The sequence below is a fragment of the Sus scrofa genome, chromosome 14 (assembly GCF_054392235.1).
Source record: "Sus scrofa isolate SSC_HxYL_T2T_F1_AM1 chromosome 14, Sscrofa_HxYL_maternal_Yorkshire_Landrace_v2.0, whole genome shotgun sequence".
Taxonomy (NCBI): domain Eukaryota; kingdom Metazoa; phylum Chordata; class Mammalia; order Artiodactyla; family Suidae; genus Sus; species Sus scrofa.
In genome coordinates, this window is record NC_139396.1 from 19,010,472 (window position 1) to 19,082,560 (window position 72,089).

Below are 72,089 nucleotides of genomic sequence, written 5' to 3' on the forward strand. Positions count from 1 at the left end.
AATTGAGGCTATTAGGCTCCATATAAAGCCCTATAGAAGATAGATTAGCATTGGTGGAGGAATAGATTCATAGTTTGGTGCACAGGATAGAGAATACAGAAATAGACACATACCAATACAGCAAACTGGAATGGCTTAATACAAAAGTTATAGAGAAGTAGAATGGAAAAGGGATAGTTTTTAACGGATATTGAAATTCTACAAAATGGGGCATAGATTCAAATGCAAATTTCGAGACTGAAATTTTTACCAAAAAAAAAAAAAAAAAAAAAAAAAACTAGGAGAAAACTCTCTGGGTTGTTGGGCTTGATAAAGAGGTCTTACACAGGACAAAAAAAAATTACCCAAAAAAGAAAAAAATGGAAAATCATATTTCATCAAAATCAAACATTTCCCTATACTGAAATGTCCTTCAAAAGGCACATGCACCCCAAATGTCCCTGAAGCACTGCTTACAAAAGCTATTGACCATGAGAAGTAGGTTGTGAGACCTCCCTCTACAGGCCTTCACAACTTGAAGTTTAATGAAGATTTCATTTTCTTAATTGGCACAGTTCTCCTTGATCTGGAATGATCCAGATCTTTCTCTGAAAGCATCACTGATCAAGAGTCAGGTTTTCCAAATTTAGAAGTCTTCACCTCTCAGTGCCAGGAAGGCTCTTTCTCATGCACTGTGTCCCACATAGAAGGGAAAGTAGACAGACCAGAAATCACTTGAGGTCACATTTGAGTAACAGGAAGAATAGTAGGGAGAACCCTCAGGTATGAGAGTCTACAACCCTATTGTTTGCAAAAAGGAGATCACACTCAAAAGCTCTACAAAATGACAAGGCATAGAATTATGACTCAGATAAAGGAAGAAGAAAAAAACCAGAAAAACAATTAAACGATCTGAAGATTATCAACTTCCACAAAAAAGACCTTAGACTAATGATAGTCAAGATGGCTCAAGAACATGGAAATAAACTGGAGGCAAAGAGAGACAAGTTACAAGAAAACCCAACAAATAGAAGATTTTAAGATTAAGCAAGCAGAGATGAAAAACACAATAGCTGAAATAAAAAAATTCACATCAAAGGAAACAGTAACAGAATGCAGAAGGCAGAAAAATGAATAAGTGAGATGGAAGACAGACTGGTGGAAATCACTGACGAGGAACAGAAGAGAAAAAAAAGATTGAAAAGAAATGGAGGCAGTCTATGAGAACTCTGGAATAACATGACATGCACCAACATCTGCATTATAGGGGTACCAGAAGCAGAAGAGAGAGAGAAAGGGCCAGAGCACATAACAAAAACTTCCTTAACATGGGAAAGGAACCACTCACTCAAATCCAGGAAGCACAACGAGTACAATAGAAAACAAACCCAAGGAGGAACACCCCAAGACACATATTCATGAAACTGACCAAAATTAAAGACAAACAGAAAATGTTGAAAGCAGCTAGGGAAAAGAAACACATAACATACAAGCGAAGCCCAGGAAGGTTTTCAACACCACCAAACCAGCTTTACAACAAATACTATAGGAACGTCAAGAGGTGGACATGAAAAGGCCACCACTAAAATAAAAAATACTAAAAATGACACGGCTTACCGGTAAACATATACATATACATATAGTAAAGGCAGGAAATCATCCACACACAAATATGCTGAAAAATCCAGAAAGCATCCAAAGAGGGTACAAATGCAGCATACCAGAGTTGCATTTGCAACTAAGAGACCAACAACTTAAAACAATTTGTATATAGATAGAATCCTATATCAAAACTTCATGGGAACTGTGACCAACAATCTACAATCAATACACACAAAAATAATAAAAAGCAGTCCAAACACAACACTATATAGACTCATCAAACCACAAGAGAAGAGAAGAAGGGAAGGAGAAGAGGCCAACAAAAACAAATACAAAACAGTTCATAAAATGGTAATGTCATTGGACTAAATGCCTCAACCAAAAGCTATAGACAGGCTGAATGGATACTAAAGACCCACATATATGCTGTCTCCAAGAGACTCACGTCAGTTCTAGGGACATATGAAAAGTGAAAGCGAGGGGATGGAAGAAAATATTCCATGCATATGGAGTCAAAAGAAAGCTGGAGCAGCAATACTCTTTTCAGACAAATTAAACCTTAAAATAAAGAATATTATAAGAGACAAACAAGGTCATTACATAATGATCAAAGGATCAATCCAAGAAGCATGCATAAGGATGGTAAATACATATGCAACGAAAGAGGGTTACCTCAAAACATAAGGCAACAGCTGTTAACCTGACCAAGGAGGTGAAAGACTTCCATGCTGAGAACTCTACAACTTCACTCAAGACAGTTAAAGAGGATTCAAAGAAACAGAAAGATGTTCCACACTCCTGGATTGGAAGAATTAATATCATTTACATGACCCTCCTACCCAAATCAATCAACAGATTCAAGGCAATCCCTATCAAATTACCCATGCCATTTTTCACAGAACTAGAACAAACAATCCAAAAATTGATATGGATCCATAAAAGACTCAGAATTGCCAAAGCAATCCTGAGGAACACAAACCAAGCAGGGGGCATAACTCTCTCAGACTTCAGACAATATTACAAAGCTACCATCATCAAGACAGTGTGGTACTGGTACCAAAACGACATACACTCCAATGGAACAGAATACAGAACCCAGAAATAAGCCCAGACAACTATGGCCAAACAATCTTTGACAAACGAGGCAAGAATACAAAATCAGGGAAAGATTGTCTCCTCCCCAAGTGGTATGGACAAAGCAGAACAATTCCACGTAAATCACACTCTCATACTAGAACTAGAACACACTCTCATACCGTACACAAAAATAAACTCAAAATGGCTTAAAAACTTAAACATAATATAAGACATCATAAAACTCCTGGAAGAGATCATAGGCAAAACATTCCCTGACATCAAACATTGAAAGGTTTTCTTAGGTCGGTCTCCCAAAGCAACAGAATGAAAAAACAAAAATAAACCAATGGGAGCTAATCAAGCCCACAAGCATTTGCACAGCAATGGAAAACTTTAAAAAAAGCAAAAAGACAATCTATGCAATGGGAGAAAAGAGTTTCAAATAATGTAACTGACAAGAGCTTAATTTCCAAAACATACAAACAACTTATACAACTCAACAGCAAAAACAAAACAAACAAACAAACAAAACCCAGTTGAAAAATGAGGAGAAGGGGACTGGATTAAGATGGCAGGACAGAAGGAATGGAGTTCACCTGCTATCTTCAAAACAACAAAATTACCACCAAATGCTGAACAACCTTCAACAAAATGGATTGGAAACTTTCAAAAAAGATATCCTACTCCAAGAAACAAAGAGGAGACCACATCAAGATGGTAGGAAGGCCTATTATGTGATATACACAAGCCCATGAGCATCATGTGGGCAGCACACAGACTGGAAAGGAACTGTGTCACAGAGACCCACCTACAGGAGCGAGAGTTCTGAGTCCCACATTGGATCCCCATACCTGGGGGTATGGCATTGGGAGAAAGAGCCCCCAGAGCATCTGGCATTGAGGGTAGTAGGGCTTCTGTGCTAAAGCTCCATGGGACTGGGGGAGACAGAAACCCCATTCTTGAAAGGTACACACAGGCTTTCATATCCACAGGGTCCCAGACAAAGTAGAGACTCCATGGGAATCTGGGGCAGGCCCGACTGCAGTTCTTGGAGGATCTCCTGGGAAAACAGGGAGTGACTGTGGATCACTGCTGGGGAAGGACACTGGAAGCAAAAGTCTCAGGAGTGCTCACTGGCATGTGTTCCTCTAGAGGTGGCCATTTTGGGAAAATCCGGCCCCACCTATCAGCGCTGAGAAGCCCCAGGTCAAACACGAATCCAGGTGAGATCACAGCCCCACCCATCAGTAAACAGGCTGCCTAAAGACACCCTAATCACACAACTGCCTCTAATCTCACCCAGAGCAAAGACCCATCCTCCAGAGGGATAAGAAGCAGCTCCACCTACCAGTGGGCAGGCACCAGTCCTTTCCATCAGGAAGCCTATAGCAAGCCCCCATACCAACTTCAGCCACAAAGGGTGCAGACTTCAGAAGAAAGAGGGGCTACCACATTGTTTTCTGGAAAAAGGAGACCACACCAAAAACCTATAAAAATGTAAAGGCAGAGAACCATAACCCAGATGAAGGAGAGAGAAAAACCCCAGAAAAACAGCTAAGTGATCTGGAGAGTATCAGCCTCCAGGAAAAAGACTTTAGACTGATGATCATGAATGTGATGCAGGGCATTGGAAACAGATGGGAGGCAAAGACTGATAGTTTACAGGAAACACTGAGCAAAGAAATACAAAATTTAAGACTGAAGCAAGCAGAGATGAAAAACACAATAACTGAAATATAAAATTCATTAGAAGCAGCCAACAACAGAATACATGAGGCAGAAGAATGAACAAGTGAGGTGGAGGACACACTATTGGAAATCACTGATGTGGAACAGAAAAAGAAAAAAGATTGAATAGATTGGAAGACAGTCTAAGAGAACTCTAGGACAACATTACATGCACCAACATCTGCATTATAGGGGTGCCAAAAGAAGAAGAGAGAGAGAAAAGGCCAGAGAACCTATTTGAAGAGATAATAGGCCAAAACTTCCCTACCATGGGGAAGGAATCACTCACTGAAATCTAGGAAGCACACTGAGTACCATATGAAATAAACCCAAGGAGGAACACCCCAAGACACATATTCATGAAACTGGACAAAATTAAAGACGAAGAGAACATATGGAAAGCATCTAGGGAAAACAAACACATAACATACATGGGAATCCTGAAAAGCTTTTCAGCTGATTTTTCAGCAGAAGCTCTGAAGGCCAGAAGGGAGTGGCACGATATCCTTAATGAGATGAAAGGAAAAATCTCCAACCAAGATTACTCTACCCAGCAAGGCTTTCATTCTGATTTGAAGGAGAAAGCAAAAGCTTTACAGACAAACAACAGTTAAGAGCCTTCAGCACCACTAACCCAGATTTACAACAAATACTGAAAGAACTTCCTGAGGCAAAGAAAAGGCCACAACTAGAAACCAAAACACTACAAATGACAAGGATCACCAGTAAAGGCATATACCCAGTAAAGGCATAGACACAGTAAATGTAGGAAATCATCCACTCTTCAATATGCTACCAAATCCAGAAATTGGGAGAAGAGGAGGGTACAAATGCAGGACACTGGAGATGCACTTCCAATTAAGAGACCAACAACTTAAAACAATCAGAGAGAGAGAGACGCCTATCTCAAAACTTCAGGGTAACTACAGGACCAAAACCTACAATAGATACACACACAAATAAGAGCAATCAACTCAAATACAACGCTAAAGGTAGTCATCAATCCACAAAAGGAGAGACCAAGAGAAGAAGGGAAGAAAAAAGAGCAACAGCAACAAATCCAAAACAGTTAATGAAATGGCAATAAGAACATACAAATCAGTAAATAGCTGACATGTAAACGGACTAAATGCCCCAACCAAAAGATCTAGACTGGCTGAATGGATACAAAAACAAGACCCATACATATGCTGTCTTCAAGAGACCCACTTCACTTTCTAGGGACACATACAAATTGAAAATGAGAGGATGGAAGAAAATATTCCATGCAAATGGCAATCAAAAACGCTGGAGTAATGATACTCTTATCAGACAAAATAGGCCTGAAAATAAAGAATATGATAAGAGACAAAGATGGGCATTACATAATGATCAAAGGACCAATCCAGGATCACTTCAATATATAAGGCAACTGCTAACAACCTTAAAAGGAGAAATTAACAACAACACCATAGAGCAGGGGACTTTAACACCCCACTTACTGCAATGGACAGATCATCCGGACAGAAAATCAACAAGAAAACTCAGGCCCTAAATGAAGCATTAGACCAGATGGAATTAATAGAGAGTTATACGACATTCCATCCAAAAGCAGCAGAATACACGTCTTCTCAAGTGCACATGGAATTTGCTCTAGGAATGATCACATTCTGGGCCACAAATCAAGCCTTGGTAACTTTAAGAAAATGGAGATCATATCCAGCATCTTTTTCCAAACACAACGCTGTTCAACTTGAAATCAACAAGAAAAAATTGCGAAAAACCACACACACACAAAGACATGAAGGCTAAACAACATGCTACCAAACAACCAATGGATCATCGAAGAAATCAAAGAGGAAAACTATAGCAAACGCAGTTCTAAGAGGGAGGTTTATAGCAATACAAGCATACCTCAGGAAACAAGAGAAAGCTCAAATAAACAACCTAACTTCACATCTAAAGCAGCCTGAGAGAGTGTAACAGACAAGACCTAAAGATATAAGAAGGAAAGAAATAATAAAGATCAGAGCAGAAATGAATGAAATAGAAATGAAGAAAAACATAGAAAAGAGCAATAAAAATAAAAACTGGTTCTTTGACAAGATCGACACAATTGAAAAACCCTTAGACAGACTTATCAAAAAAAAAAAAAAAGAGGACTCAAATCCATAAAATTAGAGATGAAAAAGGAGAAGTTACTAAGGACATCACAGAAATACAGAGGATCCTACGAGACTACTACATACCAATAAATCTATACCAATAAAAGGGAAATCCTAGAAGAAATGGACAAATTCTTAGAAAACTACAATCTTCTAAGACTAAACCAAGATGAACTAGAAAAGATGAATGGACCAATCACAAGCACAGAAATTGAAACTGTGATTTAAAAAATTCCAAAAAATAAAAGTCTAGAACCAGATGGCTTCACAGGGAATTCGATCAAACATTTAGAGAAGAGATAACACCTATTCCTCTGAAACTATTCCAAAAACTTTCAGAGGAAGGAACGCTTCCAAACTCATTCTAGAAGTCCACCATCACCCTGATATCAAAACCAGACAAAGATGCCACAAAAAAAGAAAACTACTGGCCAATATCTCCAATGAATCTAGATGCAAAAATCCTCACCAAAATACTAGCAAACCAAATCCAACAGTACATTGAAAGGTTTGTACATTATGATCAAGTGGGATCTGTCCCAGCAATGCAAGGATTCTTCAATATCCACAAATCCAACAGTATGATACACCACATTAACAAACTGAAGAATAAAAACCATATCATCCTCTCCATAGGTGCAGAGAAAGACTTTCACAAAATGCAACACCCATAAAATCCCTTCAGACATGGGTACAGAAGGAACCTACCTCAACATTCTAAAGGGCATATATGACAAGCACACAGCTAACATCATTGTGCATGGTAAAAAGCTGAAAGAATTCCCTCTGTGGTGAAGGATGTCTGCTCTCACCACTAATATTCAACATAGTTTTGGAAGTCTTGGGCATGGCAATCAGAGAAGAAAATGAAATAAAAGGAATCCAAATTGGAAAGGAAGAGGTACAACTCTATTTGCGGAGGCATGATACTATACCTAGAAAATCCTAAAGATGCTACCTGAAAACTGTTAGCATTCATTGATGAATTTGGAAAAGTCACAGAATACAAAATTAATACACAGAAATTCATGGCATTTCTATATACGAAGAATGAACGATCAGAAAGAGAAATTCAGGAAACAATCCCATCAACCATCACATCAATGAGAATGAAATTCATAGGAATAAACCTACCTAAAGAGACAAGAGACCTGTACTCTGAAGACTATAAGACACTGATGAAAGACATCCAAGGTCACACAAACAGATGAAAATACCATCTTTTTGGATTGGAAGAATCAATATTATCAAAATTACTGTACTACCCAAGGCAATCTGCAGATTCAATGCAATCCCTATCAAACTACCAAGGACAGTTTTTGTAGAACTAGAAGAAAATATCTAAAAGTTTGTTTGAAAGCATGAAAGACTCAGAATAGCCAGACATCCTGAGAAAGCAAAACAGAGCTGGAAGAATCAAGTTCCCTGACTTCAGATTATTCTACTAAGCATCAAAACCATATGGTACTGGCACCAAGACAGAAATGTAGATCAGTGGAACAGGATAGAAAGCCCAGAATTAAACCCACACACCTACAGTCAACTAATCTATGGCAATAGAAGCGATAACATACAATAGAGAAAAGACTGTACCTTCAATAAATGATGTCATGAAACCTGGACAGCCACATGGAAAAGAATGAAATCAGAACACTTCCTAACACCACACACAACAATAAATGCAAAATGGATGAAAGACCTAAATAGAAGACCAGATAACATAAAACTCTTGAAGGAAAACCTAGGCCAAACACTCTCTGATATAAAGCAAAGCAATATCTTCTCAGATCCACCTCCTAGAGTAATAACAATAAAAACAAAAAAAATCAATGGGACTTAATTAAATTTAAAACTTTCTGCACAGCAAAGGAAACCCTAAACAGAACAAAAAGACAACCCAAAGAATGGGAGAACATATTTGCAAATGAAGAGACTGACAAGGGGTTCATCTCCAAAATTTACAGCTCAATTACAAACAAGAAAATAACCACATCAAAGAATGGGGAGAAGACCTAAACCAACAATTCCCCAAAGAAGACATAACAGATGGCCAAAAAACACATGAAAAGATGTTCAACAGCACTAATTATTAGAGAAATGCAAATCAAAACTACTAGGAGGAACTACCTTACACCACCCAGCATGGCCATCATTAAAAAGTTTACAACCTGGAAATGCTGAAGAGGGGTGGAGAAAATGGACCCCTTATCATACTTTTGGTGGGAATGCAAATTGGTGCAATACTATGGAAAAGAGTGTGGAGATTGCTCAGAACACTAAAAATAGAATTACCCTTGATCCAGCAATCCTACTCCTGGGCATCTCTCCAGAGAAAACATGACTTGAAAAGATACCTGTACTCCAATGTTCATTGCAGTACTAGGTACAATACCCAAGCCATGCAAACAACCTAAATGTCCATCGGCAGTGGAGGAGATAAAGAAGATGTCGTCCATATACACAATGGAATATTACCCAATCATACAAATGAATGATGGGAGTTCCCACAGTGGCCCAGTGGTCATGAATCTGGCTGGTATCCATGTGGATGCAGGTTTGAACCCAAGCCTTCTTCCATGAGTCAGGGAGCTGGCATTGCTGTCAAATGTGGCGTAGGTCATAGATGTGGCTGATGCCATGTTGCTTGGACTGTGGTGTAGACCAGCAGCTGCAGCTGGGATTCAATCCCTAAATGGAAACTTCCATATGCCCTAGGTTTGGCCCTAAAATGCAAAAAAATAAAATAAAATAAATCATAAAGAATGAAATAATGCCATTTACAGCAGCATGGATGGACCTAGAAATTATTGTCCTAAGTGAAGTTAGACAGTGAAAGACAAACATCATATGATATCACTTATAGGTGGAATCTAAAAAAGGGATACAATGAACATCTTTGCAGAGCAGAAATAGATTAACAGACTTTGGAAAACTAATGGTTTCCAAAGGAGACAAGTTGGGGAGTAGTTGGGGTGGGCTGGGTGTTTGGGATGGAAATGCTGTAAAATCAGGTTGTTATGTTTGCTGAACAACTATAAATGTAATAAAATTCAATATAGCCCTGGGAACTATGTCTAGACAACTTATGATGGAGAATAATGTGAGAAAAAAGATATATATGTAAGTGAGACTGGGCCACCTTGCCATAGAGTAAAAAATTGACAGAATCCTGAAAAACAGCTATAATGGAAAAAAAAAACATTATAATCTAAAATAAATGAATTAAAAATAATAAACAAACAAACAAATGAATACATACATACATACATACATAAACTTAGAAGGTTTTGCACAGGAAAGGAGACCCTAAACAAACAAACAAAAAGACAACCCATGGAATGGGAGAAAATATTTGCAAATGAAGCAACTGACAAGGGATTCATCTCCAAAATTTATAATCACCTCCAAAAAAATGGGCAGAAGACTTAGACAATTCTCCAAAGGAGACAGACAGATGGTCATAAAGCACAAGAAAAGATGTTTAACATCACTACTTATTAAAAAAAATACAAATCAAGATACAATGAGGTACTCCCTCATACCCACCAGGATGGCCATCATCAAAAAGTCTGCAATAAATAAGTGCTGTAGAGGATGTGGAGAAATGGGAACCCTCTTAACAGTGTTGGTGGGAATGAAAATTGATACAGCCACTGTGGAAAACACTATGATCATGTCTCAAAAAAACTAAAAACAGAATTATCATATGATCCAGAAATCCCACTCCTGGGCATCTATCCAGAGAAATCCATGACTTGAAAAGACCTAGGCACCCAAGTGTCCACTGAAGCACTTTACAATAGCCAAGATCTGGAAGCAACCTAAATGTCCATCAACAGAAGAATGGATAAAGAAGAGGTGGTACATAAACACCATGGGATATTAGCCATTAAAACGAAAGAACTAATGGCACTTGCATTGTTGTTGCAGCAACATGGATGGATATAGACAATATCATGCTAAGTGAAGTTAGTAAGACAGTGAGACACCAATATCATATGCTATCACTTATATGCGGGATCTAAAAAAATATGGATACAACTTCTGTGTAGAACAGAAAATGACTTTGAAAAACTTTCCGTTACCAGGTGGGATTCACCCCAGGTTCACAAGGATGGTTCAACACACTCAAATCAAACAATGCCATGCACCACCTTAACAAAACAGTCAGAAACCACATGATCATCTCAAAAGATGCAGAAAAAGCATTTGACAAAGTCCAACATATATTCATGATCAAAACTCTTAATAAAGTGGGTCTAAGAGGGAACAATCCTTAACATAAATAAAGCCATTTATGACAAACCCGCAGAAAATATAATACTCAATGGAGAAAGGCTGAAAGCCTTCCCATGAAAATATGGAGCAAGACACGGATGCCCACTCTCAGCACCAAAGGTATTCAACATATTACTAGAAGTTCTATCCACAGCAAACACACAAACAAAAGAAATAAAAGCCATCCGAATAGGAAGAGTAGTGGCTAAAACTGTCAGTGTAAAATGATCACAGTAAACCTAGTTAATATCCATTACCACAAAGAGTTACACATTTTCTTTCTGTGATAAGAACTTTTTTTTTCCTTTTGGCTGTGCCTGTGACATGCAGAAGTTTCTGAGCCAGGGATTGAACCTGCGCCACAGCAGTGACCTGAGCCACAGCAATGATACCACTGGATCCTTAACCCACTCTCCACTAGGGCATCCAAGGACTCTTAAGATCCATTCTCTCAGCTACTCTCCAACACACAACGCGGTATTAACTGCAGTCACCATGCTGTACATTACCGTCCATGATTTATTTTATTTTATTTTATTTTATTCTATTCTATTCTATTTTATTTTATTTTATTTTATTTCACTATTATTATTTATTACTCATCTGTAATTGCACAATGACCATAATAATCCAATTTCACAGGATTTCCATCCACAGCCCAAGCACATTCCCCCACCCCCCAAACTGTCTCCTCCGGAGACCATTATTTTCTGTCTTTTATTTATCAATCTGCTAAAAGGGAAGCTGAAGCAGGCTGAGTGACCTTTTAAATGTATGGAACCCCAAATGCTACAAAACGAGATTCCACAGGCTCCAAAGGCTGCCACAGATTCACCCTTCTTTGTGACTATGATGGAATTGTCCACCTATCAGTGTGAGCAGGGAAGATGTTAGGAATGGCTTATCAAAAGTTACTATTTTGCAAGCCCGTTCAGGTTGAGGCTCTTGAATATCATCCTAGAGGGCACTAACAGTTCACTGTATGGAATCCAGGGGCTGAGTCAAAATAGAGGGGTCTATTTTGGGAAGGGAAGCAGGAGGCTGTAGGGTCAGCTGGTGGACATGGTGAGCATATGGCTCCCTGTTGGGCTGATGGCTGGATGTGGAATAAAGAAAAATAGGGTCAGGTCATCTGAGAACCAAGGACCTGAGATGACCTACCCATTGTTAGAAGCATCCTGAACCTTCAGAAAAGAACAGGGACCATGTCTAAAGGTTTGGGAATATCAGAGCCATATCTCCTCAGAGAAGGACTCCCCAGGCTCTCCAGGCCTCACTCCCCAAGCCTCCCTTAGAGACAAGGCCTCCCCACCTTTGTCCTTGTCAGCTCACTGACCCTAGAGGTCCTGCCTATCCCTGAGGACTTAGGTTTCCACAGAGATATGGTGGTGGAGAATTGCTCATACAGCTTACCAGCCTGACCAACAGTAGTTCCCACCACACTGGGGCAACTGGGCACAGGGACACATGGCTCTAGAGACTTGAACCATCTGGACCCCATGTGCACGGTGTCCTTGCATACCAGCTGTGCCACAGAAGAGCCAGGAATACCTGTGCTTGCCCAACTGATTCTCAGGGGGTTTTCCTGGGAGAACACTTGCCCACCTTACCACTTATCCATGAATCCCCATGACTTCCTGACTGCCGCTTGTCGGCCAACCACACACCCGAGAAGGTTCTGTGCTAGAGAGTGATCTGCAATCAGCCTCACCCTTCTAGGGCCCCAGATTCTAGGACCATACAAATGCTGAAGGTGTGTCCCTGCCTAAGGTACAGATACCCTAAATCCATCCACATGATTTCCACTGCAATTCACCAGCATTTGGAGGGAGGAATTCTTGACCCTAAAGATTGAATCAACCTGAGAGGAGCAATGCTGTGATTCAGAATGAAGGGCCAAGGCACACATAAAATGGCACATCGCCCAGGATGCCCCACTCACAATTCAAATATAATGTGATATACACACACACCAATGATGCCTGAATATTATGGCTTGCCACATAATTAAGTCATAACACACAGATGAATGATATGCTCTAAATGCATTTTTGAAGCTCTTCAAGAAACTCAGGTGACATTTCAGATGTGATATCTGCATGGTATGAATATTCCAAACATGAGCAAACTCAAATTACAAAGCTGAGGTAACTGAACACAGAGCCGATTATCCCAAGCTAGTCTGAACCAGTTCCAGTGCCCTTTCATATATGCATGTGCACACAATCCACTTACACTCTGAGGAGGACCCTCAACACCCACCAGGGGATGTAAGCAAAGGACATCACACATACGTATGTGTGTGTGTGTGTGTGTGTGTGTGTGTATCTTCTGAGCACACATGTACCTTTTAATCCTCAGTGTGAATCACCATACAAACTGACCGCCTAAGTTTACATATCTCAATAGACACAAATTCTAAAGTTTTACAGACAAATTCCTACTCACCTGGAATTTCCCACTGCCTCTCCTACTGAGACAGGTTGGGACCTGGCACCCTTGGCTGCGGTGGCTGCAGTGGCTGCAGGGAATGCACCTGGACAAACATCTCCTGGGGAACAAAATACAGCAAAAGTATAAACAATGAGAAAGAACTCTGCTTGCACATTGCGGACAAATCATGAGAAAAATACAACTGCCACTTCTGAAGAACAGAGAGCAAAAGCAGAGGACTATCCATGCCCCCTACATGCATCACACTAAAGGGGTGGGGTGGGCAAGCCCCCTCAGCCACCCCCCCGGCCCAATCCCTGGACATGCCCCTATCCTCACCCCATAGAAGGAACTAGCTCACCACTACTCAGTGAGAAGGTGAACGAGGGAACCTGGTGATTGCTTCAGTGCCTCTATGCTGAAGCAGGTGTCCTGAATAAAGCCTTCCCTGAGTTTCTCCTCCAGCATCTTATCAACTGCTCTTGATTAAGGAAGGCCAAGAACTCTAGCTGGTAACACTCCAACTCTATACACATCCAAAACATGGGCCTGAATAAAACAGGTGCAACCTACCTACCAACCAGTTCTCCATGTGGAATACCTACATGTACAGGCTCACGAAAACCAGCAAGTCCTCAATTGTCTCATGCATAGCCCGTATGCCATGCCAAAGCCCTAAAACACAGCCAATCCAGGACTCCTGAACACACACACAGCCTACACCGTTTCTTGGTTTCCAAACACACAGACTTCTCACACCTCTCAGAATACATACCACATAAGCTCCAGGAACTCAAATACACACACAGCCACAATTAGCCTACACTGACTAAGATACATATACAAATGTCAAACACCTATGGACACACACATCCAGATATTCCCAACCCTTGGACATACAGATGCCCCAAACACTAGGCGTGATGCCACCTCTTCAAAATACAACCACCCTCCTCCTCCCCCAACATAGACACCAAAGGGCACTCTAAGTGTATGTGTGTCAAATGTATGTATGTTTTTGCCCTCCCCTGGATAGACACAGACAGTCCATCTCTTAGTACCTATTAACAAACACATTAGCAACAAACACATAACACCTTAGCATTCTCCAAAGGAACATACTTTGCACACTCCTAACAACTCCAAGCCATGCGAACAAGACTTGCGCAGTCATGCACCTGGTGATAGACCTACAAACATGGATATGCAAGTAAGACCCATGGACATATCTCCAGAAAACCACATATGAAGTGTCTTCCATCTATCAAATGATAAGAGGAGCCAGCTCACACACCTGCATCTACTAACACATAACCATAGCCCATATTTCTCCTACACATCAATGCAAGTCTCCAACTCCCCTGAATAAACACAGAACCTCATCTCTCCATTAGAAACACACATACGAACTCCTGGAAGAGCACATAGGCAAAGCATTCTCTGACATCAACCTCATGAATATGTTCACAGGTCCTTCTCCAAAGGCAACATAAAGAAGAGCAAAAATAAACCAATGGGACCTAGTCAAACTCACAAGCTTTTGCACAGCAAAGGAAACCAGCAAGAAAACACAAAGACAACTTTCACAATGGGAGAAAATAGTTTCAAACAATGCCATGGACAAGGGCTTCATCTCTAGGATATACAAGCAACATATGCAACTCAACAGCAGAAAAGCCAACCACCCAATGGACAAATGGGCAAAAGACCTGAAGAGACATTTCTCCAAGGAACATACACAGATGGCCAACAAGCACCTGAAGCAATGCTCAACATCCCTGATTATTAGAGAAGTGCAAACCAAAACGACCATGAGATACCACCTCACACCAGTCACAGTGGCCATCATTCATCAGTCCACAAATCGCAAGTGCTGGAGGGGCTGTGGAGAAAAGGGAACCCTCCTGCCCTGTTGGTGGGAATGTAAGCTGGTACGGCCACTATGGAGAACCATATGGAGGTACCTTAGACATCTATACCTAGAACTACCCTATCACCCTGCAATCCCACTCTTGGGATACATCCGGACAAAACTTTCCTTGAAAAAGACACATGCACCTGCATGGTCATTACACAATAGCCAAGACATGGGAACCAACCCAAATGTCCATCAACAGATGATTGGATTGGGAAGATGTGGTATACATACACAATGGAATCCTACTCAACCATAAAAAAGGAAATGAGGCCATTTGTGTCACCATGAATGGAACTAGAGACTCTCATCCTCAGGGAAATAAGTCAGAAAGAGAAAAACAAAGACCATAGGACATCACTTATAACTAGAATCTAATATACAGCACAAATGAACATTTCCACAGAAGAGAAAATAATAGACTTGGAGAATGGACTTGTGGCTGCCCGGGGAGAGAGGGAGGGAGTGGGAGGGATTGGGAGCTTGGGGTTAACAGGTGCAAACTATTGATCTTGGAATGGATGTACAATGAGATCCTGCTGTGTGGCATTAAGAATTCTGTCTAGATACTTACATTGCCACACAACAACGTGATGAAAACCTGTGCGTACATGTATGTGTAACTTGGTCACCATGCTGTACAGCGGAAAAAAAATAAATGAATAAATAAATAATAAATAACAAAGAAACACACATGTGCACTTCCCCAAATATTTAGGCCTAAAATGTCCCTACTGAAAAATACAAGTGCATAGCCCCAGCAAATATTCTACCAAATGACCGTGCCCCTTGAATACACACACAAACTCATACACACAACTCCTCTCCACAAGCCCCAAATATACCCACAATTACCCAGGACACTACAAATATGGCAACGTATAACCCCTATGTATTTGGTTCCAAATACACATATAATACATGCTCAGCATATACATAAAATCACACCCCCCCCAGCCTTCATGCAAATACAGAAGCACAGAAACACAGGACAGCCACCTATGGAATATTCACCAGTCTCATAAAAGTTTCAGACTTGCCCTAAACACATCAAAAGACACACACACAGCTCCTGAAAAACTGCTACACAGAAAAGCCAAGAAGCATACAACATGCTACAAATACACAAATAATCATCCTAAAGATAAGGATAGATTCGGACACTTAAAATACATGAAAAGTCCCACTGGGGGTGAAAGACAAGGTTTAACAGAGTTTGGGGAACTGGTGTAAGCTGAGGAGCACTCAAGGAATGGAACCCAGCTATGATCTACACTAACTTGAAGGAAGACCAGGGGCCTGTATGTGTCAGACATGCTGAAGCCACAAACCCCCATACTTAAAACATAGGACAACACATAGGAAGAGTAAATCCTGTTGCATGAAGTCATGGAGTTAGTAGTCCTTGAAAAGCAGCATTTTTTCACATACCCAAGACAGAAATATAGATGACAGGGGACAAAACTAGGTAAATGGGGACATTAGCTGGAAACCTGAGATGAATTGCCATATTGTACATGTTACCACACTCCTGGTAATACACACAGGACTTCAATAGCATTGTTGACTGACCTGGTTAAGCCATGTAGGGGCAAAGTGAGGGACAAAAGATGTAAGCCTTGCCATCTGCCCCCAAATGAGGAAGAAGGCAGACTTCTCCCTTCTCCTCTTTTCCTTGGATTACAGAAATGGAGCTCTCTTGGTTCTTGGGGCTGCTCTGCTCCCTTGCCAGCCTGCTTCTCTCTCTCTCACAAGTGTCTTATGCTAAAAAACTCGCTCATTGCCTGCTGCTTTGTCTCAAGCTGAATTCATTCTGCAATGAGTCAGAAAAGCCTGAGCTTCATGAGTCCTGACACTGGGAGAGAGGTTTTTCCTTAGAAGACAGTGGTTTTGAGGAGTTCGAGTCATTCTTTTGTGGCACAGAAGGTTAAGGATCCAACTTTGTCACTGCAGCCATCCAGATCGCTGCTGTGGCATTCATTCCTGGGCCTGGGAACCTCCACATGTGGCAGATAATATCAAAAAAAAGGAAAAAAAATAATCATTGTGTTCCAGTCCACTCCTAACCTGGGATCCTGGGTTCAAGTGCCAAACTACCATGCAGGTTGATTCAAGTCCCACTCTCAATTTTGGCTGGGTTGAAGTCCCAGCCACGGAGTTTCACTACATTCCCCACATATACAACATAAACGGATTGTACACCCAAACAAACAGTCCCCCGTAATGACCAAACATGGCCCTTATGCATAGGCAGATAATCCAAGTCCACCATTAGACACACAATCCCAAAACTCATGGGTGAAAACACCACATGCCAAATATTCCCCTGAACACCAACTTACAAACACCTAAACACCAACTCCTTGAGTGTGCCTCTGTTACATCTCAAAACCCTTCAAATATAACACTCACCCTTAAAAACGTTCACCAAAACACAGGCATGAACTCCCCTTATACACACATATCCATAGACCTAACCAACCCAGATATCTGACCACCCACCAGACTCCCAACAACCTATTAAATATGTCTGAACCCCATCTAGGCTTGTGCATCATTCATGATTTACATCAGACTACAAAGAGATGGTGAGCACTACATTCAGGAAAGTTGTCCCCACCATGGACCCAAGCATGCCTTTTGAATATGAGCATTGACAGTAATTTTTATGTTCTGAAGGAGACACCAATGAAACTATGATCATGTACCTTGGCTCTTCACTGATTTTCCAGTGACCTGCACTACTTCCTGGGAAGTGCATGAGGGTTTTCCAATTGGAAATGTTTCTGTCTAGCTTTCCTACTCTTGAGAACTGCATGCTGGAATGGCACACATTTGAATGGCCCACAAACTTTATGCACCTGCCTCTGGAGGCCCTGCAATCACTCAAGTCTTCATGCAGCCCGACCCACAGTGCTGCCAATAAACTGTGGTGAAACACTGCTCCGGACCTTAACTCCATGCTGGCATGAACCCACACAGAGGAGGGCCCAGATATCCTACAGAGTGAAAAAGAGTGCTGAGGGCTCACACCCAACACGTGAAAAGTCCCCATATGCCTTACCAGGGCCTTCACAGAATTAAGCAGAAAGGCCGCCATGACTGGCCCCACCCCCAGGCGGGCCACCCGTTGGGAAACCACCCTCTGCCCTCATGCATGCGCTACTGGCTTCCCAAGCAGACCTGCTTCAACAGATGCTAGGAGCGGTTGGTGGAGGGTAGTCCCTGCACCTGACAGCCCTAGCCACTAGCGGACGTGTGCATGCTTGCTGGTGTGGGATGTGTGAATACCTAGCCCAGGAATTCTTTCAAGAGAGGAATATAATGGAGAATTGGCATCCTCTGGGGAGTTTTTTTGATATGTCTTCTCATTGCGATCTTTCTGACCTTCTCCTCTTCAACCTCTCTCTTGTGAGATGATCTCCCACATTCAAATTGCAAACTTGAAAACCGTCCATTTAGATATGATCCCCATGAAAGAGTTTGAGCACGGTATCCTCAATTTCGGCCAAGGGCATTCATGCCCTTTGGGCTGCAGTTCCTTAGTTTTGCTTACTGTTTTTTCTAGAAATATTAGGTCCTTTTACCTAGCAAGCCTTAGGGTTCCATTAAAAAGAATTTCTAGCAATGAATTGTAGACATGGAAAACACTCTGAGAGAACTTTCTCCTGTTTCCATGGCTAGAGCTTTTCCAAATGCATTTGTTCTACTCGAATGTTTTGCTCTCAATGTAGTTAATGCATGGAAGTTTTTCAATAAAGGTTGATTCATAGGTGTTTCCTTTGTAAGGTTTTGGTTATCCTTGTGAAGTAAACTTGACAATCTTGGCCAATTATAGCACAGCAGGTACTTTGGGAACAATTGTACTCTCCCTCCCTACTTCTTTGACTACATCACAGAATTTCCGTTGGCAATCAACCAACAAATAAATAGGAGCAGATTCAACTTACTGACCTGACATTGTCATACTTTGCAAAGAAATGTGAACCATCAGGACTGTTCTCCGGTTAGCTGCAACGTTGGAGCATTTCTTCATCAACAGGATACCTCTCATGAGCCCTTACATCTAACAACACCCAGAGCTCCCAAGGGCACAGACTTGAAATGTCCACAAGACACAAACCTGGAATCTCTCAGTGCCTTTAAATTTCCATCAGCAAGTGGAAGATTACCTGTCTTCTGATGCTTGTGATCCATTTCCAAAGATGTTTCTCCTCAGCTGTCAGTGCCTGCCCTGAAGCTCTCTGCAGGAATAATCAGAGATAAGGGTCCAAAAGACATTGAGACACCCACATGCATGACTGGTTTTCCCTAATTACATTTCAGCTAATTTGATTATCTCTGCCTCTAGGATGTAGGGTTTTGAGGTAGTAAACAAAAATTGATTGCAGAATTGGGAATGTCACTTTTCCACAATGTGATTTTCTATCAGGGTCCCTGAGAAGATGCATTCAAATACTATATCAGAGCTATGAGTGAGGATCTTATAAATAATCGGTTGAATGGCTGAACAAGGGGAGGAGACAACAAGGAGCCTGCCCTTCTTGAATGCCTGGGTACAATGCTTGCCTCACCAATCCTCTCATATGAAGTTATTGGTTGAAAAACATTTAAAATTTTCATTATAAGAGCTCAAATACAGAGAAATATTTCCAAATTTTTTATTTTTTCAATCCCCCATCAAGAGATACTTGATAGAAAGCTCACCATGATATTGCTTGAAATCCTCTCACCTCGGCTTCTCACTCTCTTTTGAGTCCATTTTTCTTTGCAAGGGGTAAGAAGCTTCTGAAGCATCTTCCCAAGTCTTTTTCTCAATGTGGGACACTCCTTATAAACCTCTCTTGCCATCCCCAACACCCTACCATCAGTAGGAATTGTAGTGGTGCTACAGCAGAGAATGAATTTCACCTCCCAAGAGATTTGGTTGCAGTCCTATTAGGTTTCCACCCCTTATCTCCCTTGGCAAGTTTCCTAATTGTCCTCTCTTCTCACCACACAAAACATGAATACTCATTCATGTCATTAGGAGAGTGATAAGGTGACATTAATTCCCAACATGAAAATAAGAGTCAGAGAACTGTTTCTCATTTGTGTCTCTGTTTTGTTTTCTAAGGGATGCAGATGGGACCATAGGTAATGATGAGTCTAGATTCTAAAGTGGAAGGTTATGGGATGCAGACAGGAAATTCACAAGCTTATAGGCAGGGCTTGCAGGCCAGGTCTTAGATGGGATTGGCTTTGTCCAAAAGGAGAGTGGACAATGGTGGATAAAATATTGGCACTCTCTCAAGGTGCACATGCATTTCATGGGTAGTTGATTTTTTAAATCCTAGAAATACAAGAAGTTTCCAATGTGGCTCAGCAGAAACGAACCTGGCAAGTATCCACGAGGATGTGGGTTTGATCCCTGGCCTCCATCAGTGAAATAAGGATCTGGTTTTGCCTTGAGCTATGCTGTAGGTCACAGACACAGCTTGCATCCCACATTGCTGTGGGTGTCCATAGGCCTGCAGCCGTAGGTCCGATTTGACTCCTATTCTGGAACTCACATATGTTGCAGGTCTGGCCCTAAAAAGGAAAATAAATTAAAGACCAAAAAAAAAAAAAACAAACCAGATCTCTGGGATATTTAGTACATTAACTTGTCTTCTTGTCCCTTATTTCTGTCCTTAACCCCACGAAGCACAAACACTCAATCCTATATCCTGCCTCTTCCATTGACATTTCATCCTGCAGATTTGGGGTCCCTTTGCCATTTTATTTTGGGTTGGACCAAAATGCACATTTCAGTTTCTAGTCCAAGTTCTCACCCTCTCTAGAACTGCTCACTACTAAGCGCCTAATATGTTACCCTTTTTGGCTAGTCTTGCCAGATAAATGCTGATGCTGAGGGAAAGGTAAATTTCAGATAAATATGGAAAGAACTTTCAGTAAAGATATGTCCAAAATGTTGCATAGGACAGAGTTAAGGCTAAAGGCAGGCACTGTGTATAGGAAATGAAAAATTCAAATGGAGCTGGATATTTACTTTTGATATTGCCTGGGTTTGAACACTCTGTTCTTTCAGTTCCTTGAATTTCAAGAGAATGTAGAAACTCCCATAATAAGGTTAGTCCAGTAACAGAGGAGCCACAATGGCAGTATGAAGGCGACAAAAATAATATACTCAGATATATGGAGACAAGATTTAATTTTCTATTTTTCCTTTTTACTGTTTTTCAAGATGAACTCTTACCTTATAATTGTTAAGTTTTCCATTGCAGTTGATTTACAATGATTTGTCTATTTCAACTTTACAGCAAAAGGACCCTGTCATACAGACACACACACACACACACACACATATATATACACATATATTATACATATATAATCGCTTTCTCACATTATCCTCCAACATTTTACATCCCTGTGCACATTTTAATTTTCAGAGACAAAGAAATAATTTTTGAAAAGGCAAATGGATTGCATTCAATGTTCCTTGCCCAAAAGATCTCTGAAAACATGTGAATGAAACAGGTAACACTGATTACCAGTGGGAACGAGGACTGAGTGGACAGGGGAAAGAGGGGGGAGGAGGACTCAACACTGCATATTCTATCTGGCACAAGTGGATTGTGATCCCTGAGAAGGGAGGAGTTGTGGAAAATGTTACATTCAAACATTTAAAAGGTAAAAGCTCCAAGACTTACCAGCAATGTCATCATACGGGAAAGATGTCAGACTGATCTCTGGTCTTGGACACGTGGGCTGTGCAGTGGCTTTTTGGATAGGCTGGGCCTTTCCAGCACAAGGGAACATGAGGAAGGTGGGTCCTGCTGGATGCTGGTTGGCACACAAGGACGGCTTCCTTAGGAAAGATGGACACACACCAATCACACATGGTGGGTCTGCTGAGAGAAGCCAAACCATAAACATTGGGATCCAGGTGGCCATGAAAACCCAAGTGGTTATCAGATGATAAATGGTGAATTTTGTTCAGAAAGTCTGGCCTCTGGGGAAGGAAGCCAAGAGCCAGGAGGGAAGCTGAGCAGGTTGAAAGACAACAAACAAGTTGATGAATAACGAAGGGAAAGGGAACATCAAGACAAACCTTGGTGCTGTGACTCTGAAAACCAACACATACATTGCCTGACGAGGCACTCGACAATTGTCTGGCCCTTGCATAAGGTGGAAGAAACGTCTGGTTCTTGCCTCCCTGCAGAGGCCAGCATGGAATGGCACCCCACCCCCACCCAGGCTCACCTGCCCTCGGCCCCTCCCCCACTGCAGAATGACTGGAGGCCCACATTCTACTGTTGAGATTCAAACTTGGGCTCCTTTACTTGCGTCCTGAGCATCTGTTGGGGCAGGTCCCTCGCTGGGTCCTGCTCTTGACTGTCCACGTTGAGGCCACCAGCCCGTGGTGGTCCAGGCCCATGCCTGTGGGAATGGCTTCAGAAGGCGGTAAGCCTCTAGACAGGGGCTGTTTTCCAAGAGAAAGGGCCTCCCTCAAATGCCTGGGTTTCCGTTTGGACCCTTCACTGTGGACATGGAGTTGGACGGAAGGAGAGGAAGGCGAGAGCACTGCACCCCAGGGACATCTCACTTGGGCAGCCTAAGGTCATACAGAAACCGGAGGCTGCCCTGGGGAGGACAGCTGCTTGGAGTTGGATAATAAGAATCTGCTCTGGTTGGGGAGGCAGGATGGCAGCAGGCAGGTTGGTGGTTTCTAGAAGGGAGACAAGCCACTTGGAACGTGTATGTAGCCAGTGTCCTCTTGCTATTCAATTTTATAACAAAACTTACTAATTTCAACCAAAAGAGGTGAGTCGTTTGAAACGGGGAAAAGATTAAATTTTAGAAAATTTGTAAGAAATGACATCTTGTGGAGTTCCCACGGGGGTGCAGCAGGTTAAGCATGTGGCATTTCCACAGTTCCAGCTTAGGTGGGATTCAGTCCCTAGCCTGTTTCTCTATGCTGCAGGTACAGCCAAAGAAAACCCCAGAAAACCTGACATTTCACTGTACTCCTGCCTACAGAATCTAGGCAGAGAGGCTGTTTTCACAACTAGACAATTAATTGTTATTCCTAAGCCATTCATTCCTTAACAGTTCTAATCTTTTATATGTATTAATCTCTCTTTAAGAAACATAAGAATCTTGCCAATACCTACGGTTTTATCAATGAACCCATTTTATCAACTGTCAGTGTCATGGCTATACATGTAAGAAATCTAAAATATATATGTGTGTATTGCATCACCCGAGTTTGCTATTTTTCTGTCTTTTGCTTCTTAGGGCCGCACCTACAGCATAGGGGAGTTCCCAGGCTATGGGTCTAATCAGAGCTACAGCTGCTGATCACAGCCACAGCAATGAGGTATCCAAGCCATGTCTATGACTTGCACAAGAGCTCACGGCAATGCCGGATCTCTGACCCATTTAGTGAGGCCAGGGATCAACCCTGCATCTTCGTGGATACCAGTCAGATTTGTTTCCACTGTGCCACAAGAACTCCTTGGGTTTGCTATTTTTCATATCACACTCTCCCTCCCTCAATCAATCCAATGGTGCTGTGGGGTGATCAGTCTTGACACAGACACCTTTCCTGGGTTCCCCTCACAGAGCCCTGTTCTGGACCCCATATCCACTTCAGCCACCCCTCTCTCCTCACTCCTTTCTGCAGTGAGCTGCTCTAGGCCCCACCAGACAGCTGCTAACATACTCTACATGGATGAAACATCGCAGTAGGTTATGTGACAGCAGGTTATCTGGTAGAGCTGCATGAACCAGAGGGACTCAACTCTTGGCCAAGCTCAGGCTGCACACACCCCAAACACTTTGCTTCCTGATAGCAGTGACTTTCAAACAAGATTCTTACTCAAGTCCCAGAGAATAATGCAGACATGGGTGCTAGCTGCATGTACATTTCATAAGAAAGGACTTATGATCTTAGAATAAATCTAATCACACATTCTAAAATTCATCAACCAATAAATGAATCATCTGGGGGACATCTACAGTACAAATACTTTCATCTCAGTCTTTCAGAGGTTTCTTAAAATAGTTTTGGAATTTATTTGACCAGGGGGAGGGGTTGGTCAGGGGATTTAGAAAGAGCCCATCACACATTCCCCATTGGACAACAATGTCCTGGAAGGCAGCAACAATGGCTTCCTTCCACCAGCACAAGAGCAACAAGACTAGGGTCAACTCTGCACCCCCTGAAAACATGCCCAGTAACTGGTAGAGAGTATTTATGCTCCAAAAATATGAGACTTCCTCCCCCAGTACTAGGATACTCCAAGAATCACTTACAGAGCCCCATCCTCTCAGTTTACAATGAAGAAACAATGGCTGGAAGAAGTGGAGTCATTGGACCAAGGTCACCCAGTAGCTTGGAGTCCAAGTAAATACATTTATTTAGCAAACAAGGGTCTGGAAACCAGTGCAGTAAAGTCCTCATCATCAGAGTGATTTTATCATTCTTCAGCCAGCCAGCCATATATTTGTTCTATTAAACTTTCACCACACAGCCTTGGCTTTAATATTGTCACATGCATTCCTCTTCTCTCCCCAGAAGAGTGATGCTCTTCGAGGCAGAAGATTCCCTCCAAATTCCATGTTAACAGTCCAGGAGAGCCTGGCTCTGCTGGGTGAGGAAGGACCATCACCTGACTGAGTGCTGCTGGAGGCAGCAAGCCAGCTGAGCAATGCCTCAGGTCCTGAGTGGACTCACTGGGAAGGCTGGTCTTGTCACTTGGCAGGGGCTGTCGCAGCAGCTGCATGTCTGTCATAACCACATTAAGTGTCCAGGGCTGATTGAGGGGCCAGAGTGTGGGAGGAGGCTGAGTGCTGGCTGTATAATTAAGACCTAGGAGAGGTACAGAACAACACCCACACACTCACTTCAACCCTGGGAGAAAGCCTGAGACCAAAGTGAACCATGAAGGTCAAGGGTGGATGCTGCAGGAATAAGGGGATAAAGCTCTGTCTTCCTCATTGAGCACCCTTGCTGGGTAGATCTCTCCTCTGGGACTGTGACCCTCTCTCTGTAAACCAAACTGTCACCAGTCTGAGGTCTTATGTGAAGATGGATCTTCCACATATCAAATTAGGTTCTAGGCTTAACAAGAGTCTTCTTGGCACATACTTAGTGGGATGACATTAGTGATGGGGGCCTAAACCCTGCTGTAAGCCATGGTGCTCCATGGCCTGCAGGGTCCTTTGGTGGGGGAGAACTGTGGTCCAGTGACTGCAGGGGCCTACTTGCCATGGGCAGAGACCCCGGATGTCAGTCATCACATATGTGTTTCATCAGAGGGGTCACGTGCTTCATGGTAGGCGAACCAGGAAGGAGCATGTGCCAGGAGCTAGGATGCAAGGGCAAGGCTGTCTGAGAACCTCAGTTACTGACCGCAGCTGCATTTTCCACGGGCCACATGCTGTTGGAACTAGACTTTGGTGCAAGCAAGTTTAGAGGGGTTCTCCATGGTGGGAGCTGTGTTCTCTCCTGATGGCACTCTGCCCATGCCAGCCTTGTGGTGTGAAGACAGAATGAGGATTGGGTGGGCTCAGTTTCTCAGCTGTGAAACCTGCATAAAAGGAGCTGAAACTCAGATATTCAGGCTTATGGACTGTCAGTGAGACCATGCTCCTTGCCTCTGATCCTTTCCTGCTTCCTCATCCTATTTCTTCACCAGTGAGCCTGAAAAGTAGGCATGGATATAGGAATGGAGGATGGAGCCTCCAGCCCAGCAGCACAGTGGTGCTGACCAGTGAGGCATGGAAGTCCTCATGTGTTGCCGAGGCTCATCGTCCAGCATAGATGCAGGCAAAGCCCAGTGAAGATTTCAAAGTCAAGAGGAGAGTGTACTCAGAAGGCTGTGCCTGGACATCTCTGACTCTAGTATGAAGCTTGCTCAGAGGCAGAGGGGAAACCAGTTAGTTGGTTAGAGAAAAGCCTTTAGCTCTGCCACTTAAACTAACAAACTTACAAATTACCTGACAGGCTTTGGGACAACACAAGGAAGCCTCAAAGATTAGGGTCAACTTCCTAGCAAGTTTTGTTCTAACAAGAGGGGGAGGAAACCCTGTATTTTAGCAAATAGCTGGGAGAGGAGGAACGAGCCAAGTAAAAAGGCAGATGAGGCTGGCAGCCCCGGGCAATCTTCAAAAAATTACTGGGAGAAACCCAGGGGGGGAGAGGAAGCTGTTGATGGGAGGTTCTGTTCCTGGTGGGGGTGGGGGGTTGCTGTTCTGCTGCAGAACTTGGAAAGCTGTGTCAAGCCATGGTGCTTGACTTAGCTTCGCTTGGTCTTTCTCAGGTGGAGCATTTGACAGGCACCTGCAGAGCTCTCTCTGGACCCCAGAGAGCTCAGACTACAAATCATCATTAGCAAAAGGTTCACAGCTTAGGTTAAGAAATGAGAAGGGACTAGGACCATCTTCAGCAGATGAAGAAACCAGGAGACACTCTTTTCTTCACAGAAGCCAAAGACAGCAGCCTTAAAATGTCTTGGGCCAGTTTGAAGAATTATAGGGAAAAGAGCAATGGTTGTAAGGAAAGCAGGGCCCTCAATTTTGTTTGGAAGTTGCTTATTATAATTGCGGATTCCATCATCATCTGGGGTGTGGGAACCCTTGAGAATAGAAAAGGGGATTTCAGAAGTTTTAACGCATAGCCTATACATGGTGAAGAGACAGGAAATGCCATGAAACCTGAAGGTGCCCCCAATGCAAGTTACACACTTGTTAGCTGACAGTGGGGCTTTGGATGCCATTTTTCAGGGCGAAAGGCAGTCTGTCTAAAGGGTAGAAGGTGTCCCTAGAACATAGAAACTCTGTGTCACAACCCATTGACCGGAGACAGCTTTTAATTGACCATGGATGTTTGAGGCTAGAGTCTGGTGAAATTATGCACTTTTAATGGCAACTTGGAGGAGCTGAACCAGGACATGTGCTGCTCTTTTCTCTCTTTGATTCCTTGTCCATCGTCCTCCTCTACACACTGCAAGCCATCTGCCATAGTCTGTAACTGGTGACAACTGTGCAGATTTAAACTGCAGGAGAGGCATCAGGCTCTGCAAACTCTGCATTTCCAAAATCGCTGTTTGGACTGTAAGCTGACCAAATAGACACATTTAGGATTTGGGCTCCTGTTTCCCAGCCAGAAATGCAGGCCTGGAAAAAGATGCTTCTCTATCTTGACACAAAGCTTTGTCTTGACAATTCATTGGAGCATTGAGAAAATGGAACACAGAAGTCTCAGAGTTGGTGCAGCCCAATTTGGAAGCACGGGGAGGCTCCACATCCATTCCGGAGAAAATGAATTATGCTGCAGGTTCCGAAGAAGATCCTGACATTATCAGGAGCCGCTCTCACTAGGGCCCTCTGGTCAGGACCAGCCAGAGGAAGAAAAAGGAGGAGAGAAGAGATGCTTTTCAGGTATCTTAGGTCTTGAGTTGATGATGGGAGGGAGCTGGGTAAGAAATTTTACAAAGTTATAACACATATTTACGATCCCTCACCTCATCAGCTCCTGTCTGCTTGACAAGGACAATACCCCTTCAGGAAAATAAGAAATAAAATGGAAAGTGGCCTCACGATGAAATTACCTGAAGCAATGGCCTGATATGTTACAGAGTGTTGGGAGCAACATTAAAAAGGCATTTGTAACTGGCCACTTCCATGGCTCCAAGTGGAAGCTGATGCAGGCCTTCTCAGTCCCAGGGCTTTTGTGAGAGTTGGCTCCTCATGACCACTCTTGGAAAGCCAGGCCTGGGACCCTGGGGACCCCACCTGGGAAAAATTCCTTTTAAAGAGTCACAGCCCCTCTTACATGGACATTCTAGCAAGAGTCACGTCTGGGCAGAGGGTCAGAGGCATTCGCACCTGTGAGAGGACGAAGGAGGAGCCCAGCACCAAAGGGGGCTGGAAGTTGGCGACTGTCACCACAATAATCTAATTATTACTCTGCTCCTGTCCCCTCCTGAATAACTTTTTTATTGAAGTAGAGTTGATTTCCAATGTTGTGTGTCAGGTGTGCAGAAAAGTGATTCCATTATACCCCTGCATGTGTATATCTAGTCTTTTCCAGATTCGTTTCCATTACAGGTTCGTAAAAGATGCTGATAGGTTGTCTATTTGATATTTAGTAGTGCTGATAACGTCCTCAATCTACCATAACTGGGCGCATCTGAATGACACCCAACGCCCCTCCTTCCTGAAGGCTTTCCTCTCAAGCTGGATGCCTGTCAAGATTCCTGCGCTGTGTGACAGCCCTCTCACTGCTGGCCCTGCAGTCAGCCCCTTCTCCACTTCCTCTAGCTGTCCTCTCACCTCATCACCATCCACCCCGCCTTATTCCCACCTCATTACCGACCTCCCACTTCACCACCACCCTCCCACCTCATCCCCATCCTCCCATCTCACCACCACCCTCACATCTCATCTCCGTCGTCCCCACCGCCCCCTCACTCCCTCAGCACCACCACCTGCTCCCCACTGGTTCTTCTGACGCCCTGGACTCCTCTGCCCCCCCTCAGGCCTCCTCCTTCTCAGCAGTTCAACTGTCACCTACAAAGCCCATTAACAATTCCCTGCTCATAAAAGTACAGTCTGGGAAATAAAGCAAAGTCTACCTTTTCTTTTCCTTTGTGCTTGGCCGGGTTTCAGTTGCTTGCAGGGCGCAGTGCAGAGACACCACGCCTGCACTGCAGACCCCAGTTAGGGAAGCAGCTGCGCCAGCCGTTAAAAACGGCTCCTGAGGAAACTAAGAGCAACACCGCGATTCAAGATGGCAGCGGACTGTGAACTCTGCTGTGCCTGGGATTGGGTGTGAGCCGTGTGCCCCCGCCTCCCACGGACTGCCGAGGCCCCGCCCCCCCAGGAAACGGCCTGCCGAGGCTCCGCCCCCCCAGGAAATGGCCTGCCAAGGCCCCGCTTCCCCAGCTCGGCCTGCAGAAGCCTCGACCCCCAGTCACATAGCCTGCCTAGGCCACGCCCCCCGGCAGAGGGCCTGCCGAGGCCCCGCCCACCTGGCACATGGCCTGTCGAGGCCCCGCCTCCCCGCGCGCGGCCTGCCGAGGCCCCGCCCCCCAGGAAACGGTCTGCTAAGGCCCCGCCTCCCCCGCTCAGCCTGCAGAAGCCTCGCCCCCCAGTCGCATCGCCTACCGAGGCCCCGCCCCCCCGCGCGCGCCCTGCCGAGGCCCCGCCCCCCCGGAACAGGGCCTGCGGCGGCTTCTCCTACCTGGCACGCGGCCTGCGGAGGTCCGGCCCCACCGCGCGCAGGGCCTGCAGAAGCCTTGCCCACTGGGCACTTGGCCTGCTGAGGCCCCGCCTCCCCGCGCGTGGCTTGCCGAGGCCCCCCCCCCCGAGTACTTGGCCTGCCTAGGCCCCGCCTCCCCGCGCGGCCGGCAGAATCCGCTCCCCCAAGTCACATGGCCTGCGGAGGCCCCACACCCCTGGCGGAGGGCCTGCCATACCCTGCCTCCCCTTGCGCAGCTTGCAGAAGCCTTGCCCACCTGGCACGTGGCCTGCCGAGGCCCCCCCCTCTTCCGCGCGCGTACCGCAGAAGCCGCGCCCCCCAGTCACACAGCCGGCCGAGGCCCCGCCCCCCGGGACACGTCCCGCAGAGGCCCCGCCCCCCCGTACAAGGACTGCCAAGGCCCCGCCTCCCTGGCACGGGTCTACCGAGGGTCCCCCTGTCAGCGCGCGGCCTGCCGAAGCCCCGCCTCCCCGCGCGCTGCCTTCCAAGGCCCCGCCCCCCCACGTCACGGCCTGCCGAGGCCCTGCCTCCCCGCATGGCCTACCGAGGGGGTTCCCCCCCCCCCACCAAACAGGGCCTTTTTTTTTTTTTTTTTGCCTTTTTAGGGCCACACCCACAGCATGTGGAGCTTCTCCAGGCTAGGGGTTGAATTGGAGCTGTAGCTGCCAGCCTACACCACAGCCATGGCAGCATGGGATCTGAGCCACATCTGTGACCTACACCACAGCTCATGGCAATGCTGGATCCTTAACCCACTGATCAAACCTGCAAGCTCATGGTTCCTAGTTGTTTCCATTGCGCCATGACGGGAAGTCCAGAAATTCAAACAATTAAAGTTAAAAATTGGAAAATATTTTAATCATTAAATTGTTAATGTTTTCTCTTTGTTCCTCCTTTGGAACGTGACATCTTTTCTTTTGTCCCAAGATATATGTATCAGATCTTCTGGCTACTGACTGACAACTAGGAGGTATATTTAGTTTTAGTCATTGATGATGGAAAACAACTGTTCACATGAAAGCTCTTCCAAACATGGAGGGAGTCTTTGTGTGATGTTTTTATTTTTAGGCTAACTGTGCATTGATGTGCTTGAGAATTCTGGAATGCCAGTCTTGCTATATTTAGTTTTCAGTATCATATAGTGTTGTTCTGTCGGTTGCTTTTTATTCTTTTTGTCTTTTTAGGGCTGCACCTGCAGCATATGGAAGTTCCCAGGCTAGGGGTAGAATGAAAGCTGCAGCTGCCCCTCCACCACAGCCATAGCCACAGAAATGCGGGGTCCAAGCCTCATCTGCAACCTACACCACAGCTTACAGCAGTACTGGATCCTTAACCCACTGAGCGAGGCCAGGGATGAAACCCACATCCTCATGGTTCCTAGTCAGATTTGTTTCCACTGAGCCATGACAGGACCTCTATTCTTTCTGAATAATCTCTGTTCTCTGAGACATGAGCTGGTCACCAGTGCTGAGCTCCTCCCAGTGATGGTCTTGCTGTTTAACCAGCAGGAATCAACTGTTGAATATTGATGTGAGGGGGAAGAAGGAAACTAGTGGAAGAACACTGGGATGTCATGATTGGACAAAGATCATGCTGGCACAATAGCACAAGATAGAAAAAGAACCGTAATTACCCCAGGTGGGAGAGAAAGTGCTGGGAAACACTGAAGTAGCAATTACAGTATTGATTCTTGGATGCCCTGTGCCATGGGCCTGCTGGCACCCGTGCTTTTTATTGTGCCATTCCAGCTTTCAGAATCCTGGGGGAGACCGTGGAATCAGTTGTTTCCATCTCTGCCAATGGCCATGACAGGGCACAGGCCTTGGCCAAGCCTGGCCCATGGTGGCGCTGCTGGGCACAGCCCTGGGAAAGAGGGTGTTCTGAGCAGGGCAGCTGCAGACGTGCAACAGAAACTGTTGACATCCACAAGCCCAAATTAGCTTCTTTGTAAAACTGGGGTCCCCAAAGACTGAACGAGATGCTCCATGTGGAAGTTCTCTGTGTGCAGCCCAAGCCCTGAGCATGACTCAGGTCCTAAGCATAGTTTGGCTCCCAATCAGGGGATGGTATTGGGTCCTGCCTGTGTCCCAATCAGGGGATGGTATTGGGACCTGCTTCCCTGTCCAGCCTTCCTCAGTTGAGCTGTAGGTAACCACTGAAGTGCTTCAGACAGACTGCACCAGCATCACACCCCACCCCACCCTCAGTGCTCCTGGTGATGGGGGGCCAGCCCCCAGGTGTCTCCCCACCCATGCTCAGACTCTGCTCTCCTCCGTGAGACAGGACACACCTTCTCCTCTGTGGTGGAGTATTACCTCTGTGTCTCTTGGCTCCTGTACTCTGCTTCCTGTAAGGATGAGGATCAGACCCTTTTTGGCTGTATGTCCCCAGTGCACAGTGGGTGATGGGTGAACGAATGAAAATAGCATTTAGGAAATAAATGGGCCCTCCCTAAGTTGTTCCATTCATTGTGTTGTTGCCCAGGGCATGGAGGTCTGGTCAAGCCCTTTAGAGCCCATGGCTCTGGTGAATTTGGTGACCTACCCGTGACTGCAGCTGGTTGTCACCATGGATGAGCAGGGCCTGATCAAAGTATGGAAAGCAGAGAACAGGTGTGAGCAGGCCTCCTTCTGCCTGCCTAGCTCCTTGTCTGCATTGGAGGCCTGTGACATTCCAGAGGGCCCCCTCCTGCTGAGGAGTGACCCCACTCTCAGGAGCCTCTGCTCTTTCCCAGGGTCTGTGGACACTTGCATCAGACCTGCCGTGTTGGGTGGCATCTCAAGCCAGGCCTTCCATGTGGCAGACCAAGTGATCACCCTGTTTTGTTCTGTCCCCCTAGCTTCTTGCCTGCCGCAAGAGGGCAGACTCCTCGTCCCCCTTCAGCTCTAGCATGCTGGCGGCCTGCTCCTTGCCCAGTTTCTGCAGCCTCTTGCTCTCTCACAGTGAGGTCCAGCCTTATGGGCTGCCTGTGCTTCTTTTTTTTTTTTTTTTTTTTTTTTTGCTTTTAGGGCCACATATGCAGCATTTGGAAGTTCCCAGGCTATGGGTAGAACAAGAGTTGCATCTCCTGGCCTACACAAAGCCACAGCAACACAGGATCCTAGCCACATCTGTGACCTACACCGCAGTTCACAGCAACGCTGGACTCTTTGTCCCATTAAGCAAGGCCAAGGATGAAAGCTGTGTCCTCATGGACACTAGTCAGGTTCGTTACCATTCAGCCATGGTGGGAACTCCTACCTGCACATTTTGTCTGCACACCCCAGCTTTTCTGTTTCCTGGTCTCCCTCAGAGTCTTTCCTCCTCTTGCAGTTCCTTCTCACTACTGCATGCTCCCCTTTTTCAAGTCTCAGTGAGGGCCCAACGTAACAGCTGTTCCTTTTTTTTCTTTCTTTCTTTTTAGGGCCACACCCACAGCATGTGGAGCTTCTCCAGGCTAGGGGTTGAATTGGAGCTACAGCTGCTGGCCTATGCCACAGCCACAGCAACTTTAGATCCTAGCCGTGTCTGGGACCTACACCACAGCTCATGGCAATGCCAGATCCTTAACCCACTGAGCAAGGCCAGGGGTCGAACCTGCAACCTCAAGGTTCCTAGTCAGATTCGTTTCCGCTGTGCCATGACAGGAACTCCAGTGTGAGGGCCCAACTTAAAGGAAAACTGAAGCATGTTGGACAGGATGCAGGCATTTGCCTGAGGTGATGAAGGCCTGTTGCGAGGACATTTGGTTGAGAGATGATTCTTAATCACTGGGAGGGAGCATTTGACTCCTGAGAAAGAGTGAAAGTGAGTGTGTGCTAGCAGATCAAGGAGTAGCCCTCACCTGGGGCAGCATAATCCTCTTAGAGGGAAGAGGTCTTTGAAAGTGTGGGCAAGCTGGCCTCCCAGACATCAGGATGGGCAGGCATCCAAGGACAGTTTCCTATGTGAACAGAACTAACTCTGTAAAGGACCTAAGCTCATAAACAAAAAAAGCAGGAGCTGATGACAGATTTTCTTTCTTTCTTTCTTTCTTTCTTTCTTTTTTTTTTTTTTTTTTTTTGTCTTTTTGCCATTTCTTGGGCCGCTCCTGTGGTATATGCTAGGTTCCCAGGCTAGGGGTCTAATCGGAGCTGTAGCCGTCAGCCTATGCCAGAGCCACAGCAACTCGGGATCTGAGCCGCGTCTGTGACCTACACCACAGCTCACGGCAACACTGGATCGTTAACCCACTGAGCAAGGGCAGGGATCGAACCCGCAACCTCATGGTTCCTAGTCGGATTCATTAACCACTGCGCCACGACGGGAACTCCCCTGATGACAGATTTGTTATAAACAATTCTGTCGTTGTTTAAAGGAGACTTTGGAATAATAAGTGTAAATAAAAAGCAACTGGGGAATACATGGTCTAGATGAAGAGGAAGTGCTGTGGTTCTCCCCTGGGAATGGCAGACCACACGAATCACACTTACTTGTCAGTGAAGGACAGTTAGAAAAATTAGAATATACATCAAGTCAGAGAGCCAAAAAGAGTGAAGTTTCTAAGCCAAGATTCCAAAGTGCTGAACCTGACACTGGGGCTGCTTTTTCCCTGGAGGTGTTCACTCCAAGGCTAAGAGGCAGAGCAGAGCTTTGACAGACAAATAGACAAGGGCTGGGGCCCTGTGAATCATCTTACTTTGGGAGGGTTGTCATGTCTGAAAGGGAACAGTCCCTGTGTTGGCTGCAGCTGCCCAGTTACCAGGAGGGAGTAAATGGAAATCCTTTCTGGAAGAGGATAACATCACCCCAGGCTTCTCTTTTCCACACACACTTAAAGGTAAATAGGCACATGAGATAAGACAATGTGAACTAGAACCTATAGCATCAACAGCAATGTCAGTAGAGCCCCAGGGGCTTCAGATACTGCAGTTAATAGACACAGACAACAGCACACCTCTGGTGGTTCTGATGCTCAGGGAGATACATTTCAAGAGAATTTAAAGCCATGAGAAATGGTACAACAGATTTGGAAAAGAACCAAGTAGAAAGAAATTCTCAAACCAAATAACAAAGGTTAGGCCTCAGTGGATGATTTAGCAGCACAGGGGACAGTTGACTCACAAACAGCCTGGGGAGGGTCAGGGGAGCTCGTGGGCCACCAGGTGTGTTCTGTGTCTAAACTTGGGTGGTGACATGAATATTTACTTTGTGATCACTTACTGAGCTCTTGTGTTTAAGTTCTGTGTGGTTTTCCATGTGCATTCTCTGTATCTCTTAAGGAGTTAAGAATTTAACAATTAAAGAACTGGAAGGTAAAAGTATCAGGAGTGGTTAGTTGAAAGAGAGGCTGAGAGACAGAGACCAGTGCTTCTGAGACTTGAATGGGGTGTGAATCACCTGTGGATCTTGTTTGAGTGAAGGTTCTGATCCACTGGGTCCCTGGGGACATCCGAGATTCTGAGTTTTTTAGAAGCTTCTTCAGAATATTGATGCTATCAGGTTACAGACCACACTTTCAGTGACAAGGCCATCAAGGATCCATGCAAAATTTTAGTATTTATTTATTTGATGTCTTAGGAGCAGGTGAGGCAGGGGGACATAAACATTTGAAGAGATGATGGTAGATGTTTTTCCGAAGTGACCAAAGATGTTAATCCATGGAATCAAGAAGGCCCTGCAAACCCCCAGCAGGGGAAATAAAAATAAATCTGCAGCTAGACCTATCAGAGTGACCTGTGACAATGGAAACCTAAGAAAAATCTACCTAACAGTAGCCAGAGGAAATAAAACTACCTTCAGTGTAATACTAATGAGACTTCTTCAGGCAGAGGGAAAAGGATCACAGATTAAATTTCAGAGAAGCAGGAAGGATTGATGAGCAATGGCCATGATGAAGGAAACATGAGGAAATCTAAATTAATATCCACTGTATAAAATAGCAACAACAATGCCTTGTGGACTGTTAACTATATGCAGAAGTAAACTACGTGACTTTAGCATTTAGGTTTGGAGAAGGTTATGAGGAACTGAAAAGTCCAAGTTCCTTGAATTATCCGAGAAGATTAAATGAACAATTAGCAGTATCCTTTATAAGGCAGGCTACACACAGTAATCTCTCGTCTAACTCCCAGAAGAACAGTATATAGCATATAGCTTCTGAATCCTGAGAGGAAGATGAATGTGTCTTGTGGTGGGGCAGGATCCACCCAGACCCAAAATTTGCCTTGGTTATCAAGCCTGATGATGCCACACATGACCACGGGGTGTGAAAGGTTAATCTGTTCTTTAGAGAGCAGGGTGGGCTTCCAGGAGGCAGCTCTGGGAATGGCTGAGGGAGCAGGGAGGAGTTCCAGGTTCTGGTTTTCCCAGAGGTTTGGGGAGTGGGGCTTGAGGGAGTGTTCTCACTCCTGGGCCAGGATTTCCTGGTTTGAATTCTCTGCAGGTTCCCCTTATCAGCTTGCCCCTGGGGAAGAGAGAGGGATGGGCCTTAAAAGCTATCACTGTCAAATATTGAAAGTGGACTCCAACCCTTTATTATGACTCACTTCTGATGTTTGATGACTGAAAGCCTCATGTTTCATTTCCCTGAACCTGAACTTGTGTTGGTAAGCCACATGGTGCTCTGTGAGGCCTGGCATCTAAGGCTAGCAGATGGGGGCAGGTTCCCTTCAGTGACTTGCTCAAGAGCTCAGGGTTGTGTGTTTTTAAAGTGAAATGAGTTCCCATCATGGCACAGTGGAAAGGAATCTGACTAAGAACCATGGGTTGTGGATTTGATCCCTGGACCCACTCAGTGGGTTAATGACCTGGCATTGCCATGAGTTGTGGTGTAGTTTGCAGACGTGGCTCGGATCCCATGTTGCTGTGGCTATGGTGTCGACTGGCAGCTGTAGGTCTGATTAGACCCCCAGCCTGGAAACCTCCACATGCTGTGGGTGTGGCCCTAAAAAACAACATAGATAAATAAGAAACAGTAAAGTGAAGTGAGTGTCTTAATCCCTGTCAGTCAGGAGTTTAGGGTGCCTGGAATGTGCAGAGACAGATGTTACTGTTGTTTCTGTTTGGGGTGTCTGGGAGGCAAGAGGTCCTGAGGTCTTCATCCCAGAGGGGAAACCTTGGGTGAGTTTTGTTTCTGCACTTGCTGGCCGCATGGCCATACCACTGGCAATGGCCCAGGAGTGTGGACATGCACCTCCAGGGCTAGGAGTTGGCGGAGATGGAAGGCAAAGAGGACAACCTGAAGGTAAGCCATTTGTGTGGAGTGCTGGTTGTGTCCTTTGTGTGGGATCTGGGAAGCGCAGTGCTCTAGAAGTGCCCATGGCATAGGATGCTGGCAGTGCTGTACAGTGTGAGAATTCTCTTTCTCCATGTACTCATAGGGTGGCCTTCTCTAGTGTCATTGCCTGTGGCAAGGGTCTGAGGGTGGCAGGAAGCTACTTCCTTCTGGGAGAATGTGCCCCAGATGGCCAGGCTTGCCTGCATCCTAAAGAGGTCATTTCTGTCATAGCAGAGAGGCTTCTGTGGCTGTGCTGAGCCTGAGCCAGAGCCTCAGAATGTGGCCTTATTTGGAAATGGTACCTTTTCTTTGTACTTAATGATCTCAAGAGGAAATCATCTTGGATTTCGTTTGGGCCCTTAATCTCATGGGTGGTATCTTTGTAAGAAGAGGAGAGGACACAGAGATACACACTCAGAGAAGCCAGGCGCAGACAGAAACAACCCTGGATCTGCTGTTACAAGCCAAGGATAGCCCTAGAGCCATTAGAGGAAGGATGGCCCTGCTGGCTATTGATTTGAGGCTTCTGGCTTCTAGAACTGTGAGAGAATAAACTTTTGCTGACTTTTTTGGTTTGTTTTGCTTTATTTTTAGGGCCACACTGGCAGCATGTGGAAGTTTCCAGGCTAGGGGTCAAATCAGAGCTGTAGCTGCCAGCCTACACCACAACCACAGCAACCCGGGATCCAAGCTGCATCTGCGATCTACACCACAGCTCACGGCAACACCAGATCCTTAACCTGCTGAGGCCAGAGATCGAACCTATGTGCTCATGGTTACTCGTTGGGTTCATTCCTGCTGTGCCACAGTGGGAACTCCTAAATTTTTGCTTTTTTAAGCCACTGATTTTATTACTGCAGCCCTAGGAAACTAATATAAGACTCATCTAAAACAGAACACTTAGGAAGGGTGGAATTGAAAGGATGGGAAAATGAACTATTGCATTTGGGGTGGATAAGCAGTGAGATTCTGGTGTATAGCACAGTGAACTGCATCTAGACACTCACTTGTGATGGAAGCTGACAATGTGAAAAAAAAGAATTTGTGTGTGTGTGTGTATAACCGAGTCACTTTACAGCATAAATCAACAGAACAATGTAAATCAACTATAACAGAAAAATAAAACCTAAAGCAAAATAAATAAATAAATAAATAAATAAATAGAAGGATGGGAAAATGGTGTGCCCTGGGGATGAGAACCAGAAGCAAGCTGACCCAGCTAGTAATGCTAGATGGGAGGGCTGGAAGGTCCTAGTCTTTCCTGGATATTAGGGGTCATCTCCAGATAATAATTAAGTCAACCTCCCAGGAAGATACAGCCATGCTACTTTAGGATGCACCTCAATATACGGCCGAAAAATATATTGAGTAAACGTGTGGAATTTCAGGGGAAGTGGTCAAAGCTTATAGCATCATGAGAAATTTCTGTTACCCAGCTAAAGAGAGATGACCTGGGTGGGCTCTAACTCCATGAGTGCTTTAAGGGCACAGGGTTTATTCCGGCTGGTAGCAGAAGAGGAAGTCGGAGACTCAAAGGTCTGGGGGCCTTGTGTGAACCAGGTGCTGGCCACCATGCTGTGGGTGGGCCTGGGAGCAAGAACTGGCCCTGGCCCCAGCTGGCCAGGCAACCTCAGTTCTGCACCCACAGTGTCCTGAACTGCTAACAACCTGAAAAGGCCTCCAAATGCGTACGCAGCACCTTGACTCCTTGGCTCAGCTTTGTGAGTTTTCCCCTGTACCAGGCATTATTTCAAAGTTGTTCTCTGTGTATGTCAGTGGCTTATTTCAAGTTAAATTATATTTGTGAGCAAGGTCAGTGTCAAGTTTCCTTCTTTCTTTATTCCTTTTTTTTTTTTTTAGGGCTGTACCCTCACATATGGACATTCCCAGGCTAGGGATAGAATCAGAGCTGCAGCTGCCACCCTATGCCTCAACCACAGCAACACCAGATCCGTGCTGCATCTGCAACCTACACCATAGCGCCCAGCAGTGCCAGATCCTTAATCCACTGAGCAGGGCCAGGGTTTGAATCCACATCTTCATGGATACTAGTCGGGTTCATGACCACTGAGCCACAAGGGAACTCCAGGGTTCATTTTTATTTACAAATGGATATCCAGAATTTGTAGGAAAGACCATCCTTTCCTCATCGAATTACATCGTCACCTTCATTTATGAAAATATCAGCTGTCTGTGTCTCATGTATTATATGTTGAATGTGTGGGTCACTTTCCACTTATCTGTATGTCTGGCCTTATGACAGTCGCACAGGGTCTTGTTTCCTGCAGAGTATAGTTCAATTGTGACCTCTAGCAATTTTTTTGAAAATATATCCATTTCCCTAAAATTTTTCAAGACAGCTTGTCAATTTCTACAAAACTGCTTCCTGGGATTTTGGTTACTTTGAATCTATTGATTGATTTCAGGACAACCAATATCTTAAGAAGCAGTGAACATGGCATAAATGTCCGCATTTCTGTAGGTTTTCATCATCTGGTGCTGGATACTTTTTTGTGGGGTAATTTTCTTTGTCTTCTATAGAAATTGGTTTGCTCAGGTTTTTCTGTCTCCTAAGATCATTTTGATATGTTGTATTTTCCTAGGAAACTACCCAGTGTATCTAGGTTTTCAATTTTCTATGCACACAATTCTGTAGAATATTCTCTTGATAATTTTTCTTTAAATTCCCTCTGCTTAAAAAATTTTCCCCCGTGTTATTTCTTTTTGTGTATACGAACTTTCTCCCATTTTTTTGTGATTATACTAATGTCTTGTCTGTTTAATATTGCTATTGATTACTAGTTTTATATCATTGTGACCAGAGGATATTGTTTTTATTACTTCACCATACATAAATTAAAAAAAAAATTATTTCTTTTTATGGCTGCATGCCCAGCATATGTAAGCTCCTGGGCCAAGTGTTGAATATAAGCTGCAGCTGTGGCAATGCCTGATCCTTTAACCCACTGTGCAGGAATCACACCTGCACCTCTGCAGCAACCAGTCACATTCTTTCTTTTTTTTCTCTTTAGGGCCCCACCTATGGCATATGGAAGTTCCCAGGCTAGGGGTTGAATAAGAGCTCTAGCTGCCCGCATGCACCACGGCCACAGTAAGAGCAGATCTGAGCCACATTTGCGACCTATATCACAGCTCATGGCAATGCCAGATCCTTAACCCGCTGAGCAAGGCCAGGGATCGATCCCATGTCCTCATGGATACTAATTGGTTTCATTACTGCTGAGCCACAAGGGGAACTCCCATATTCTCCATCTATTGTGCCACACCTTTATTCAGTTTTTCTAACTGTGTGTGCTTGTGAGGACTGTGCTCTCCATTATTAGGGTGCAGAGGTCCAAAGGTAGTCATTCTTTTTTTTTTTTTTTTTTTTTTTGCCTTATTAAGATTGTACTTGCAGCATATGGAAGTTCCTGGGCTATGGGTCAAATCAGAGCTGCAGATTCCAGCCTACACCACAGCCACAGCAATGCCAGATCCAAGCTGCATCTGTAAACTACACCACAGCTTGTGGCAATGCCAGATCCTTAACCCACTGAGCAAGGCCAGGGATCAAACCTGCAATGAATACTAGTTGGGTTCTTAACCCTCTGAGCCACAACAGAAACTCCTAGTCATTCTTAATTATGTTGTTTATGTCATATTTATTTACTTTTTATCTACTTGGCTTGTCTTAGGCTGAGAATTATATTATTCTTTATATATATATATATATATATATATATATATATATACATACTGTTTTTTGCTTTTTAGGGCCACACCCATGCCATATGGAGATTCCCAGGCTAGGGGCCTAATCAGAGCTGTAGCTGCTGGCATACACCACAGCCATAGCAATGTGGGATCCAAGCCACGACTGCAACCTACACCACAGCTCATGGCAACACTGGATCCTTCACCTACTGAGCAAGGCCAGAGTTCAAACCTGTGTCCTCATGGATGCTAGTCAGATTCGTTAACCACTGAGCCATGATGGGAACTCCACCATATTATTATTATTATTTTAATAATATATTTAAACACATAATTTATTAATTATCAGTGAATTTCATTCCACTCTTTCTTGTATCTGCTCTGTAAATGTGATTGGGGTGTTTGATTCCTAGGTATGTCTAAGTATTATTACTTCATTGTGAATTACAGCTTTTAGCATGGCAAAGGGTCTTCACTTTTGTTTCATTTCCTACTTGGGGCCTGAATCCTGTATCTCTTCTGCTAATCAGGATCACTACTCCTGTTTTCTAAGGCTTGGCATGTGCCTGGCACCTTTCCTCTCATATTCCACCACCTTTCCGCTTTGCCCTTTTTTTTTCCTTCCATGCCATATGGAAGTTCCCAGGCCAGGGGTCGAATTGGAGCTGCAGCTGACGGCATATGCCACAGCCATAGCAACTCGCGCCCCAAGCCGCATCTGTGAACTACACCACAGGCTTAGTGCACCACTGGATCCTTAACCAAGGCCAGGGATGGAACCCACCTCCTCATGGATACTAGTCAGGTTCTTAACCTGCTGAGCCACAATGGGAACTCCCACCTTTCTGCTTTGATCCATTCTCTTGAATATAGATGTTTGTAGGTATCGTCATAGCTCAACTTTCCCAGGAGTTTATATACCCTTTCAGTACATGATTCAGGTTTTCTTTTACCTCCAGAAAGTTTCATTGTACATGGACTGTAAATGCCAGGCTGTTAATTATTTAACTTCTCCTCTCTAGGAGCTTCATTTATGCGTTTATTTGATCTTCCTCGCTTATCTTCTTGGACACTTTCTCTCTGATTCATTTTAGCTCTTTATTCAGTTTTTGTCCCCTGGCTTGCAGGCCGCCTGTGCCGAGGGGGCACTCTACATGCTGACGGTGCCCCAGCTGCAGCTGCTCTCCAGGGTGAGCATGTTTCCCAACAGCACCGCCAGTCTCCTTTGCTCTCCTGACTGGCCGTGGGTGTTTGTGTCAACCCCACATTCAGACTTGGGCCCAAAGGTCAGTAGTGGGGCTGTGTCCATTGCCCAAGGGACTTGGCTTTGTGCACGCAAGGTGGCAGGTCCTGTGCCCTAGGCTTGTGGGGTGCATCTGGGGGGCAGCTTCTTGTGTAACACCAAGCCCCTTAGCCCATGGGGATGATGACGATGAGTGATGGTGGTGGCTGAGAGCAGTGGTGGCCTTCACAGGCCACCAGCTGACTTAACACAATGCTGGCTTCTCCCCGGAGCCTCTGCTGTTTCCATGCTGCCCTGTTGCCCACAGGTTGGAAGGGGTCAGCTCCCTGGCTAGAGAGGGCAGAGTTCAATATTGAAGGGGTTTGGGGCCTTAGAGACTTCTTGGTGGAAAGGCTCATGAGGTATTTGGTGGCCCGAGAACTGTCTTCAACAAGAGTGAGGAAGGGAGGGTCCAGGCCGGGCATGGAGGAGATGCTGACAGTGCAGGGACCGCATCCATTACCTGGAGGCCTGCACGTAGCTGGCCCATGTGAGGGGCTGCATCTGCCAGCGATTCATGGGCTCAGAGATGTTCGTTCTGAGTGCCAGGGGTTGTATTTGAAAATTAGATTAGGGTGAGAAGCAGGCAGCTGGAGAAGATCTCTAAGATGTACTTGGGCTGGTGGCCAAGGAAGGACAGCAAGAGAGAGCAGTGGCAGAGCAGGACAGACTGGCGGTGCTGGAGCCTGTAGCCAGGGGAGGCCGGTGGTTGAAGAGGGCAGCCAGCAGAGAGAGGCCACAGGATCCATGGGCAGCACCGAGAAGCGGGTGTTTGGAAGCAGCCTGCAAGGAGATAGGAGAGGAATTACCGAGGAAGACATTGGAGGCCAAAGCAAGATGGTGACATGCAGCTGCTCAAAAACAGAAAACCCTTTTATTTGATTCACCCATCACATCGCCCTCCCTGGGACCAGTGTGCCACCATGTTCCCAGCAGGGCCACACTTGGGCTGGATTAACCTCACTTCGTGGTTGGTGTGGTCGGGAAAGGAGGGTCCACAGGTGGCACAGGCCACTCCTGTAAGACCCAAGTAAGGTCATGGTGGTTGGGTCTGTGGGAGCGGTTTTCATAGTGCTCCCAGGTTGGAGAAGTCCCCTCCCTCACCGGTGAGGAGACGTGAGATGGTGTTGACATGTGGCAGTCTCTCCCCAGGTGTTCCACACTCACTCTTTGCTGTGTCCATCAGAGGATGAGCCTTCTGCCTCCACTACTCTCCCCATCTGGCAGATGTCCAGAACCTATTGGGCCCCTGACAAGGCAGCCCGGCTAATGGTAATGCACAGAAATGAAAACGGCATGCAGTTGGTTGTCACCACCTATGAGCTAGGGGCCAAGAAGTCCAGGGATCGAGTGGACTGTGGGTAAGGATCCCCGTATTAGGGCTGTCACCACCATGCCTTATGATGCTTCAAGCACAGATTGCTCATGTTTCCTTTGGGGCACTTTTTCTTTCCTCTCAGTGAATCATAGTGAGCCAACAAAGGTTTTCTTTTTTTTTTTTTTCTTTTTGCTATTTCTTTGGGCCTCTCCCACGGCATATGGAGGTTCCCAGGCTAGGGGTCCAATCGGAGCTGTAGCCACTGGCCTATGCCAGAGCCACAGCAACGTGGGATCCGAGCCACGTCTGCAACCTACACCACAGCTCACAGCAATGATGGATCATTAACCCACTGAGCAAGGGCAGGGACTGAACCCGCAACCTCATGGTTCCTAGTTGGATTCATTAACCACTGTGCCACGACGGGAACTCCAACAAAGGTTTTCTTGTTGGGATTTATGTAACGGCTGAGCAGTTGGGCGTGTGCTGTGTAGTGGACCCTGTGCCTGGCCCTGGGCCTCAGACGTCACCTACGGTCCACTCTCTCCCCTCTCCTGACTGGTCTCCCTGCTGCATTCATCCCTCTCTTTCACAACTAGGTCAGAGTCACTGTTCTCAGCACTGAGTGCACACAAAGGTGAATAAAAGCCACAACTCTCTCTTCCCTAATGAACTCCTCATCCAGTAGGAAAATAAGACCCACATCCATCTCCTTTTGTGTCTCCTCTATTTCCCAAACCCTGCATCCCTCTGGTAGGCTTTCCCTGTGGTCCTTAGCATTTTTTCTTTTGTATTATGTTCATTTGTTTTCCTGTCATCATTTGACCATAAATTTTACTCTGAGCTTCCTGGCAGCCAAGGAAAAAAGGGATACAGGATGTGTAATGTAATCCTTTGTCTGATGTGAGAAAACACATGAATTCTTCAGAAGAGGTAATTTTATTTTCCTGGTGCTAAATTCCATAAGGAAATGATCAAATAAAAAAAAATTTTTTTAACAAGTAACACTATACGTATAAAAGTATCTTCACCAAGTTTTTGGCAGATGTCATAAAAGTCGTAGTTCTCATGTGGCCATTTCTTACATCATCCTGTCTTAGATGGGGAAGGGGAGAAAGCAGGGTAGAAGCCTCATCCTTGGGTCATTTCCACTGTCATGTCATCTTGGGCCTTCCCAGCCCCTGTACGGCATCGCAGTCAGTATCTCAGAGCCGGTGCCTGGGGGACTTAGGGGAACAAATGCATGGGTCAGGACTGAACACAGCTGTGACCACAAAGCCATTTCTTTTTCCACCATCTTAGGTGAGGCATGTCTGTTCTAGACCCGCAGCTGCTACTAAGAAATGACAGTCTGTGTGTCTTTATTTCAAAAAGGACAACAGATCACAAGTTTCCTCCTGCCAGAGACCATGATGCCTCCTCACATCATGAAGGGCCACGGCTCTCAGGTGATCCTACTGGTGTCCGGGTCAGAGCTGGTGCTCTTCACCATCCGGGGCCTGCAGCTGGTAGCCTTTCAGGACCACCAGAGGCCCATCACGTCCATGGGGGTGGTGAGCATGGCGCCCGCCCACCTGCCTGTGTCGAGGCTCTGAGCTTTGGAGCCCACGTCCCTGCCTCACTTGGTTTTTCATTTCAAGGACCAGAGTCAAGTCATCACCTGTTCCTTTGACCTCTCCTTGAGAGTGTATGTGTGGAACAAGGAAAAGAACTTTCTCATCCTCAAGAGCTGCTGTCATTGACTTGGTGGGTCCCACAGATGGGCCAGGTAAATGCTCTGATTTTTAAACTGTTACCTGAAAAAATGGCCTGCTGGCCTCCCAGCAGGACACTTTAAAGGATGTCATTGGAAAGGATGTAAATGGGACTTGGGGTCTTAGCCCAGCCTGCCCCACGCTATCTGGGGACCTGAGGCAAATCACTGCTCAGATTCTCTTTCCTCTGTTTAAAAAGAGAGATCCCATGCTCTGTGTTATCACCTTGACTGTACAAAAACACCACCTGCAGTTAGCATCACCCACATTTATCAAATGAAGCAGAGGCTGTTTTGCCCAAAGTCCCACAGGGATGCACAGTGAAACCCGGGGTGGGCCTCCATGAGCCGTACCACCCAGCTGTTACCTCTCTCCGTAACCCACCCAATCCCAGAGCCATTTACCAAACCCAGGTGGCAGTGGGACTCAGTGGGGATGAGATTGTAAAAGTTAGAATGCAGTTTTGTGTTGAGGTTTAGAATTAGAAATTTGTGATGACTTATGTTTTTTTTCTTATCAGAATAAGTCCTGAAAAGTAAGGACAGGGCTTCCAGATTTTATACTCCACCTGGGTGACCTGTGGTGAGATCACTGACCTCATAGCCATGAGTTGTCACAAGGTATGTATGGGACAAGTTCAACCGCCTGTGACAAACATCTCACAGTATTAAATGAAAAAAATACAATGACTCAAAGTAAATTTTTTGGTCTTTTTGCCATTTCTAGGGCCACACCTGTGGCATATGGAGGTTCCCAGGCTGGGGGTCTAATTGGAGCTGTAGCCGCCGGCCTATGCCAGAGCCATAGCAACGTGGGATCTGAGCCGCATCTGCAACCACTACACCACAGCTCACGGCAACGCCGGATCCTTAACCCATTGAGCAAGGCCAGGGATCAAACCCAAATCCTCATGGTACTTAGTCGGATTCTTTATCCACTGGGCCATGTTGCGAACTCCCTCAAAGTAAAGATTTTATTTTACTTTTTTACTTTTTTTTTTATTTTATTTTCCCACTGTACAGCAAGGCGGTCAGGTTATCCTCAGATGTATACATTGCAATTACAGTTTTTTCCCCCACCCTTTCTTCTGTTGCAACATGAGTATCTAGACATAGTTCTCAATGCTATTCAGCAGGATCTCCTTGTACATCTATTCTAGGTTATGACTGATAAGCCCAAGCTTCCGATCCCTCCCACTCCCTCCCCCTCCCATCAGGCAGCCACAAGTCTCTTCTCCAAGTCCATGATTTTCTATTCTGAGGAGATGTTCGTTTGTGCTGGATATTAGATTCAAGTTATATGTGATATCATATGGTATTTGTCTTTCTCTTTCTGGCTCATTTCACTCAGTATGAGATTCTCTAGTTCCATCCATGTTGCTGCAAATGGCATTACGTTGTTCTTTTTTATGGCTGAGTAGTATTCCATTGTGTATATATACCCCTCTTCCGAATCCAATCCTCTGTTGATGGACATTTGGATTGTTTCCATGTCCTGGCTATTGTGAATAGTGCTGCAATGAACATGCGGGTGCATGTGTCTCTTTTAAGTAGAGCTTTGTCCAGATAGATGCCCAAGAGTGGGATTGCGGGGTCATATGGAAGTTCTATGTATAGATTTCTAAGGTATCTCCAAACTGTTCTCCATAGTGGCTGTACCAGTTTACACTCCCACCAACAGGGCAGGAGGGTTCCCTTTTCTCCACAGCCCCTCCAGCACTTGTTATTTGTGGATTTATTAATGATGGCCATTCTGACTGGTGTGAGGTGGTATCTCATGGTAGTTTTGATTTGCATTTCTCTTATACTCAGCGATGTTGAGCATTTGTTCATGTGTTTGTTGGCCATCTATATATCTTCTTTGGAGAAATGTCTATTCAGGTCTTTTGCCCATTTTTCCATTGATTGATTGGTTTTTTTGCTGTTGAGTTGTATAAGTTGCTCATATATTCTAGAGATTAAGCCCTTGTCAGTTTCATCATTTGAAACTATTTTCTCCCTTTCTGAAAGTTGTCTTTTTGTTTTCTTTTGGGTTTCCTTTGCTGTGCAAAAGCTTTTCAGTTTGATGAGGTCCCATGGGTTTATTTGCGCTCTAATTTCTATTGCTTTGGGAGACTGACCTGAGAAAATATTCATGCTGTTGATGTCAGAGAGTGTTTTGCCTATGTTTTCTTCGAGGAGTTTGATGGTGTCCTGTCTTATATTTAAGTCTTTCAGACACTTTGAGTTTATTTTTTTGCACGGTGTGAGGGTGTGTTCTAGTTTCATTTCTTTGCATGCAGCTGTCCAGGTTTCCCAGCAATGCTTGCTGAATAGACTTTCCTTTTCCCATTTGATGTTCTTGCCTCCCTTGTCAAAGATTACTTGACCATAGGTGTCAGGGTTTATTTCCGGGTTCTCTCTTCTGTTCCATTGGTCTGTCTGTCTGTTTTGATACCAGTACCACACTGTTTTGATGACTGTGGCTTTGTAGTATTTCTTGAAGTCTGGGAGAGTTATGCCTCCTGCTCGGTTTTTGTTTCTCAGGATTGCTTTGGCAATTCTGGGTCTTTTGTTGTTCCATATAAATGTTTGGATTGTTTGTTCTAGTTCTGTGAAAAATGTCATGGGTCATTGGATAGGGATTGCATTGAATCTGAAGATTGCTTTGGGTAGTATGGCCATTTTCACAATCTTGATTTTTTCCAATCCAGGAACATGGAATATCTTTCCATTTCTTTACATCTTCTTTGATTTCTTTGATTAGAAATCTCAGCATATAGGTCCTTTACCTCTTTGGTCAGGTGTATTCCGAGGTATTTGATTTTGTGAGGTGCAATTTTAAAAGGTATCGTGTTTTTGGATTCCTTTTCTAATATTTCATTGCTGGTATACAGAAATGCGACTGACTTCTGAATGTTAATCTTATATCCTGCTACTTTGCTGAGTTTATTAATCAGTTCGAGTAGTTTTTGGGTTGAGTCCTTAGGGTTTTCTATGGATAGTATCATGTCATCTGCATACAGTGACAGTTTTACCTCTTCTCTTCCTATTTGGGTGCCTTTTATTTCTTTTGTTTGTCTAGTTGCTGTGGCCAGGACTTCCAAAACTATGTTGAAGAGCAGTGGTGAGAGTGGGCAACCCTGTCTTGTTCCAGATTTGAGGGAGAAGGCTTTCAGTTTTTTCCCATTGAGTATTATATTTGCTGTGGGTTTATCATAAATGGCTTTGATTATGTTCAGGAACGTTCCCTCTATACCCACTTTGGCGAGGGTCTTGATCATGAATGGATGTTGGACTTTGTCAAATGCTTTTTCTGCGTCTATTGAGATGATCATATGATTTTTGACTTTTCTTTTGTTAATGTGGTGTATGATGCTGATTGATTTGCGTATGTTGAACCATCCTTGTGAACCTGGGATGAACCCAACCTGGTCATGGTGTATAATTTTTTTGATATGTTGTTGGATTCGGTTGGCTAAGATTTTGTTGAGAATTTTTGCATCTATGTTCATCAGTGATATTGGGCGATAGTTTTCTTTTTTGGTGGTATCTCTGTCTGGTTTTGGCATGAGGGTGATGGTGGCATCATTGAATGTCTTTGGGAGTATTCCTTCTTCTTCAACCTTTTGAAAGAGTTTAAGGAGGATGGGCACCAATTCCACTTTATATGTTTGATAAAACTCACCTGTGAAGCCATCTGGCCCTGGATTTTTATTTGTAGGGAGTGATTTTATGACCTCTTCAATTTCATTTCTAGTGATCGGTCTGTTCAGTTGGTCTGTTTCTGCTTGATTCAGTTTTGGCAGGCTGTAAGATTCTAGAAAATTGTCCATTTCTTCCAGATTGTCAAACTTGTTGCCATACAGTTGTTCATAGTATTCTCTTATGGGTTTTTGTATTTCTGCTGTATCCATTGTGATTTCTCCTTATTCATTTATAATTTTGGTTATTTGGGTTCTTTCTCTCTTCTTTTAAATGAGTCTGGCCAGGGGGTGGTCAATTTTGTTTACCTTTTCAAGGAACCAGCTCTTGGTTTTATTAATTTTCTCTATTGTTTTTGAACCTCTATTTTATTGATTTCTTCTTTGATCTTTATAATTTCCTTCCTTCTGCTGGATTTAGGTCTTTTTTGTTCTTCTTTTTCTAATTCACTTAGGTGGAGGGTTAAGTTGTCAATTTGGGATCTTTCTTCTTTTTGGAGAAAGGCCTGTATTGCTATACATTTCCCTCTGAGCACTGCTTTCACAGCATCCCATAGATTTTGAGAGGTTGTGTCTTTATTATCATTTGTTTCAAGGTATTTTTTACCTTCCTTCTTGATTTCCTCATTGACCCATTGGTCTTTTAGTAGCATGTTGTTTAGTCTCCATGTAGTAGGTTTTTTTTCTCATTTCTTTTCCCATGGTTGATTTCTAATTTCATGGCATTGTGGTCAGAGAAGATACTTGAGATAATTTCTATGCTGCTAAATTTGTTGAGGTTAGCTTTGTGTCCCAATATGTGGTTGATTCTTGAGAATGTTCCATGTGCACTTGAGAAGAATGTGTATTCTGATTTTTTTTGGATGTAGTGTCCTGAAGATATCAATGAAGTCTAACTTTTCTATTGTTTCCTTTAAGATCTCTGTTGCTTTATTGGTTTTCTGTCTGGAGGATCTGTCCATTGATGTGAGGGGGTATTAAAGTCTCCTACTATGATTGTATTCCCATCCACTTCTCTCTTTATGTCTGTTAGTATTTGTTGTATGTATCTGGGTGCTCCTGTATTTGGGGCATATATGTTGACGATAGTAACATCCTCTCCTTGGATGGATCCCTTAATCATTGAATAGAGTCCTTCTTTGTCTTTCTTTATGTCTTTCGTTTTAGAGTCTATTTTGTCTGACATGAGTGTTGCAACTCCTACTTTTCTGTCATGTCTATTGGCGTGAAATATTTTTCCCCACCCTTTCACTTTCAATCTATATGTATCCTTTGTCCTAAGGTGAGTTTCTTATAGGCAGCATATTGAAGGTTTTTGCCTTTTTATCCACTCAGCCACTCTGTGTCTTTTGATTGGGGCATTCAGTCCATTGACATTTAAGGTGACAATTGATAGATGATTGTTTATTGCCATTTTGAACTTCATGTTCCAGTTGATTTTATGGTTCTCCATTCTTTTTTTTTTTTTTTTTTTTTTTTTTTTGGTTGGGTGGTCTCTGGTTATTGTCTGCTTGAGTTTTTTTTTTTTTTTCATTTTTTTGCAAATGCATTATTTGTTTTTGGCTTGTGGTTGCCCTGTTTTTTAAGTATACTAACCCCTTCCTATAATTGTGTGTTTTAGCCTGAGGGTCCTGTAGATTCAAACACTTCATTACTATAATAAAATTAAGAGAAACAAACAAACAAACAAAAAGCGTCTATTTGTTTCCTAACATCCCTTGCCCACATTTTATGATTTTGGGGACTCTTTTTTTTTCTAATTTTATTTTGTTTGAAACATGTTCGTGATTAAATCTGTATGCTGGCTTATTTGAGTGACTGCTCTCTGATTGTGGTTTCCTCAGTCCTAGTTCTTCCTCTTCTTTTTTTTTTCTTTTTCTTCCCTTTCTTTCCTTCCTTTCTTTTTGGTTTAGAGAAGCCCTTTCAGTATTTCTTTTAGCCTGGGTTTTGATTGTTGTATTCTTTTAGTTTTTTTTTGTTGGAAAAAATTTTTATTTCTCCTTCTATTTTAAGTGATATTCTTGCTGGATAGAGTATTCTAGGTTGCATATTTTTTCCTTTGAGCACTTTAAATATCTCTTGCCATTCCCTCCTGGCCTGTAGAGTTTCTGTAGAGAAATCAGCTGATAATCTTATGGAGGTTCCCTTGTAGGTAACATTCTGCTTTTCTCTTGCTGCCTTTGGGATCCTCTCTTTATCACTAACTTTGCCATTTTTATTATGATGTGTCTTGGTGTGGGTCTATTTGGGTTCAGTTTGTTTGGGGCCCTCTGTGCTTCCTGTATCTTGCACTCAGTATCCTTTAGATTTGGGAAGTTTCCAGCGATAATTTCTTCAAGTGTATTTTCTATTCCCTTATCTTTTTCTACTCCTTCTGGAATTCCCATTATGCGTAGATTGGCCCGCTATATATTATCCCATAGGTCTCTTACATTGCTTTCCTGTTTTTTGATTTGGTTTTCTGTCTGCTGACCTCATTGGGTGATTTCCATTATTCTATCTTCTATATCACTGATTCATTCTTCTGCATTGTTCATTCTGGTTTTCACTGCCCTTAGTTCTGTTTGTATCTCTGCAAATGAATGTTCTAGTTTTTCTTGGCTCCTCCTTATATTTTCTAGTTCCTTTCTGAGGGTATCTGCATTGCTGTTCATATCTTCTCTTAATTCCTTCAGTATTTTCACTATTTCTCTTTTGAACTCCAGGTCTGTCAGGCTGCAGAGATCTGTTTCATTGTTGACTGTTTTAGGTGAGTTCTCCTGTTGGTTTGACTGGGGGTGGTTTCTCAGCTTCTTCATCTTGCTTGTTGTTTTCTTTTTCCTGGGGGAGCTGTACTCTCCGTGGCTGGCAGTGTTTGCCTTGTCACTGCCGTGGAATGTTTCCTGAGGGATGGCATTGTTGGTCAGTCTTTTTTGAGGCAGTGTGGCTTTTCTGGAGTGTTGGTGGGGCTAACAGGGTCTCTTTGAAGCAAAGGAGGGCTTCCTGAGGGCAGACAGGACTGGGAGGTGCACACCACGATGGTAGCAGATTTCACTCGGCCGGGCAGAGCTTGCTCTGGTGTTTTTAGGCTGTGGGGTTCTTGCAGGGGGTTGGCGGTGTTGGGCAGCTGTTCCTCAGGAGTGCAACACCCCCTGGGGGCTGGAGCAGCCATCTGGGTCACTGAGAACCCAAGAGGCTCTTCTCCAGGGCAGCCCGACTCAGAAGGACTGTCTGAGAATATAGGCAGATCTTTTCCCGGCCCAGCCAGGCTTGTTCTAGCTTTTCTGGGCTGCAGGGGGTCCTGCAGGGAGCTGGCAGTCCTGTGCAGCTGTTCCGTGAGGGTGCAGCACCCGCCGAGGGCTGGAGCGGCTAGTTGGGCCGCTGAAAACCCAAGAGGCTCTTCCCCAGGGCAGCCCGACTTGGAAGGACTGTTGGAGAATTAGGCAGATCTTTTCACTGCCTTGCCAGGCTTTTTCTAGCTTTTCTGGGCTGCAGGGGGTCCTGCAGAGAGCTGGCAGTCCTGTGCAGCTGTTCTGCAGGAGTGCAGCATCCCCCGAGCGCTGGAGCAGCTAGCTGGGCTTCTGCAAACCCAAGAGGCTCTTGCCCAGGGCAGCCTGACTTGGAAGGACTGTCTGAGAATGAAGGCAGATCTTTTCACAGCCTGACCAAGCTTGTTGTAGCTTCTCTGGGCTGCGGGGATTCCTGCAGGGAGCTGGCAGTCCTGTGTAGTTTTTCCGCAGGAGTGCAGCTTCCCCCAAGAGCTGGAGCAGCTAGCTGGGCTGCTGCGAACCCAAGAGGCTCTTCCCCAAGGCAGCCCTATTCAGAAGCACTGTCCGAGAATTAGGCAGATCTTTTCACAGTTCAGCCAGGTTTGTTGCAAGTTTTCTGGGCTTCAGGAGGTCCTGCAGAGAGCTGGCCATCCTGTGCAGCTGTTCTGTGAGAGTCCGGCACCCCCAAGAGCTGGAGCAGCTATTTGGGCCACTGCGAACCCAAGAGTCTCTTCCCCAGGGCAGCCCGACTTGGAAGGACTGTCAGAGAATTAGGCAGATCTTTTCACGGCCCAGCCAGGCTTGTTATAAGTTTTCTGGGCTTCAGGAGGTCCTGCAGAGAGCTGGCCGTCCTGTGCAGCTGTTCCGTGAGAGTCCAGCACCCCGAGAGCTGGAGCAGCTAGCTGGGCTGCTGTGAACCCAAGAGTCTCTTCCCCAGGGCAGCCCAACTTGGAAGGACTGTCCAAGAATTAGGCAGATCTTTTCACAGCCCGACCAAGCTTGTTCTAGCTTTTCTGGGCTGCAGACCTTTTCTCAGGGGCTGGTGGTGTTTGGTGCTGCTCCACGGGGGTGTAGCCCCTCCAGAGGGCAAGCAGGCCAGGGCAGGGACAGCCCCTGAGGTGGTAGGCTTCTGGCAATTGTTGAGGCCAGCCCTCCAAGATGGCAGGCAGCCCCAGGTCCCACAGGTGCATAGGGGGTGGCGGGGGCGGGGGGAGGGGATGCACTGGGAAGCACAGCTTTCTGATAGCTAGCGGCCAGTAAGCTTGCTGTGGTGTGGGGAGTATTCTATGGGGACCCACCTCTTCTCTCCCCTCCCCAACACGGGCGCAGACCTGGCTCTTCTTCCAGGTTCCCTCTGATGTGGCTTTCCACTTCCCCACCCTTAGAGTATTGCTCCTACCCCTGCAATGCTCTGCTTTCTAGTCTCCCAGGCAGTCTCTGCCCCATCAAACTTGACAGACCAGTTTCTAGACCTCCCAAGCAGTCTCCACTCCACCCTGCCCCCCCCAGCCCTTTCCCGGGGACTAACCTCCAGAGCCGAGGTCTCAGTGCCCAGCCCCCACCCAGGTGTCTCAATTTTTGGTGACTGTGCCCATAGTTCAGATGATGTGTTCAGTTCTCAATCTGCTTTTCAGAACTCCAACTTACTGCTACACTCTTCTCTGCATCTGGAGATTCCTCCGGTTTGGTTGAACTTTCCGTCGAGTAGGTGACTTTCCAGGGTGCAGGATCCCTTGCTCCTCTGCAGTTCCTTTTCGGAAATGCCCATCCAGCTCGGATTCACCTTCTCTCACTCTCCTCTTTTCTCTTGTTTTACCTAGTAATGTCACGAAATTCTTGCCATTATTGGAGTTTAGGTTCATCTGCCAGCGATTGGTTGCTGTTCTGTGTGAGTCGTTTATCCTGTAGATGTGTTTTGTTGTTGTTGTTGTGTTTGAGGGAGAGGGTGAGCGTGTCCCCCTACTCTTCCACCATCTTTTCTCATCTCTCATAATTTCTAAATAGTAGTATCTTCTTTAGAAACCTATAAAATCCATAGAATTAGTAAAGTTCTCAATGTTTGTGTATAGGTATCTACATGTTTTAGATATAGTAACAATTAGAAAATATAGGAAAAGTATCCCATTAACAGTAACAGCAAAAATTAATATACAAGAGTACTCTTTATCAAACCTTATGGAGAAAAGAACACAAAGGTCTTTTTTTTTTTTTTGTGGTCTCTCCCATGGCATATGGAGGTTCCCAGGCTAGGGGTGTAATCAGAGATGTAGCCACTGGCCCACACCACAGCTCAGAGCAACACTGGATCCCTAACCCACTGAGCGAGGCCAGAGATTGTACCCACAACCTCATGGTTCCTAGTCAGATTCGTTTCTGCTGTGCCATGACAGGAACTCCCAAAGAACACAAAGTTTATTTTTTTTCTTTTTGGGGCCATACCTGCGGCATATGGACGTTCCTGGGCTAGAGGTCAAATCAGAGCTGCAGCTGCCTGCCTATGCCACAGCCACTGCAACATGGGATCTGAGCTGCATCTGTAACCTACACCACAGTTCACAGCAATGTGGTATCCTTGACTCACTGAACGAGGCCAGGAATCAAACACTCATCCTCATGGATACTAGTCAGACTCATTACTGTTGAGCCACAATGGGAACTTCCAACACAAAGCTTCTCTAAAAATAAAGGGATATATCCATGTGGCTAGCAACTGCAAAGAAATGTGATTTACAGGAGAATGAACTAAACCCTGAAGTATGAGGGAAAATGCTCAAAATCATTAATAACACAGCCAAATAAAACAATAATGGCCTATCACTTTAAACTATTAGGCTAGTAAGGAGGGTGAAGAGGATAGAAGTGTGTGTGATGCCAAGTGTTTGCAGTTATATGGGGATACAGGACCCTAATGATGGAGGCTTCATCCATGGTTTGAAGGGCTTTGGTCATTCCAGGGTATGTGTTCCAGTAGTGTGGATCCATCTAGTTTGTCTTCATGGACATGATTTCTCAGCACCCCACTATGTCCCCAACCCATCTCCTTCTCTGGTCAACACCAAGTTTGCCTCCTCTTATTCCCTGCAGTTGGTGGTGGTAGGGGGTGCCTAGGTTTAGATCCTAAACTCCTTTACCCTGAGAGTATACTTCTTTGAGGTCCTGGCTCAGTATGGGACTGACCTCTGTGCATCTCCAGTTTACAGCGCCTAACACTTGGGTGGCTCTGGGAAGGCCAGATCTATACCTTGCAGTATGTGCACCAATCAGCTCCAAAAGTGGGAACAGCCTGGTACTGGTGGGATCCCAACCGTGGGAGAGAGGAAAATGGTTAAGGGAATGTGAGAAATTGTCCACGTCTTGTGTCCCAACTCATGTCCTCCCATTGTACACAACCTTCCTACATAATATGTGGCCTGCTATCCCCTGGGCCCCACCCCCTATCAAGAATGGAGATATCCTTACTCTTTTTAAGGCAGATTATAGTCCCCAAGTTGGTGACCAGTTCCGATCTGGAAGCCTATGACAAGGTTGTTAGTGGAACAAGATAGAGTCCCCTCTGTTGGATTTCCTTCACCCAGATTGGTGCTATGGGCAGTCTGGATGGTTTGTCTTTTTCTTGTATGGTGACCCAGACCTTCATCCCCAAGATAATGGGTGTGGTTGTTTTCCTTGCTCATTGAAAGTCACTGCTGAGTGTAAAAGAGATACTCCAGTTACCTCAGTTCCAGACATACTCCCCTTATTCCCATTATGTGCTAGCAATTCTAGTCCCTGATGGTTGTTAGTTTTAACTCTAATCAGGACAGTCACTCCTTTCCTTGCCCGTTGGGTCACTGACAAAGAACAGAATATATTCAGGTGGTAATCACAGCTTCCATTCATGAGGAACACTTTCAGTGACTCTTGACAGAATTGTCTCCACTCCTTCCTCCAGGAACTAGGACTTAGTCACTGAGAGAGCCTGAGGTTGCATGAATGGGAAACAAAAATATGCAAGCAGGCTGCTGGGTGTAATATTAAACGGAGCCACTCCTGCACCTATTGGTTCTCAGACTTGTATATTCTAGCTATAGTCACACTTGTATATCATTGGTCATTGGTTCAGAATATATACCACATCCTGCATTGGAAGATTGTATCCAAACCTCACTAAGCAATGTCTCTTCCAGCCAGCACCTTAGCTGAGCCATCAGTAGGCCATGCCACTACTTTATCAGGCCAGTTACTTCTGGATGATGGATGTATGACAAGATCAGTGCATTCAATAATCATGAGCCCATTGTCTCACCTTTGGTGTAAAATGGGTCCTTTGTTCTGAGGCAGTTTCGTGCAGGATGTGGGCAGTGAGGAGAACCATACATTGAGAGCATCAACAACAAAATGGGTCAACCTGAAGAAAATCTGGCTTGTGAAGTAGGAGAGAGGATCTTTGAAATTATTTAATCAGAGACCAAAAATAAAAGATAATAGAGTGAAGAAAGTGGATGTGAACTATAGCATACGATCAAGAGAAGCACTTGAGCATTACTGGAACAGAAAGGGGCAAGATGCTTATTTAAAGATGTAATGGCTGAGAATTTCCCAAATCTGGGAAGAGGTTTGGCCATTCGAGTCCATTAATATCATAGGTCCCTAAAGAAATTCAATTCAAAAACAATCAATCAATGGAACAATGGGCAAAAGACCTGAATAGACATTTCTCCAAAGAAGATATATAGATGGCCAACAAACACATGAACAAATGCTCAACATCGCTGAGTATAAGAGAAATGCAAATCAAAACTACCATGAGATACCACCTCACACCAGTCAGAATGGCCATCATTAATAAATCCACAAATAACAAGTGCTGGAGGGGCTGTGGAGAAAAGGGAACCCTCCTGCACTGCTGGTGGGAATGGAAACTGGTACAGCCACTATGGAGAACAGTTTGGAGATACCTTAGAAATCTATACAGAGAACTTCCACATGACCCCACAATCCCACTCTTGGGCATCTATCTGGACAAAGCTCTACTTAAAAGAGACACATGCACCCGCATGTTCATTGCAGCACTATTCACAATAGCCAGGACATGGAAACAATCCAAATGTCCATCAACAGAGGATTGGATTCGGAAGAGGTGGTATATATACACAATGGAATACTACTCAGCCATAAAAAAGAACAACGTAATGCCATTTGCAGCAACATGGATGGAACTAGAGAATCTCATACTGAGTGAAATGAGCCAGAAAGAGAAAGACAAATACCATATGATATCACATATAACTTGAATCTAATATCCAGCACAAACGAACATCTCCTCAGAATAGAAAATCATGGACTTGGAGAAGAGACTTGTGGTTGCCTGATGGAAGGGGGAGGGAGTGGGAGGGATCGGGAGCTTGGGATTATCAGTCACAACCTAGAATAGATGTACAAGGAGATCCTGCTGAATAGCATTGAGAACTATGTCTAGATATTCATGTTGCAACAGAAGAAAGGGTGGGGGAAAAACTGTAATTGCAATGTATACATCTAAGGATAACCTGACCGCCTTACTGTACAGTGGGAAAATAAAAAAAAAAAAGATCTTCAGACATATGATAAAACTGTCAAAAATCAAAGGCAAAGAATCTTAAAGAGGGAAGAAACTTATCCCCTGCAAGGGAATTCCTATAAAGCTATCAGTGGATTTTTTCAGAAGGAACCTTACAGACCAGGAAAGAGTGGGATAATCAAAGCACTGAAAGAAAAAATCTACTAACAAACACTGCTTTCTTTTTTTAAGGGCTGCACCCATTCCCAGGCTAGGGGTCAAGTCAGAGCTGCAGCTGCTAGCCTACACAACAGCCACAGTGATGCTAGATCCTAGCCATGTCTGTGACCTACACCACAGCTGATGGCAATGCCAGATCCTTAACCCACTGGGTGGGGCCAGGGATTGAACCTGCATTCTCATGACACTAGTTGGGTTCATTACCACTGAGCCACAATGGAACTCCACAAACCTTACTCTATACAGCAAAGTAGAGTTCAATATGATAAAGATGTTCCCATACAAACAAAAGCTGAGTGAGTTTATCACCACTAAACCCATGTCTTACAAGAAATATTGAAAGGAGTTCTTCAAGCTGAAATGAAAGGTTAGTGAATAACAAGAAAACTTGTGCATATGTGTAACACACTGGTAAAATTAAGGATATAGTCACATTGAGAATACTTTTAATACTGCATGACAGTAATGTGTTAACTACTTAAATCTAGTATAAAGGTTAAAGAATAAGAGTATTAAAAATATCTATAGCTACAATAATTTGTTAATGAATACACAATATAAAAAGGTAAACTGTGACATCAAAAACAAAAGGGAGAGGGAATAAAGGGTAGAGGTTTTGTATCTGGTTGAACTTAAGTTGTTAGACTGTTATACTTATGTTTCATGTATGCCTCATGATAACCACAAAGCAAAAACCTACAGTAGATCAACATAAGTAGAGAAAATCAAAGCATGTGCTATGGAAAATCAATTCACAAAAGAAGACAATCAGAGAGAAAGGAAAGAACAAGGGAACTATAACTGAGCCAGAAAAAGTCAATAACACAGCATTAGTAAGCCCTTGCCTGCCAATAATTATTCCTAGTCTAAATAGATTAAATTGTCCAATCAAAGGCATAGTGGATATAAAAACAAGACCCAGCCAACGCTGCCACCTGCCAAAGACTCATTTCAGCTTTAAGAACATAGGCTTTAAGTGAGGGAAGGAAAACATTATTCCAGGTCACTAGAAATTTAAAAAGTAGGGTAGCTATACTTAGACAAAATAGACTTAACTCAAAAGCTGTAACAAGAGACAAAGAAGGTCATTATATAATGTAAAGGAGTCAATTCATCTAGAGGATTTAACAATTGAAAATATCGGCACCCAACAATGGGCCACTCGAATGTATTAGGTAAACCTGACATACTTAAATCAAGAAATAGACAACAGTAATAGGGGACTTCTCTATCGCATATTCTAAAAAAAACACATGATCCAGACAGAAAAATCAATAAAGCAACCCTGGACTTGACCTATACTTTAGACTAAATGCCATATATAGAGCATTCCATCTGATAGTAGGAGAATACACAGTCTTCTCAATACCCATGGACTATTCTCCAGGACAGATCATACGTTAGGTCACAAATCAAATATTTAAGAAATTAAGAAAACTGAAATCATGCCAAGTATCTTTTCCAGCCATATGGTATGCAAGCAGAAATTAAAAAAGGAAAACTAGAAAATCACAAATACGTGGAAGTGAAACAACATACTACTAAATAACCAGTGGGTCAAAGACAAAATCAAAAGGAGCATGAAAAACAATCTCAAGACAAATGGAAACAGAGCATATGGCAACTTGTAGGATAGAACAAAAGTAGTACTAAGAGTGAGATTGATGGTGATGAACACCTTAAGAAAAGGAACTATCTCAACCTAACTTCACACCTCAAGGTCTTGGATAAAGAAGCACAGATTAAGCAGAAAGTTAGCAGAATGAAGGAAATAAAAGAGCAGAAAAACAATATGAAAGGTTAGTAAAACTAACGTATTTTAAAGATAAAATTTATAGGGAGTTCCCATCCTGGCTCAGTGTTTAATAATCTGACCACTCCTCTTTCACTTCTGATTTCTTGTCTGGTATGGTGGGTTAAGGATCCAGCATTGCTGTGAGCTGTGGTATAGGTAAGAACCATGGGTTCGATCCCTGGCCTTGCTCAGTGGGTTAAGGATCTGGTGTTGCTGTGAGCTGTGGTGTAGGTCACAGATGTGGCTCTGATCCCGTGTTGCTGCTTCTGTGGCGTAGGCTGGGAGCTACAGCTCGGATTAGCCCCCAGCCTGGGAACCTCCATATGCCACGGGTGCAGCCCTAAAAAGACAAAAAAAAATTTTTTTCTAAAGCTTTAACTAGGGAACAAAAAAGACTCATTAAAATCAGAAGTGAAAGAAGAGACATTACTGATGATAGCATAGGGAAAATAAAAGGACCATAGGGTACTACTCTGAAGAGTTATATGCCAACATATTGGATAACCTAGAGGACCTGGATAAATTCTGAGAAACATACAACCTACTGAGATTCAATCATGAAGACATAGAAAATCTAAACAGACCAATAATAAGTAAGGAGGTTAAATTAGTAACCAAAACAATGAAAAGCCCAGGATCAGATGGCTTCCTTGGTCAATTCTATTCAAAGAATTTAAAGAATAATTATAAAGAATAAATACCAATTCTCATCAAACTCTTCCATAAAATTGAAGGAACACTCCCAAACTCAATTTAAGAAACTAGCATTACCCTGATGCCACAGCCAGACAGGGACACTACAAGGAAATAAAACTACAGACCAATATCCCTGATGAATATAATGTTAAAATTCTCAACAAAAATATTACCGAATTTGATTCAATAAACATTAAAAGGATCACCATCATCAAGTAGGATTTATATCTGGGATGTAAGGAAGGTTCAACATATGAAAATCAATAAATGCAATACACCACATTAAGAGAATTAAGGCAAAAATCGTATGATCATTTCAATAGATGCAGAAGAAGCATTTGGTAAAACACAACATATTTTCAAGGAAATACTCTCCACATATTGGGTACATAAGGAATATATGTCAACATACTAAAGGCTGCACATGACAAGCTGACACCAAATAAACTCAACAGCGAAAGGGTGAAAGCTTTTTCTCCAAGATCAGAAACAAGACAATGGTGCCCACTCTTGCCGTTTCTATCAACATGGTACTGGCCCATGTTGATACATGGCTCAGGGGATAGCAGGCCACATATTATGTAGGAAGGTTGTGTACAATGGGAGGACATGAGTTGGGACACAAAACGTGGACAATTTCTCACATTCCCTTAACCATTTTCCTCTCTCCCACGGTTGGGATCCCACCAGTACCAGGCTGTTCCCACTTTTGGAGCTGATTGGTGCACATACTGCAAGGTATAGATCTGGCCTTCCCAGAGCCACCCAAGTGTTAGGCGCTGTAAACTGGAGATGCACAGAGGTCAGTCCCATACTGAGCCAGGACCTCAAAGAAGTATACTCTCAGGGTAAAGGAGTTTAGGATCTAAACCTAGGCACCCCCTACCACCACCAACTGCAGGGAATAAGAGGAGGCAAACTTGGTGTTGACCAGAGAAGGAGATGGGTTGGGGACATAGTGGGGTGCTGAGAAATCATGTCCATGAAGACAAACTAGATGGATCCACACTACTGGAACACATACCCTGGAATGACCAAAGCCCTTCAAACCATGGATGAAGCCTCCATCATTAGGGTCCTGTATCCCCATATAACTGCAAACACTTGGCATCACACACACTTCTATCCTCTTCACCCTCCTTACTAGCCTAATAGTTTAAAGTGATAGGCCATTATTGTTTTATTTGGCTGTGTTATTAATGATTTTGAGCATTTTCCCTCATACTTCAGGGTTTAGTTCATTCTCCTGTAAATCACATTTCTTTGCAGTTGCTAGCCACATGGATATATCCCTTTATTTTTAGAGAAGCTTTGTGTTGGAAGTTCCCATTGTGGCTCAACAGTAATGAGTCTGACTAGTATCCATGAGGATGAGTGTTTGATTCCTGGCCTCGTTCAGTGAGTCAAGGATACCACATTGCCGTGAACTGTGGTGTAGGTTACAGATGCAGCTCAGATCCCATGTTGCAGTGGCTGTGGCATAGGCAGGCAGCTGCAGCTCTGATTTGACCTCTAGCCCAGGAACGTCCATATGCCGCAGGTATGGCCCCAAAAAGAAAAAAAATAAACTTTGTGTTCTTTGGGAGTTCCTGTCATGGCACAGCAGAAACGAATCTGACTAGGAACCATGAGGTTGTGGGTACAATCTCTGGCCTCGCTCAGTGGGTTAGGGATCCAGTGTTGCTCTGAGCTGTGGTGTGGGCCAGTGGCTACATCTCTGATTACACCCCTAGCCTGGGAACCTCCATATGCCATGGGAGAGACCACAAAAAAAAAAAAAAGACCTTTGTGTTCTTTTCTCCATAAGGTTTGATAAAGAGTACTCTTGTATATTAATTTTTGCTGTTACTGTTAATGGGATACTTTTCCTATATTTTCTAATTGTTACTATATCTAAAACATGTAGATACCTATACACAAACATTGAGAACTTTACTAATTCTATGGATTTTATAGGTTTCTAAAGAAGATACTACTATTTAGAAATTATGAGAGATGAGAAAAGATGGTGGAAGAGTAGGGGGACACGCTCACCCTCTCCCTCAAACACAACAACAACAACAAAACACATCTACAGGATAAACGACTCACACAGAACAGCAACCAATCGCTGGCAGATGAACCTAAACTCCAATAATGGCAAGAATTTCGTGACATTACTAGGTAAAACAAGAGAAAAGAGGAGAGTGAGAGAAGGTGAATCCGAGCTGGATGGGCATTTCCGAAAAGGAACTGCAGAGGAGCAAGGGATCCTGCACCCTGGAAAGTCACCTACTCGACGGAAAGTTCAACCAAACCGGAGGAATCTCCAGATGCAGAGAAGAGTGTAGCAGTAAGTTGGAGTTCTGAAAAGCAGATTGAGAACTGAACACATCATCTGAACTATGGGCACAGTCACCAAAAATTGAGACACCTGGGTGGGGGCTGGGCACTGAGACCTCGGCTCTGGAGGTTAGTCCCCGGGAAAGGGCTGGGGGGGCAGGGTGGAGTGGAGACTGCTTGGGAGGTCTAGAAACTGGTCTGTCAAGTTTGATGGGGCAGAGACTGCCTGGGAGACTAGAAAGCAGAGCATTGCAGGGGTAGGAGCAATACTCTAAGGGTGGGGAAGTGGAAAGCCACATCAGAGGGAACCTGGAAGAAGAGCCAGGTCTGCGCCCGTGTTGGGGAGGGGAGAGAAGAAGAGGTGGGTCCCCATAGAATACTCCCCACACCACAGCAAGCTTACTGGCCGCTAGCTATCAGAAAGCTGTGCTTCCCAGTGCATCCCCTCCCCCCGCCCCCGCCACCCCCTATGCACCTGTGGGACCTGGGGCTGCCTGCCATCTTGGAGGGCTGGCCTCAACAATTGCCAGAAGCCTACCACCTCAGGGGCTGTCCCTGCCCTGGCCTGCTTGCCCTCTGGAGGGGCTACACCCCCGTGGAGCAGCACCAAACACCACCAGCCCCTGAGAAAAGGTCTGCAGCCCAGAAAAGCTAGAACAAGCTTGGTCGGGCTGTGAAAAGATCTGCCTAATTCTTGGACAGTCCTTCCAAGTTGGGCTGCCCTGGGGAAGAGACTCTTGGGTTCACAGCAGCCCAGCTAGCTGCTCCAGCTCTCGGGGTGCTGGACTCTCACGGAACAGCTGCACAGGACGGCCAGCTCTCTGCAGGACCTCCTGAAGCCCAGAAAACTTATAACAAGCCTGGCTGGGCCGTGAAAAGATCTGCCTAATTCTCTGACAGTCCTTCCAAGTCGGGCTGCCCTGGGGAAGAGACTCTTGGGTTCGCAGTGGCCCAAATAGCTGCTCCAGCTCTTGGGGGTGCCGGACTCTCACAGAACAGCTGCACAGGATGGCCAGCTCTCTGCAGGACCTCCTGAAGCCCAGAAAACTTGCAACAAACCTGGCTGAACTGTGAAAAGATCTGCCTAATTCTCGGACAGTGCTTCTGAATAGGGCTGCCTTGGGGAAGAGCCTCTTGGGTTCGCAGCAGCCCAGCTAGCTGCTCCAGCTCTTGGGGGAAGCTGCACTCCTGCGGAAAAACTACACAGGACTGCCAGCTCCCTGCAGGAATCCCCGCAGCCCAGAGAAGCTACAACAAGCTTGGTCAGGCTGTGAAAAGATCTGCCTTCATTCTCAGACAGTCCTTCCAAGTCAGGCTGCCCTGGGCAAGAGCCTCTTGGGTTTGCAGAAGCCCAGCTAGCTGCTCCAGCGCTCGGGGGATGCTGCACTCCTGCAGAACAGCTGCACAGGACTGCCAGCTCTCTGCAGGACCCCCTGCAGCCCAGAAAAGCTAGAAAAAGCCTGGCAAGGCAGTGAAAAGATCTGCCTAATTCTCCAACAGTCCTTCCAAGTCGGGCTGCCCTGGGGAAGAGCCTCTTGGGTTTTCAGCGGCCCAACTAGCCGCTCCAGCCCTCGGCGGGTGCTGCACCCTCACGGAACAGCTGCACAGGACTGCCAGCTCCCTGCAGGACCCCCTGCAGCCCAGAAAAGCTAGAACAAGCCTGGCTGGGCCGGGAAAAGATCTGCCTACATTCTCAGACAGTCCTTCTGAGTCGGGCTGCCCTGGAGAAGAGCCTCTTGGGTTCTCAGTGACCCAGATGGCTGCTCCAGCCCCCAGGGGGTGTTGCACTCCTGAGGAACAGCTGCCCAACACCGCCAACCCCCTGCAAGAACCCCACAGCCTAAAAACACCAGAGCAAGCTCTGCCTGGCCGAGTGAAATCTGCTACCATCGTGGTGTGCACCTCCCAGTCCTGTCTGCCCTCAGGAAGCCCTCCTTTGCTTCAAAGAGACCCTGTTAGCCCCACCAACACTCCAGAAAAGCCACACTGCCTCAAAAAAGACTGACCAACAATGCCATCCCTCAGGAAACATTCCACGGCAGTGACAAGGCAAACACTGCCAGCCACGGAGAGTACAGCTCCCCCAGGAAAAAGAAAACAACAAGCAAGATGAAGAAGCTGAGAAACCACCCCCAGTCAAACCAACAGGAGAACTCACCTAAAACAGTCAACAATGAAACAGATCTCTGCAGCCTGACAGACCTGGAGTTCAAAAGAGAAATAGTGAAAATACTGAAGGAATTAAGAGAAGATATGAACAGCAATGCAGATACCCTCAGAAAGGAACTAGAAAATATAAGGAGGAGCCAAGAAAAACTAGAACATTCATTTGCAGAGATACAAACAGAACTAAGGGCAGTGAAAACCAGAATGAACAATGCAGAAGAATGAATCAGTGATATAGAAGATAGAATAATGGAAATCACCCAATGAGGTCAGCAGACAGAAAACCAAATCAAAAAACAGGAAAGCAATGTAAGAGACCTATGGGATAATATATAGCGGGCCAATCTACGCATAATGGGAATTCCAGAAGGAGTAGAAAAAGATAAGGGAATAGAAAATACACTTGAAGAAATTATCGCTGGAAACTTCCCAAATCTAAAGGATACTGAGTGCAAGATACAGGAAGCACAGAGGGCCCCAAACAAACTGAACCCAAATAGACCCACACCAAGACACATCATAATAAAAATGGCAAAGTTAGTGATAAAGAGAGGATCCCAAAGGCAGCAAGAGAAAAGCAGAATGTTACCTACAAGGGAACCTCCATAAGATTATCAGCTGATTTCTCTACAGAAACTCTACAGGCCAGGAGGGAATGGCAAGAGATATTTAAAGTGCTCAAAGGAAAAAATATGCAACCTAGAATACTCTATCCAGCAAGAATATCACTTAAAATAGAAGGAGAAATAAAAATTTTTTCCAACAAAAAAAAACTAAAAGAATACAACAATCAAAACCCAGGCTAAAAGAAATACTGAAAGGGCTTCTCTAAACCAAAAAGAAAGGAAGGAAAGAAAGGGAAGAAAAAGAAAAAAAAAAGAAGAGGAAGAACTAGGACTGAGGAAACCACAATCAGAGAGCAGTCACTCAAATAAGCCAGCATACAGATTTAATCACGAACATGTTTCAAACAAAATAAAATTAGAAAAAAAAAGAGTCCCCAAAATCATAAAATGTGGGCAAGGGATGTTAGGAAACAAATAGACGCTTTTTGTTTGTTTGTTTGTTTCTCTTAATTTTATTATAGTAATGAAGTGTTTGAATCTACAGGACCCTCAGGCTAAAACACACAATTATAGGAAGGGGTTAGTATACTTAAAAAACAGGGCAACCACAAGCCAAAAACAAATAATGCATTTGCAAAAAAATGAAAAAAAAAAAAAACTCAAGCAGACAATAACCAGAGACCACCCAACCAAAAAAAAAAAAAAAAAAAAAAAAGAATGGAGAACCATAAAATCAACTGGAACATGAAGTTCAAAATGGCAATAAACAATCATCTATCAATTGTCACCTTAAATGTCAATGGACTGAATGCCCCAATCAAAAGACACAGAGTGGCTGAGTGGATAAAAAGGCAAAAACCTTCAATATGCTGCCTATAAGAAACTCACCTTAGGACAAAGGATACATATAGATTGAAAGTGAAAGGGTGGGGAAAAATATTTCACGCCAATAGACATGACAGAAAAGTAGGAGTTGCAACACTCATGTCAGACAAAATAGACTCTAAAACGAAAGACATAAAGAAAGACAAAGAAGGACTCTATTCAATGATTAAGGGATCCATCCAAGGAGAGGATGTTACTATCGTCAACATATATGCCCCAAATACAGGAGCACCCAGATACATACAACAAATACTAACAGACATAAAGAGAGAAGTGGATGGGAATACAATCATAGTAGGAGACTTTAATACCCCCTCACATCAATGGACAGATCCTCCAGACAGAAAACCAATAAAGCAACAGAGATCTTAAAGGAAACAATAGAAAAGTTAGACTTCATTGATATCTTCAGGACACTACATCCAAAAAAAATCAGAATACACATTCTTCTCAAGTGCACATGGAACATTCTCAAGAATCAACCACATATTGGGACACAAAGCTAACCTCAACAAATTTAGCAGCATAGAAATTATCTCAAGTATCTTCTCTGACCACAATGCCATGAAATTAGAAATCAACCATGGGAAAAGAAATGAGAAAAAAAACCTACTACATGGAGACTAAACAACATGCTACTAAAAGACCAATGGGTCAATGAGGAAATCAAGAAGGAAGGTAAAAAATACCTTGAAACAAATGATAATAAAGACACAACCTCTCAAAATCTATGGGATGCTGTGAAAGCAGTGCTCAGAGGGAAATATATAGCAATACAGGCCTTTCTCCAAAAAGAAGAAAGATCCCAAATTGACAACTTAACCCTCCACCTAAGTGAATTAGAAAAAGAAGAACAAAAAAGACCTAAATCCAGCAGAAGGAAGGAAATTATAAAGATCAAAGAAGAAATCAATAAAATAGAGGTTCAAAAACAATAGAGAAAATTAATAAAACCAAGAGCTGGTTCCTTGAAAAGGTAAACAAAATTGACCACCCCCTGGCCAGACTCATTTAAAAGAAGAGAGAAAGAACCCAAATAACCAAAATTATAAATGAATAAGGAGAAATCACAATGGATACAGCAGAAATACAAAAACCCATAAGAGAATACTATGAACAACTGTATGGCAACAAGTTTGACAATCTGGAAGAAATGGACAATTTTCTAGAATCTTACAGCCTGCCAAAACTGAATCAAGCAGAAACAGACCAACTGAACAGACCGATCACTAGAAATGAAATTGAAGAGGTCATAAAATCACTCCCTACAAATAAAAATCCAGGGCCAGATGGCTTCACAGGTGAGTTTTATCAAACATATAAAGTGGAATTGGTGCCCATCCTCCTTAAACTCTTTCAAAAGGTTGAAGAAGAAGGAATACTCCCAAAGACATTCAATGATGCCACCATCACCCTCATGCCAAAACCAGACAGAGATACCACCAAAAAAGAAAACTATCGCCCAATATCACTGATGAACATAGATGCAAAAATTCTCAACAAAATCTTAGCCAACCGAATCCAACAACATATCAAAAAAATTATACACCATGACCAGGTTGGGTTCATCCCAGGTTCACAAGGATGGTTCAACATACGCAAATCAATCAGCATCATACACCACATTAACAAAAGAAAAGTCAAAAATCATATGATCATCTCAATAGACGCAGAAAAAGCATTTGACAAAGTCCAACATCCATTCATGATCAAGACCCTCGCCAAAGTGGGTATAGAGGGAACGTTCCTGAACATAATCAAAGCCATTTATGATAAACCCACAGCAAATATAATACTCAATGGGAAAAAACTGAAAGCCTTCTCCCTCAAATCTGGAACAAGACAGGGTTGCCCACTCTCACCACTGCTCTTCAACATAGTTTTGGAAGTCCTGGCCACAGCAACTAGACAAACAAAAGAAATAAAAGGCACCCAAATAGGAAGAGAAGAGGTAAAACTGTCACTGTATGCAGATGACATGATACTATCCATAGAAAACCCTAAGGACTCAACCCAAAAACTACTCGAACTGATTAATAAACTCAGCAAAGTAGCAGGATATAAGATTAACATTCAGAAGTCAGTCGCATTTCTGTATACCAGCAATGAAATATTAGAAAAGGAATCCAAAAACACGATACCTTTTAAAATTGCACCTCACAAAATCAAATACCTCGGAATACACCTGACCAAAGAGGTAAAGGACCTATATGCTGAGATTTCTAATCAAAGAAATCAAAGAAGATGTAAAGAAATGGAAAGATATTCCATGTTCCTGGATTGGAAAAAATCAAGATTGTGAAAATGGCCATACTACCCAAAGCAATCTTCAGATTCAATGCAATCCCTATCCAATGACCCATGACATTTTTCACAGAACTAGAACAAACAATCCAAACATTTATATGGAACAACAAAAGACCCAGAATTGCCAAAGCAATCCTGAGAAACAAAAACCGAGCAGGAGGCATAACTCTCCCAGACTTCAAGAAATACTACAAAGCCACAGTCATCAAAACAGTGTGGTACTGGTATCAAAACAGACAGACAGACCAATGGAACAGAAGAGAGAACCCGGAAATAAACCCTGACACCTATGGTCAAGTAATCTTTGACAAGGGAGGCAAGAACATCAAATGGGAAAAGGAAAGTCTATTCAGCAAGCATTGCTGGGAAACCTGGACAGCTGCATGCAAAGAAATGAAACTAGAACACACCCTCACACCGTGCAAAAAAATAAACTCAAAGTGTCTGAAAGACTTAAATATAAGACAGGACACCATCAAACTCCTCGAAGAAAACATAGGCAAAACACTCTCTGACATCAACAGCATGAATATTTTCTCAGGTCAGTCTCCCAAAGCAATAGAAATTAGAGCGCAAATAAACCCATGGGACCTCATCAAACTGAAAAGCTTTTGCACAGCAAAGGAAACCCAAAAGAAAACAAAAAGACAACTTTCAGAAAGGGAGAAAATAGTTTCAAATGATGCAACCGACGAGGGCTTAATCTCTAGAATATATGAGCAACTTATACAACCCAACAGCAAAAAAGCCATTTCAGTCAATGGAAAAATAGGCAAAAGGCCTGAATAGACTCTTCTCCAAGGAAGATATACAGATGGCCAGCAAACACATGAAAAAATGCTCAACATCATTGATTATAAGAGAAATGCAAATCAAAACTACCATGAGATACCACCTCACACCAGTCAGAATGGCCATCATTCATAAGTCCACAAATAACAAGTGCTGGAGGGGCTGTGGAGAAAAGGGAACCCTCCTGCCCTGTTGGTGGGAGTGTAAACTGGTACAGCCACTATGGAGAACAGTTTGGAGATACCTTAGAAATCTATACATAGAACTTCCATATGACCCTGCAATCCCACTCTTGGGCATCTATCCGGACAAAACTCTACTTAAAAGAGACACATGCACCCGCATGTTCATTGCAGCCCTATTCACAATAGCCAGGACATGGAAACAACCCAAATGTCCATCGAAAGATGATTGGATTCGGAAGATGTGGTATACATACACAATGGAATACTACTCAGCCACAAAAAAAAAGATGACATAATGCCATTTGCAGCAACATGGATGGAACTAGAGACTCACATCCTGAGTGAAATGAGCCAGAAAGACAAAGACAAATACCATATGGTATCACTTATCACTGGAATCTAATATCCAGCACAAACGAACATCTCCACAGAAAAGAAAATCATGGACTTGGAAAACAGACTTGAGGCTGCCTGATGGGAGAGGGAGGGAGTGGGACGGATCGAGAGCTTAGGATTAGCAGACACAACTTAGAATAGATTTACAAGGAGATCCTGCTGAGTAGCATTGAGAACTATGTCTAGATACTCATGCTGCAACAGAACAAAGGGTGGGGGAAAAATGTAATGTATACATGTAAGGATAACTTGATCCCCTTGCTGTACAGTGGGAAAATTAAAAAAAAAAATGAATCTATCTCCCGTGGGTCAGGTCACTGCAGAGGTTGCATGTTTGCCTGGTGTGGTGGGTTAAGTTTCCAACATTTCTGTGGGGTGTGGTGTCTGTAGGAAATAAGGCTCAGATCCCAAGTTGCTAAAGGCATGTGGCTAAAGCTCCAATTCAACACCTAGAGTGGAAACTTCCATATATCATATGTTAGGCCCTTAAAAAGGAAAAAAAAAAGTAAAAGAAAAGTGTTGATCCCTGGCCTAGGAACTTCCGTATGCCACAGGTGCAGCCCTAAAATTATAAAAGTAATTAAAGATAAAGAGAAGTTGACCCCCAAAATGAAGTGATATCCCTTGTTTCTGGATAGGGAGAATATATTGTTTTAATACTCGCACTACCAAAAACCATGTATAGATTCAATGCAATCCCTATGAAATTTACAATGGAATTTTATAAAGATATGGACAAAACAATGCAAATATTCATATGGAACCAAAAATACCCCAAATAGCCAAAGCAACACTTGGAAATAAAATCAAAGTTGGAAGCATCGCACTTCCTGATTGTATGGGTCCATTTCTCTGTGGATTCTTCTTCTTCTTCTCCTTCTTCTTTCTTCTTCTTCTTCTCATTCTTCTCTTCCTCCTCCTCTTCCTTGTCCTCCTCCTCCTTCTTCCAGGCATGCCAAAGTTCCAAGGCCAGGGATCCCACCTGCACCACAGCCGTAACCATAGCTACTGCAGCAACAACACAGGATCCTTAGTCCACGGTACCACAAGAGAATTCTTATGTGGATTTTTTCAGTAGTAGATACTGCAATATTATAGTATCCACAGCTGGTTGAATTTGTAGATGCAGAACCAAGGATATTGAGGGTATGTGGATATGGAGGAATCACATACATGGAGGATATTTGATTATGTGGAGTCCCACTGCCCCAACCCTTGCATTATTCAAGAATCAATTATAGGTACAAAGCTATAGTAAATAAAACATTACGTTACTAGTATAAAAATAGATGCATAGACTAATGAAACAGAATTAAGAACTCGGAAATAAACAGTTGCATGTGTGGTCAACTAATATTTGACAAAGGAGCCAAGAATAATCCATGAGGAATGCTCAGTCTCTTCAAAAAATTGGTGTTGAGGAGTTCCCATTGTGGCTCAGTGGAAATGAATATGACTAGTATCCTTGAGGATGCTGGTTCAAACCCTGGCCTTGCTCAGTGGGTCAGGGATCCAGCATTGCCATGAGCTGTGGTGTAGGTCAAAGACTCAGCTTGTATCCTGAATTGCTGTGGCTGTGGTGTAGTCTGGCAGCCACAGCTCCCATTCAACCTCTAGGCTAGGTTATGGCCCTAGAAAGCAAAAAACAAGTGTTGAGAAAACTACATAATCATAAGCAGAAGAATGAACTTGGACCCTTGTGTTACAGTAAACACAAAAATTAACTCAAAATGGATTAAAAACTTAAACATAAGATTTAAATCTGTAAAAGCTCTTTTACACTGGTATCATCCATGATTTTTTAGATATGACACCAAAAACAGAAGTAATAAAGGCAAAATTATAAGTGGGACTACATCAAACTAAAGGAATTCTGCACAGCAAAAGCTATCATAAAAAATGAAAAGGCAATCTACAGAATGGGAGAAAATATTTGCAAGCCATCTACTGGATAAAGGGTTAGTATCAAAATATATTAGGAACTCATATAATTCAAGAGCAAAATTAAAAAAATATGATTTTTTAAATGGGCAGAATATCTCAGTCAGCGTGTTTTCCAGGAAGACATACGAATGACTAATAGGTACATGTAGTGTAATTGACATCACTAATCATCAGGAAAATGCAAATTGAATCCACAATGACATATCACCTCCCACCTGTGAGACTGGATATTATCAAAAAGACAGGAAATGAAGTTTCCACTGTGGCACAGTGGGTTAAAAATCTGACTGCAGTGTCTCAGTCTCAGGACACTGCAGAGATGTGGATTTGCTCCCCAGCCCAGCACAGTGGGTTAAAGGGATCTGGTGTTGCCACAGCTGCAGCTTGGATTCAATCCTTGGCCCAGGAACTTCTGTGTGCTGCAGGTGCAGCCATTGAAAAAAAAAAAAACAACTTTTTTTCAGAGTTCCTGTTGTGGTTCAATGGGATTGGCAGTGTCTCTGTAGCACCAGAATGCTGGCTTGACTCAATCCCTATCTGGCACAGTAAGTTAGAGGATCTGGCAAAACTGGCATTGCTGCAGCAAAAAAAAAAAAAAAAAAAATACAAGTGTTCGTGAGAATATAGAAAAA

General features: G+C 44.0%; 1 long non-coding RNA gene and 1 pseudogene across 2 annotated transcripts; one reads left to right on the plus strand and one right to left on the minus strand.

The window, feature by feature from the left end:
* Positions 1-26,999: 26,999 nt before the first annotated feature.
* Positions 27,000-29,768, minus strand: LOC146396380 (uncharacterized). 2 transcript variants are annotated; one of them, XR_014828368.1, is made up of 3 exons: positions 29,667-29,768; positions 28,785-28,915; positions 27,000-27,622 (listed from the first exon to the last, which is right to left on the minus strand). It is a non-coding gene; the product is annotated as an uncharacterized LOC146396380 (long non-coding RNA). The 2 variants fall into 2 exon arrangements; XR_014828367.1 differs by lacking the exon at positions 29,667-29,768 and having other exon boundaries at positions 28,785-28,954.
* Positions 29,769-31,395: 1,627 nt separating this feature from the next.
* LOC146396381 (F-box/WD repeat-containing protein 12-like) lies at positions 31,396-44,733 on the plus strand (annotated as a pseudogene).
* The last annotated feature ends 27,356 nt before the right edge of the window (positions 44,734-72,089 follow it).